At 42.1% G+C, this 71,326-nt stretch overlaps 3 protein-coding genes across 9 annotated transcripts; 2 read left to right on the plus strand and 1 right to left on the minus strand.

Annotated features, from left to right (window-relative positions):
* Positions 1–783: 783 nt before the first annotated feature.
* DNAJB11 (DnaJ heat shock protein family (Hsp40) member B11) lies at positions 784–23,379 on the minus strand. The gene is made up of 10 exons (XM_042954892.1): positions 23,097–23,379; positions 20,260–20,416; positions 15,751–15,848; positions 13,899–14,031; positions 10,279–10,421; positions 9,430–9,512; positions 8,477–8,534; positions 2,349–2,460; positions 1,944–2,103; positions 784–1,228 (listed from the first exon to the last, which is right to left on the minus strand). The coding sequence occupies exons 1-10, from the start codon at positions 23,162–23,164 to the stop codon at positions 1,164–1,166; spliced, it is 1,077 nt and encodes a 358-aa protein (XP_042810826.1). The 5' UTR covers positions 23,165–23,379; the 3' UTR covers positions 784–1,163.
* Positions 23,380–23,664: 285 nt separating this feature from the next.
* Positions 23,665–46,129, plus strand: TBCCD1 (TBCC domain containing 1). Of its 7 annotated transcripts, XR_006207078.1 has the most exons (10): positions 23,665–23,973; positions 25,496–25,633; positions 28,677–29,055; positions 32,668–32,823; positions 36,818–37,184; positions 39,044–39,230; positions 39,388–39,885; positions 40,977–41,127; positions 43,532–43,563; positions 44,905–46,129. XR_006207078.1 is itself a non-coding variant. In XM_042954886.1 (9 exons), exons 2-8 carry the CDS (start codon positions 25,566–25,568, stop codon positions 41,104–41,106), a joined length of 1,785 nt encoding a protein of 594 aa, XP_042810820.1. In that variant the 5' UTR covers positions 23,665–23,973; positions 25,496–25,565; the 3' UTR covers positions 41,107–41,127; positions 43,532–44,898. The 7 variants fall into 7 exon arrangements, 6 of the variants coding, with proteins under 6 accessions (XP_042810820.1, XP_042810825.1, XP_042810823.1 ...); XM_042954886.1 differs by lacking the exon at positions 44,905–46,129 and having other exon boundaries at positions 43,532–44,898; XM_042954889.1 differs by lacking the exons at positions 23,665–23,973; positions 44,905–46,129 and adding an exon at positions 28,017–28,171 and having other exon boundaries at positions 25,574–25,633; positions 43,532–44,898.
* A 61-nt stretch (positions 46,130–46,190) lies between these two features.
* Positions 46,191–52,114, plus strand: CRYGS (crystallin gamma S). The gene is made up of 3 exons (XM_042954893.1): positions 46,191–46,322; positions 51,071–51,313; positions 51,741–52,114. Exons 1-3 carry the CDS (start codon positions 46,191–46,193, stop codon positions 52,011–52,013), a joined length of 648 nt encoding a protein of 215 aa, XP_042810827.1. The 3' UTR covers positions 52,014–52,114.
* The last annotated feature ends 19,212 nt before the right edge of the window (positions 52,115–71,326 follow it).

A 71,326-nucleotide genomic window follows, 5' to 3' on the forward strand; every position in this document is an offset into this window, starting at 1 on the left:
GCTTCTCACCTTGTTAGCTGTACTGAGCTGATGAAGTTTTCATTTTTTCCCCTTTTCCACTCATTTTTGTAAATCGGGGGGCAAAATGCAACGAAAAAGCAAATAGTATCACTGGCTGCTGAAGAGACAAAGGAGGGAGTGCTTCTGGAACGACACGGATGGCTGGAAGGCAGCTCCGCACACACAACAGAAATTGTCCCACTCTATGGAACCGTGCAGTCCACAAGTATATGAAAAGTAATGTGACGGCTGCAGAAAAGTGAAGGAGATTCAAAAACCAAGTCTACTCAAGTCGTGTGCCACTGAATCAGAGGCCACCTGGTGAGGCAAAAGTAATCTACAGGTCACACGCATTTTTTAGGGCCAATGGTAATCCTGGTTCCTAACACAAACCAAAGGCTTTTTAATCATGAGGTCAACAGAGATTATGTATGTGAAAAGTACTTTTAAACAGTAAGGTATCCATATCAGATTATTCCCGAATGAAATGAGAGGAAATGTATTTTCTCAGGGACAATTGTACCCCAGTCTCTACTCAGTTTCTTCAAGCTCCTTTCTAGAAGATACTATGTGCGTTTAATTGGGTATGGGGACTGGATCATTACCACCCTTTTTGCAGGTTTGTGGGTCCATCTTGGCTGATGGGAGGTCAAGCCGACTAGCCCGCAGGAGCCCAGGGGGACACAAGGTAGATCAAGGGAAAGCGACCAGATGGGATGGAAGGACAACAGTGTAGCTAAACCAACAAGAAACAGGAGTCAAGAAAAAAATAGCAACAAAATGTATTTAAAAACAGACTTCTCCAGTTGGCATTTTGAATGAAACAGCTAACAATGAACTCCAACCCTTTATATTGTGTTTCTTTTGCTCCTGGAGTCCTCTTGCAGCTTTAATTCTTGAAACTCAGCCAGCAGCACCAGACATTAATCCCCAAAGGGAGAGGTATTATTAAACCTTTTGCTGGTCATTCTTTTCTGAATACAAATGGACAAATTCTTAAACCCTCTTGCTCATTTCATGACAATCATCAGGAGAAAAAAATTAAGCCAAACTTGCATATTGAAAATAAGAACAAAAACACACACACACACACACAAAAACCCCTGTTGATAATAAATATCGCTGATTCACTTATGTTAAACAAAGTCCAATTTTATTCACTCTTAATATCCTTGCAGTCCATTGTATACCTTCTGCACTGATCCTTGTTTCAGTAGCTGTTTGATACCTGAAGAAAGAAGGAACAAATGATTCCATCAACAAAAATGTCACTTCTGTAGAGTTCGAAGAACATGTTTCACGCAGAGGCTCACAAAAGGCCACATGACAACAACGGATCTGAATTGTTCAAGTTCATTGCATGTGGATACCATTCACCCCCCACACGCACATGTAGGTCCAAGACAGCCCCTCATGACTTTCTGGTGCTCAAGCACACATACCACACATAATCCCACAAAACCCTACCAAATGAGAAGTGAGAAGAGGCCATCAAAATGGAAAGAAAGCTCTTCAGTTGTCTTCCATTCCCTCCTCTTTGTCTTCTTTTCAGTTTTGACCTCTTCCACCGTTCTCTTTCCTCTTATTATTTGGGACACACCAACTGGGCCCTTACCTCATCAGCCATCGCAGACACCATCCTAAGGCCCCTAGCCCTTCTAATGTACACCTCACCCTTCCCTCTACAGTTTGGTCCAGACACCCCAAGTTTTAAAGCCCAGCACACCCAGCCTTTTTTTTTTTTTTAACACAGTGACAGAAGAATTTTGAATATGTCTTTTACAGAAAGTCAAGTCCAATTCCGAGTTCTGTCTGCAGTAGGGTTAGTGGTTGATGTGTGATGTCACTGGAGGGTTTTGTTTTTATTGCCCCTTTTTAACCGCCGTTCTCATACTCATATACCACATATACGCACGTACTCTCTCTCTCATTAGACTGCTCACCTTCTCTTGCTTCCTCTGTTAACTGTTCTTTTGGAAAATCTACATCGAAAGTGATTATCAAAGAGCCCTTAATATTGTTGTTGTCAAAGTTGGGGAGCCCTTCTCCTTTCTTCCATAGCTTGGCTCCTGGTCTGGTGATCTTATCCCGGGAAATATGTACCTAGAAAGCAAAAGGGAATGGGCTGGAGTAGGATGGGTACTTTTGAAGTACGACACACGGCTTCTAGTGAGCACTGGTGCCCAGAGTTCACGTCACAGCTCAGCACAGCAGCAAGGAGAAAGGGACAGGGAACCATCATCAGGGCATTGAAAGCCAAAGAAATAGGTTTTCCAAATAAAAAGAAAAACCAAACACATAATCTCAAAACCATCCACATGGAGGAAGCAGGAAACTGGTCTGTTTACCTTGTGGCCATCCAAGTGAGTAATATCCATATCAAAGCCCACCAGAGACTCGACTAGTGAGATTGTCACGTTTGTATATAAATCATCTCCTCTCCTTTCAAATATTGGGTGCCTAAAAACAGAACAAGGCAAAAATAAAAAACTTCCATCTTTGGAAAACATTCAAAGGGTTTTTAGAAAAATCTTGGGAAAGGATGAATACCACTCTTTGAAACAACAGGCATTTACTAGACATTCCTTTGTGGATAGTATTAACTGAAAAATATAAGGTTATGTAAAATTTATTATATCCTATGTTTAAGGAGCTTAGAAACATCAGAAGGCAAAGCACATAAGTAAAACTACAAGTAATTAGACTACAGAAAATTCGCTTTGATATACAAGTGCTCTGGATTACAAGTATGTTTCCAGAACAAGGTTTTACTGTATTTGCAAATGACTTATCTGATGAAGATCTATCAGATCAAAACCTATCAGACTCAACACTCAAGACATAAACAACCCAGTGAATTAAATGGGCAGAAGACATGAACAGACACTTTTCCAAAGGAGACATCCAGATGGCTAACAGACACATGAAAAGATGCTCAATATCACTCATCATCAGGAAAATACAAATCAAAACAACGATGAGATACCACCTCACACCTGTCAGAATGGCTAAAATTAACAATACAAGAAACAACAGGTGTTGGTGAAGATGCGGAGAAACTCTTCCATTGTTGGTGGGAATAAAAACTGGTGCAGCTGCTCTGGAAAACAGTATGGAGGCTCCTCAAGAAACTAAAAATAAGCCTGGCTAGAGGTTTATCAATTTTGTTTATTTTTGCAAAAAACCAACTCCTGGTTTCATTGATCTGCTCTACAGATTTTTTTAGATTCTATATTGTTTATTTCTGCTCTGATCTTTATTATTTCTCTTCTTCTGCTGGGTTTGGGGTGTCTTGCTGTTCTGCTTCTAGTTCCTTTAGGTGTGCTGTTAGGTTTTGTATTTGGGATTTTTCTTGTTTCTTGAGATAGGCCTGGATTGCAATGTATTTTCCTCTCAGGACTGCCTTTGCTGCATCCCAAAGCGTTTGGATTGTTGTATTTTCATTTTCATTTGTTTCCATATATTTTTTAATTTCTTCTCTAATTGCCTGGTTGACCCATTCATTCTTTAGTAGGGTGTTCTTTAACCTCCATGCTTTTGGAGGTTTTCCAGATTTTTTCCTGTGGTTGATTTCAAGTTTTATAGCATTGTGGTCTGAAAGTGTGCATGGTATGATCTCAATTCTTTTATACTTAGGAAGGGCTGTTTTGTGACCTAGTATGTGATCTATCTTGGAAAATGTTCCATGTGTACTCGAGAAGAAAGTATATTCTGTTGCTTTGGGATGCAGAGTTCTAACTATATCTGTCAAGTCCATCTGCTCCAATGTATCATTCAGGGCCCTTATTTCTTTATTGATTCTGTGTCTAGATGATCTATCCACTGCTGTAAATGGAGTATTAAAATCCCCTGCAATTACCACATTCATGAATGAAAATGGAATTATTGCAACCAATCCCTCAGAAATACAAGCAATTATCAGGGAATACTATAAAAAATTATATGCCAACAAACTGGACAACCTGGAAGAAATGGACAAATTCCTAAGCACCCACACACTTCCAAAACTCAAACAGGAAGAAATAGAAAACTTGAACAGACCCATAACCAGCAAATAAATTAAATCAGTTATCAAAAATCTCCCAACAAACAAGAGTCCAGGACCAGACAGCTTTCCTGGGGAATTCTACCAGACATTTAAAGCAGAGATAATACCTATCCTTCTCAAGCTCTTCCAAAACATAGAAAGGGAAGGAAAACTTCCAGACTCATTCTATGAAGCCAGCATTACTTTGATTCCCAAACCAGACAGAAACCCAGCAAAAACAAACAAACAAACAAAAAAAACCCAAAAAAAAAACAGAACTACAGGCCAATATCCCTGATGAATATGGATGTAAAAATTCTCAATAAGATACTAGCAAATCGAATTCAACAGCATATGAAAAGAATTATTCACTATGATCAAGTGGAATTCATTCCTGGGCTGCAGGGCTGGTTCAACATTCGCAAATCAATCAATGTGATACATCACATTAATAAAAGAAAAGAACCATATGATCCTGTCAATCGATGCAGAAAAAGCATTTGATAAAATTCAGCATCTTTCTTAATAAAAACCCTCAAGAAAGTTGGGATAGAAGGAACATACTCAAACATCATAAAAGCCATTTATGAAAAGCCCACAGCTAATATCATCCTCAATGGGGAAATACTGAGATATTTCCCCCTGAGATCAGGAACACAACAGGGATGTCCACGCTCACCGCTGTTGTTTAACATAGTGTTGGAAGTTCTAGCATTAGCAATCAGACAACAAAAGGAAATCAAAGGCATCAAAACTGGCAAAGATGAAGTCAAGCTTTCACTCTTTGCAGATGACATGATATTATACATGGAAAACCTGATAGACTCCACCAAAAGTCTGCTAGAACTGATACATGAATTCAGCAAAGTCGTGGGATACAAAATCAATGTACAGAAATCAGTTGCATTCTTATACGCTAATAATGAAGCAATAGAAAGACAAATAAAGAAACTGATCCTATTCACAATTGCGCCAAGAATCATAAAATACCTAGGAATAAACCTAACCAAAGATGTAAAAGATCTGTAGGCTGAAAACTATAGAAAGCTTATGAAGGAAATTGAAGAAGATATAAAGAAATGGAAAAACATTCCGTGCTCATGGATTGGAAGAATAAATATTGTTAAAATGTCAATACTACCCAAAGCTATCTACACAGTCAATGCAATCCCAATCAAAATTGCACCAGCATTCTTCTTGAAGCTAGAACAAGCAATCCTAAAATTTGTATGGAACCACAAAAGACCCCGAATAGCTAAAGTAAAATTGAAAAAGACGACCAAAGCAGGAGGCATCACAATCCCAGACTTTAGCCTCTACTACAAAGCTGTAATCATCAAGACAGCATGGTATTGGCACAAAAACAGACACATAGACCAATGGAATAGAATAGAGACTCCAGAATTGGACCCACAAAAAGGATGGCCAACTAATCTTTGACAAAGCAGGAAAGAATATCCAATGGAAAAAAGACAGTCTCTTTAACAAATGGTGCTGGGAGAACTGGACAGCAACATGCAGAAGAATGAAACTAGACCACTTTCTTACACCATTCACAAAAATAAACTCAAAATGGATAAAGGACCTGAATGTGAGACAGGAAACCATCAAAACTCTAGAGGAGAAAGCAGGAAAAAACCTCTCTGACCTCAGCCGCAGCAATTTCTTACTTGATACATCTCCAAAGGCAAGGGAATTAAAAGCAAAAATGAACTATTGGGACCTCATGAAGATATAAAGCTTCTGCACTGCAAAGGAAACAATCGACAAAACTAAAAGGCAACCAATGGGATGGGAAAAGATATTTGCAAATGACATATCAGACAAAGGGCTAGTATCCAGAATCTATAAAGAACTCACCAAATTCCACACCCAAAAAACAAATAATCCAGTGAAGAAATGGGCAGAAAACATGAACAGACACTTCTCTAAAGAAGACATCCAGGGGTGCCTGGGTGGCTCAGTCGGTTAAGTGTCCGACTTAGGCTCAGGTCATGATCTTGCGGTCCGTGAGTTTGAGCCCCGCGTTGGGCTCTGTGCTGACAGCTCAGAGCCCGGAGCCTGTTTCAGATTCTGTGTCTCCCTCTATCTCTGACCCTCCCCCATTAAAGCTCTGTCTCTCTCTGTCTCAAAAATAAATAAACGTTAAAAAAGAAGACATCCAGATGGCCAACAGGCACATGAAAAGATGCTCAACGTCACTCCTCATCAGGGAAATGCAAATCAAAACCACACTCAGATACCACCTCACACCAGTCAGAGTGGCTAAAATGAACAAATCAGGAGATGATGCTGGAGAGGATGCGGAGAAATGGGAACCCTCTTGCACTGTTGGTGGGAATGCAAACTGGTGCAGCCGCTCTGGAAAACAGTGTGGAGGTTCCTCAAAAAATTAAAAATAGATCTACCCTATGACCCAGCAATAGCATTGTTTTCACTCTTATGTGGATCCTGAGAAACCACGGGGGAGGGAAAGAAGAAAAAAAAAAAGTTAGAGAGGGAGGAAGCCAAACCATAAGAAACTCTTAAAAACTGAGAACAAACTGAGGGTTGATGGGGGGGGGTGGGAGGAAGGGGAGGTGGGTGATGGGTATTGAGGAGGGCACCTGTTAGAATGAGCACTGGGTGTTGTATGGAAACCAATTTGACCACAAATTTCATATTAAAAAAAACAAACTAAAAATAGAACTACCCTAAGATTCAGCAATTGCACTATTAGGTATTTAACCAAAGGATACAAAAACACAGATTCGAAGGGGTACATGCTCCCAATGTTTAAAGCAGCACTATCAACAATAGCCAAACTATGGAGAGAGCCCAAATGTCCATCAAGTGATGAATAAAGAGGGTGTGTGTGTGCGTGTGTGTGTGTGTGTGTGTATGTGTGTCTGTGTATTTTTGTTTGTTTTGTTTAAAATAATTTTTTATTGCCCACGATATTATTTTTTTTGTGTCTTTTTTTAAAATTTATTTTCTTTTTTAATAACTATAAATTCAAGCTTAGGGAAGCTTGCCTTTGTCTTGAAAAAACAACAACAACAACAACAAAGCTGTTATATCATTTGCTAACCTGATCTCATTTTAAGAGAGAGATGGTAATTATATTGTAACAGTAAAATTTATACCATGAATGATGCAGATCTAAGTCTGGTGGCATTAAAAGGAGATAGTGTTGTTGACAAAATTATAATCTGCTGGTGGCATTTGTGGAAAAGAAGAACTTGAAATTTTTAAATAACAGTAAACTCCGTTAGAAAATTCTAAAGTGTCTCACAGACCAAAAAGGGAATGAAGTTAGTAAAATGCCTCAACAGAGTTTGAATAAAACCCTGGATATGAGAGTTATTAGAACTTGGGTATGTAAAAATAGGGTGGTAGGTTGGGGTCATGCTTACAATGGTCTCAAGTTCAAATAAACTACTGTGACAATATACCACTTCACAGGTCACACACTTTCACACAGGTTTTTCTTTCCTTTAGTAGGTCCTGGCAGCAGGTGTGCTCAGTTGCCTTCCAATACACACACACACACAATCAAATATTACTCAGCCACCAAAAAGAATGAAATCTTGCCATTTGCAATGATGTGGATGGAGCCAGAATGTAGTATGCTAAGTGAAGTAAGTTAATCAGAGAAAGACAAATACCATATGACTTCACTCATGTGTGGAATTTAAGAAACAAAACAGATGAACATACGGGAAGGAGGGAAAAAGGAGAAGACAGGGAAACAAACCACAAGAGATTCTTAATGATAGAGAACAAACTGGGGGTCGATGGAGGGAGCTGGGTGGGAGATGGGCTACATGGGTGATGGGCATTAAGGGGGGCACTTGCTGGGATGAGCACTGGGTGTTGTATATAAGTGATGAATCACTGTATTCTATTCCTGAAACCAATATTGCACTGTATGTTAACTAAAATTTAAATTAAAAAAAAAATAAAGATATTAATCCTTCATCAAAAAACAAAAACAAAGTGGTAACAAGAGAGAAATAATAAACAAGAAAGCCTGAGTCCCAGGCAAAATTCTTGTATAAGCGGCACTTCATGCTTAAATAAAACTGCATATCATGTAATAGAAGGTTCTTTCTACGTAGAGTCCTCCAATCTTGTACGGTGCCATGCTTCCTCAGTCGAAATCTCAGGTCTCCTTGAATACCACTTGTATTTGCGTCTCTTTTACAACTCCTTACTTGTTTTATCAGTTCTTTCCTCCCAACATCTTTTGGATTTGTAGGTCGTGAGTAAATATATAATGGCTCAATCCTAGGCCCCAACCCCTAATTTTTAGTATTGTTGTAGAGTTACAAATGATCATTAAGGCATTTAAGTGCATGAAACAGAGGAAAAAGTCTAGCCATGTCCTGGTGGCTACCCAGATTCTCTAATCTAACTCATCTGAAAAGCGGGGGCTAAAGAGAGGGACTCCAAAATCAGATCACATACTTGACAACTTTGATTCGGAACCGCAGGTCTCCTGGCTCTCCATCCACATGAGGCTCACCTAATCAGAAGAGATGATGGCATGTTGTAAGTCACACAAGTTGAACACTGCAGATCTATCCGCAGTTGAGAGAATTTTTTAAATCCATTACCTTGGGTGTTGCCTACCAAATCTACCCATGAAAGCAGTATCTCTAACTGGTTATATCAAGTTTCAGATTATTAGTAAAGATCACCTGTGTCTCAGGCACAGCAATAAACAACTTGAACTGTTTCCTAAACAAAGAAAGATTCATTGATTTCTTGAACCTGAAGTCTTAAAGCTTCTTTTTTTTTTTTTTTTGGAGTTTTAAATTTAACCTCAAGGGGAGGTCTGAGAGTATCTTATCAATGCCAAGTAGAGCTATACATCTTTCATTGCTGAGTTAAAATTAATCCATTAAGGTCTGGACACTCTATTTATTTCTTTATTTATTAAACAGATTTTTTAAAGTTTATTTATTTATATGGGGAGAGAGAGCACAAGCAGGGGAGGCAGAGAGAGAATCCCAAGCAGGTTCCAAGCTGTCAGTGCAAAGCCCGATGTGGGGGCTCAGTCTCACAAACTGTTAAGATCACGATCTGAGTTGAAATCAAGAGTTGGGACGCTCAACCAACTGAGCCACCCAGCACCCCTGGACACCTTAAATTTTGATATAACTTAGGCTACTAGATAAAAAGTTACTAAGTGGTAACTTTTGGCCATTATATTCAAAAGATACACTGTAATGCTATGGTTTAACGTGGACAACCACGAAGGTCCTGAAAGGTTTAAACCGGACAAAAGACTGTGGGACATGATACGTGCATTTACTATGTGGCCATTAGGATAGGGTGTGAGGTGGGGGTGGGAGGCATTCACAAGCACCCAGGGAATAGAAAGTGAGGACAGTAAAACATCAATATCAACATCTCACCTTCCCCAATAAAGGGATACTCCATGCCATCTCTCACCCCAGGTTCTATTTCTACCTCCAGCGTTCGTTCTTCATTCACTAGTCTGAGACAAAGAGAATTTAGAAAGAAAAAAAATGAAAATACAAACCAAACCCCAGATACACATAATTAATTTTTTTTCTGTTCTATCAGAGTCGTTTCTTGGAAGACTGTTCTGTACCTCTAGTTGACAAAGCCATCTGAGATCCATTTACATCTTCTATTTGCCAAAAGCTAGGGCAAAGCTACTCTACCTTATATAATCTTGTAACTTGCCTCCGAAGAAACCTGCAGTAGACTGATTACTTTGAGCCATGTGATCAATAACAGAGTAAACTACTCACACATACATAAAGGGCACCTGGAACCACATGGTCATGTTTATCAGGAATCAGCAGCAAAGTTTGTCCTATCGGATATTTTTCCTGATCCCAGGATCCCAGGATATATATATCATACTGTTTAATTAAATAGTTGTGTTCCTAACATAATCAGCAAAGAGTCTTTCTCTAATCTGAAATGTTAGCTAGACATATAGGACTGCTCTAATATTCCGAGTGGGAAAAATGAAACATTAACATTTGAGGAGGATATTCAGAAATAAAGGGTACTGCTTATTAGTTCAGAAACACAGAAGGCAATATTTAGAAGAAATACTTTTGGAAAATATAAAAATGTACATGTCTTTGTTCCATCCTCTGGTAGAACTTGAGAGCGTGTGAAAGAAGGGTATGGAAAGATAGGGGAAAATCTAGATCTAGACCATTAGCATTAGACAAATGACATGATTCGAGTGTCTCTTGGTAGAACAAAGAAAGCGCTCCACTTACTTGACATTAGGGCATTCATCACAGACCACCTCTTGGGTCATTTGGAAGCGCCCAGGGCCCAGCTGGGTAGTCCGCATCTCCTGCCGGCAGTTGCATTTTCGTTTGCCAGGAGCCTGCCTTGCCACAGGTTTGTTTCTAACTACCTAGAAATACATAAACAACGTCAGCTTCTCTCTCTGTAAAAAAGCCTCTGGTTTCCTCAACTGATCAGGGCTGCACACACGCCCAGGCCAGAACATCCTCTTCTCTGGCAAGCTACCCCTCAGGGAGACCCGAGGTGACAGAAGTCTCTGTGGACTTACAAATCAGACCCCCCACAGGAATGAAGCAAACGGATGCTTAAGTGATTCAAATTCTGAAGCTGGAGAAGAAAGAGGGGAGTCAGAAGAGGGCCAGAAAATAACGTGTATGATATGGGCATTTCCGAGCCACAAGAAAACACCGCTGAGTTAAAGCAGTTCACAGAATTGCTATCCTTGAAGAAATCTGAGCCGTGCAAAGCAAAACCACAGCCTGAAGAACAACCACAGCCTTCAAAAGCTGATATTAGCTGCCACCATACCATTACCTACGATAAACCCAATGAAAACACTTCCTTGTTTCAGGCAACTCAATCCAGGGCTGTTTCCCACTGTTATCTCAATTCAGACACTGAATATGTAAGGGACACAATAATCATCTCTTTGTAGTTGCTTGCAATCAAACACGCCGATCGCTCAAGGTATGTGGGAAGCAGTACACGTGAAGAAACGTATTCCTGTGTTTGCCTGTTTAGTTAGCCAAACGTCGAATCACAAGGCATGTGCTCAGGCAGCAGGATGACACAAATGTTTGGGAGAAAAATCCCTTAAAGCCTACAAATATATGAAAGCCCAGGTCAGCAGAATAAATGACAACAGTAACAGTGATTAGAGCAGACACTTTATAGCACATACTACAAGGCAAGCAATGCTTTTACACGTATGAACTCAACCAGTCCTCACAACCAGCTCATGAGGCAGGTAGTGTTACTGTCCCCGTTGTACAGGGGAGGGAATGAAAGCACAGAAAGGTTCAGGAACACAACCAAAGTCAAATAACTAATACATGGCAAAGCTAGTGTTCGAAACCAGGCAGTCTAGCTCCAGAGTCCATGCTTTTAACTACTATGTTCTCTCTCAAGGTAATTTTTCCCGGAAAAAGAATTTTCCACAGAGTCGTTTAAATAGCAAGGCCACCAGCATAGATTTTTGTTTCGGGACACACTAACTGCAAAGAGTGATGTACACAGTATATATCGGTGATGTCTGCAGACAACAGGTCTGCAGGGAACATGAGGGTTAATCAGGCTCACCTCTTTTCTCCCAACCCAACAATCCATCTTGCTTTTGAAGGAGAGACGGCCCAAATACTTTCACTGCCCTTTCTCTCACCCTTCAGACTGAACAACAGTATGACGAGACAGCTGCATCCTCTGTAATTGTCCAGTCCTCTTTTTTCAACTCTTCAGAGCAGAAGCCACAACTAAAGAAAATGCTTCTTGTCGAGCTGCTACATATACGTGGGCTACCAGCTAGCTGCTCCCAAATCCTGGAAACACTGTAAGACGTCAATTCCAGGAAACAATAATCATAACACACAATTTGTGAGAAAGCTTCAGAGACAGAAGGCTGTACTGAACTGGTATGTGTGCAGCGTGGTGGCTGCATCTTGGGGCAGCGGTGGCTAGAGGGGGCACTGAGAAGGTGTCAGGGAAAAGCAGTTGACTTTTCTGCTGTCGCCTTGCTCCTGAACGGCCCTGGGACGAGTTTGGGTGACCCCCTCTTCTCCAAAACAGACAGACCCCAGACAGCAAACAAGACCGAAAAAAGCCCTCTCAGAAAACAAATAAAACACAGTTAGAACCACTAGGCAAGGGCTCGTCCCAAGATGCCCTACCAGGGCAAGAAAGTTGCTGATCCCCATGGTGGAGAGAGTATGAGCTCAAAGGTCAAAAAACCATCTAGACACCTGAGGGGTCTGACTACATGCCCTCCACCTCCCACCCCCCAGAAAAGACAACAAACCGGATAAAACATATATTTTAAGCAAATGTATTAGAGAAGACAGACCAAGAATTTAAAATAAGCATGGTAATATTTAAGGAGATAAGGGAAGGCATCAGCAAAGTGAAATAGAATAAGAAATAGTGTAAGAATCCAGTAGAGATATTATGTATAAAAATATGAGTTGAAATAAAAACACAGCAATGGGATACTATTAGGATGGATATAGCTAAAGACTGAAGTAATGAGCTGGAAGTCCCAAATAAGGCACTCTTCTAGAAGAAAGCAGGGGAGGCTAAAGAAGCAGAATTAAATATATATAGATATTTATTATGTATGTACATATTATATATATATATATACACTTATATATTTATATTTATAAGAAAATTAGGAGATAGAGGCAGAAATGCCAACAAAGAGGATTATATATCCAAAAACACGGAGATAAATTTTCCAAGACTAAAAAAAGATAACCTCAAATTAAAAGATCCCGAAGTTTTAGTAGAAAATATTATGTGAATCGTTTTCTGATTTTAGGGCAGAGAAGAATTTCTTACACAAGACACAAAAACTCACCATAAAAGACTGATAAATTTGGCCACACTAAAATCAATTACCTCTGTTCATTTAAACAAATCTTCGATATAATGAACACACCAGTTACAAACTGATAGGCTATATTTTTATCACATATGGCCAACAAAGACCAAACATATGAAAGTGTTTATCTTAATTAGCTGAGAACATGCAAATCAAGAGCGTAATGGGGTAGCATTTTTACCCATTTGACAGGCAAATATTGAGAAGCCTAACAATTCACGGTTTTAGAGAGGTGGCGATCTACAGGATCTCTTATAATTGGCTGGCGGAAGTGCTGGTACTAATCAACTGAGAAAACAATACGGAATTATCTTGTACAAATGAACGTTGGTTCATATTACCCAGCAATTCCACGCTCACATATATGCACCCAAGAGAAATTCTTGCTCACATGTACCTGGATGTGTGTATAAGAATGTTCACAAAAGCACTATTGGGCAGTGGAAAAAAAAAAACTGGAAATAACCTACGTGCCTACTGATACAATGTGGTCACAATAAAATTCTACTCAGCAGAATTACATGTTACAGCAACAACAGGCAGCAATCTTGATGACACTATAGTAAAAAAAGCCAGTCCCAAAGACTGTAAAAATAGCATCCTACCATACACGAAGTCAAAAGCAATAAAAATACAACAATATCTTACTCAGGTATTCATGTACATGTAATACAACAAACAAACAGGAGTGCCAAGGGAACAATAAAGACAGAACACAGGACAGGAGCTCCCTCTGAAGGGGAGGCAGGGGGATGGAACAGGGAAGTACGTGCAGGTAGACGGACATGGTCTTGCTGTATTTAGTTCTTGGGATGGGTGAGGAGCTCATGAAACAATGGGATTATGAACCTGATATTATGATGAACTCAATTCTGTGCATCTGGTCACTCTCCCCACCCCTGAAAGACAGAGCAGGTACCCAGAGATTTCCTGCTTTTAGTCAAAAGAACAATTCTGGGAATTAATATGAATAGCTGTGTTGTTTGAACTTACTTCCACAAAATTTCCCGCATATACTTCTTCCAAAGTAACTTCCAAATCTACAATAATATCACTTCCTCTTGGAATATTTCTGTCTTGCTGACGAGGGGTTCCTCCAAACATGAAACCAAAATCTCCAAAGAAGCTGTGGATAAGTGTAAAAATCATCAGGAAAAGAAATCAGAGTTCATGTCTTGCAATTATTTCATTTTCTTCGCATTGATACAATATTGTGTCCTACCAACATAATATTGTATAAAAACTGACATTTTTAATACACTGGAGTCATACATCACACACAATTTTTTGTCATACATCATACACAACTATATTGCCATATCCCACAGAAAAATTTTACTTTTTAATACATATTGTCCAGACATATGGTGCAGTGCATACAGTGCATCCATGAATTCAAAGTTGGGCATAATCAATGACCTACTAATCTGTTTTAATATCAAGGAATATCAAGATATAATGGACTTATCGAGAAAGGGCATAGTACATATAAACTCATGTAATACTGACTCAAATGGTAATTTTGAACACTTGTAATGTTCACTTTGTGTAATTTTTAGAAACTAGCTTTAATTAAAGAAGCTACTGTTCTGTACAAAACTCTTGGGTACATAATTAAATAAACTAAAAAAGCATCAGACTTAGTACAATTCTGGACCTTAAGAAAAAGGACGTTCTGATCTCTACAAGATCAAAATCAGTTCTTATAAGTAACAAAAGCATCACTTTGAATTAATACAATGACCTTCAAATGTGCAGGTGTTCTAATCTTAATGTTAATTTTTGATGTTAAGAAGCCTCAGATGTTGGCACAGTGATGCCAGCTAGATAACTACTTCCCACCCACCAACCAATCTTGGTGAATAGATTCCCTGAAACTTCAACAAAAACAGAGAGGGAGGATTGAGGAGGGGGGGGGGGGGGGCGGTGGTACAGATGGCGTTTTCTCTCTTTCTGGCATCCCTAGGTATCACTTCTAATTGTCAAGGGAACGGGACACTTCCCTAGTAGGCTAAAACAACCAAATCAATCCTGGGGAAGAGAAGGATTTCCTAACCACATTACCCACACATCTTCACAAGTCCTGAAAAATCTACTGTCACCCCCAAATACTAGATGGGGGAGACTATTGTGTGCAACAGTGATTCTTACCTTCTTTGGGAAAGGGTTCACAAAACCCTTTAAGAATCTAAAGAAAGCAATAAACCCTCTCCCCATAGAAAAGCATCCTCAAACATCTTTTTGTTTATACCTTGATTTGAAACCCCAGATTAAGATCTTATATGGCATCATCAGGGCACACGAAAATTCAAATGCTCAACAAAGAGGGGTTCAAAGAGTGGGAGGGAAAGGTGTTTATTATCCCAGCCACTCAGCACTCCTGGAAAGCCACGTGCGACAGGAGACAAAAAGCCTCTACTCTAATTCCTTCCACCAATGCCGATTATTGTAGGTGTCTCTCCTGTTGATAGGATGAAAAAGAGGCAGTTCTGGGTATGGGAATAGAAATCTCTCGCTCTCTCTCTGCTCATAAGAAATAATCTCATTCATTAATGGTTTGCAGATTCTAAGACAGCGAGGGGACAACATACAGTGCCCCCAGCATTGTCAAGGGTGACTTGACTGATTCAGTTGACTGGACAGGAACCTGTATTTTCTAGAGCTTTATGAAAACAGAAGAGTATATTCCCACAGGGAGGAGGATGATTGACCTTGTGGTCAAGAATCAGTTGAGCTGTACTCTTCATCAAAAGCTTCTGAAGCAGGCAACAGGGATACATCTTTAACAATGACCGAATGATCCATTCTCAGACACTAATACTTTGCAGATGGGCAAATTACTTACTGTGAAAAAATGTCTCCATGGGAGCTCTGATGCCCATCTTTTAATCCCTCTTCACCATAAGTATCATATTGTTTCCTTTTCTCACTGTCTGACAGAACCTGGGGGGCAAAAGCCAGTGGAGGAAAAGATCAGGGGTTGGCAAGATGTGATGAAGGTACATTCATGTTTTTTTTTAATTCTGATACTGGGTCTAAGATTTTTGTGGAATGCAGTTTCCACTATGTATTAAGGCATGTTTATATTTTCTTTGGCAGACGAAATTCTTTGATGCACTGTTCATTTGGGAACTTCTACATTGCTCAACTCACGTCTTTAATTTATCAAAATTCGCCCAGTCACATAAAAACCATATCTGAGATAAGCAATGTGGCTATGAAGGTGAGGGCAGCAACAGGAAAGAGGGGAGATGAATTCCTCAGGGTTACTTCCCATTCAGTGTGATTCTTGTGCTCGTGCAGTTAACCTGTATGAGGCAGTAGCTCTCTGAACCATAAATTAGGATGGGACTATGACAGATTGCCATTAGTGACAGAAGCAGTAAATCAGTACAGCTTGAAAATCTGCTCAGTCCTACCTACATGTCCATATCATATACACCCCTCCATGTTATACACATTAGGAGACTGACAAGTCAAGGGAATCAAATGGCCCTTCAGAAGGGTCTATCCTGCTCTATTTTCACATTCCCTTTTCTATTTTGGGCGGTATCTGGATATCCATTTGTGGAAGAATGCTGTCTGACGTGTATGTTTAAGTTTGTAATCTTCTGAGTTTGAATTACAGAAAGTAAAAAACAAAACAAAACACTGCTCTATGAAGACTGCTCAAGGTCAATTTCACAGCTTGAAAAGACTGGACCCATTTGAAGAATATAAAAACTAAATAAGCTTCCATACTCTTTAAAATTTGCTTTCAACATGCTCCCCCGCCCCACAAAAAAAGAGAGAGAGACAGATAGAAAAAGCTTCCCATCTATTTAGAGAAATCTGAAGTATTTGCACACATATAATTTTGACAGTTAAATAACTTTATACCTTCTTGGTCATTTTAAAACTTCTGTTTAGACAGCAGATTGAAGGGTTATTTCAAACCCATACTTGCACTGGCTCAGGAAAAGGTTGGAAGTAGATGGGGCTTGCTGACTCAGCAAAAGAAAGGGAAGACCTGACTAGCATATATAAACAGGACACACTTCTGGCTCAGGGCTGAGAGATGTGTAAGGAGCCACTAAAATATTTTATCTTTCTAAATTTATCTTAAATGTTAAAAGAAATTGCGTATATAAGAGAGAATATTCTTTTTTCTTTTTTTAATGTTTATTTTTTTAATTTTTTTTTTTTTAACATTTATTTATTTTTGAGACAGAGAGAGACAGAACATGAATGGGGGAAGGTCAGAGAGAGGGAGACACAGAATCTGAAACAGGCTCCAGGCTCTGAGCTGTCAGCACAGAGCCCGACGCGGGGCTCGAACTCACGGACCTGTGAGATCATGACCTGAGCCGAAGTTGGCTGCTTAACCGACTGAGCCATCCAGGTGCCCCTTAATGTTTATTTTTGAGAGAGAAAGAGAGAGAGCGTGAGCACGGGAAGGGCAGAGAGAGAGAGACACACACACAGAATCTGAAGCAGGCTCCAGGCTCTGAGCTGTCAGCACACAGCTCAAACTCATGAACTGTGAGATCATGACCTGAGCCAACTGAGCTACCCAGGTGCCCCAAGAGAAAGCATTCTTAAAAGGAAAGACAAATGGGTTAGTCCAAAAGTGACCAGAGTACTTGACTAAAAGCATTATGATAGACCACATGGAAAGGAATATTTGGTAAATATCCTCAAAAGGAAAAAAAAAAAAAAAAAAAAAGCTACTTCAGGGAAGTAGAAGTGGGCAGAATTCACTTAAAAACAACAACACAAAACCTCAAAACTCTTATCATCATGTGATCTGCAGTTTCAGTATTTTTACTTTCAAGTCTACTGTGGTCTGGTCTTGCAAAGAAATGTATCCCACACATGGGTCTAAAAGAAACACCATTTCAAAATCCCCAAACAAAAACTATTTTAAAGTCAGTCTCTTTACAGACGGCAGAGGCCTCTGTAATAACCCTCCCAAAAAACTACCCGTAAAGTTATCTATTATAATTCACTTCTTCCTCAGTTGTCTTCTAAGGAATGCAATTTTATTCCATGGTCTTAGAAGCTATTTTAATTTCAAAAGAAAGAAAGGTTCTTAGTTGACTGGCCAACCAACCTAGAGTCTCAACTAATTAAAATGCCAACAGTAACCCCAGTTCCGTAGAGAAGACAAATTTCTATTCACAAAAGACTCTTCAACTTAACTGGGATTTTGATTCGTGAACACTAATTTATCTACCGACCAAAGGTAACCAAATGAATGATATAAAGAAAAAAGAAAATTAGACCTAGTGACTAGAAAGGTTCTTAGAGTTAAATAATCTTCAATCTCATGAATGATTTATGTACAGCCTGTCTAGGTCATAGCTAAAGAATATGGTAGACTTGAAAGAACATGGTAAATTCTTAGCAGCAGCTTCCCTAAAAAATATTTTGGACTATTGGGTTCCTAGCAAACAATGGGAATATTTATGGGAAATACAGTGCAAAATATGGAATCCATATTATCAGCAAGAAACAAAATGTTCTGCCTAAGAGGGTCCACCAACACTTTCAAGTTTATTTGTGGGTTCCAGGTTAGGAATTTTGGTCCTATAGGATCCCTGAAGGTATCAACAGGAAAAGGGGGACCCCATTAGGCTTAGGTTTCCCCTAGGTATAAGTCACTGTTTCAGGTCAGTGGATTCTTTAATTTAGGCCTTGGGATCTCTTCCTTTTGGGTTTTTCTGACTTACTAAAGTATTTTTCGGATTTGTTTCCAGCCTTCTCACTATCCAGGGATTTAACTTGCATTCAAAAGTTTTAGCTCCATAACTTCCAGAGTTTATTTTTTTTCTGTGTCCTTCTAGAAAATAGCAATGGTGACTAGCATGACGACACTGGAATGTATAACTGAAATCTGCCAAGACAGCAGAATTTCAATGTTCTCACCATAAAAAGAGACAAGTAAGTGAGGTGCCAGACGTGTTAGTTACATGGGCCGAATCCTTTCACACTATATACATATATCAAATCATCATGACATACACTTTAAACATCTTACAGTTTTGTCAACTATACCTCATTAAACCTGGAACCCCTCCCTACCCTGATCTCTTAATCTATTTCTAGAGGAAAGGTGAATTGCAGTACATGAAAAACAGCTAACTCCTGGGGCACCTAGGTGGCTCAGTCAGTTAAGCCTCCGACTTCAGCTCAGGTCATGATCTCACAGTCCGTGAGTTCGAGCCCCAGAGTGTGTCAGGCTCTGTGCTGACAGCTCAGAACCTGGAGCCTGCTTTGGATTCTGTGTCTCCCTCTCTCTCTGCCCCTCCCCTGCTCATGCTCTGTCTCTCTCTGTCTCAAAAATAAATAAAAACATTAAAAAAAAAAAAAAAAAAAGAAAGAAAAACAGCTAATTCCTAATTTAAATAGACAAAAGATTATCAGAACTTATTTATAAGATTTTTTCACCATAGTGTTGAAAGAATCTGTGTATAAATTTTTCAAATAGTATATAATTTATTAAGCATTCAACAAATATTCCTCAGTGTTATTAAAAATGAAAAAAAGAAAATGGAAATAAGAATATGCCCAGCTCTATATTTTATGGTGACCTAGTGTAGATTAAATGAGATGATATTGAAAGTGTCTTCCTCTCCAGATTAGTTTGCAAATTGCAAACTGTAGCTGTGTTTTGTTTGATCGGCACAAAAAAGAAATTTTTAAATCGAATTAGTTACAAAAATGTTCCAGTCAAAAGAATTACATACAAATCTGGATTAGCACTTCTCCTGAAAAATTAAATGACTTCTCATTTAATTTAAAATAAAAACACCATGTTTTTTTTTTTAAATGGCAACACCATGTTTCCATTTGTACATGGCAAAAACTGGCTGGGGTTGAAAAACAGCTTCCCTTGAAAGGGGGCAAGAGGGCTTTAGTTTTGTCACAGTCCTCATCGTTCCCTTAATAGGGAATCCCAATATGGAGGCAGAGTAGCCACTGTCATGTTTTATCTTATAACCGCCCTGCACGCTGTGTGTCTGGTCCATGTGGGCATGTGGATTTGCAATCTTCATTCAGACTTTGATTCTATTTCTGGCTCTAGCTCTCAAACTGATCGACTGAGGATCAGTCTACTCATGAATCTATCAATCATTCTTTCATCTTTTTCAACATTACCCTCCTTAATAAAACAAATACTGTTGGGAAAAAGTCAGAAAATGGCAGTATGCTAACACTAATGTACAATATAACAGCAAACACTGACTTTACTTTTACCCATTGTCTATTTTGAAAAAGAAGTGACCTGAAAGAAAGGAGTGCTACTCTGTGTTACACTGTCTTTTCTGTAACTGTAGGTTTCATTCCTATTTCATCCTTTTTACTGACTCACCTCATAAGCAGCACCTAGATCCTGGAATTTCTCCTGAGCTCGAGGATCATCGGGGTTCCGGTCAGGGTGAAGCTGTAGGGCCAGTTTCCTGTAGGCCTTTTTAATGTCTTTTATAGATGCACTGCGAGGCACCCCCAAGATCTTATAGAAATCTCGCCTGGGGAGTAGGGAGAGGGAAACGGTACTTCATTAAAGAAGTATACATTACATTTTTAAAAGTGAATTTTTTTCCTTTACATTAGGTCTGTGAATGAGCAAAGAGGTAGGAAAATGAAGATATACACGTGATGCACAAAAAAAGAATGACTACAAAGAGAAACCTCGGAATTTGTAACGAGTTCTTATACATTGAAGCAATCACAATGACAGCCTATGTACTTTTTGAACTTTGCTGAAATTATTCAAAACATCTGTGGTATACTTCTCTTAAAACTATCTTCAGGCAAGAAAACTATTATTTATGGTCATATGTGTTACTTTCAACCAATAACCGTATAATCAAATTAACTCTCCTTTTTCATTCCCTCTATTAGTGACTTTAAATGACTTCTGGCTGTTTCCAAAGGTCAAGTGACAACCTCAAAGGGCGATTTTCTTTACAAGATTACATCGCATAAATGTTCTAGTAGTAGCTTTGTTTGAAATGTTAAACATGAAGTGACTGAAATTAAGTTCAGAGGCTAACATGGAGGTTAAGCCAAAATCCAGTAAGAGCCCTGAAGAAAGAATAACATCTATTTGGATGTATGAGTTGTGTGTTTTTTTGCTAAAAGCGGAAGTATCAATCTTGCAGTCATTGTTAGTAGTTATACTAGTTTGTCATTGTCAAGTCTTAATTATAGACAGCTGCTGAAGCCCACATACAGGAGCCTGTAAGTCTCAGCAGCTACAAATACACACATGGCATGATATGTATGTGGGAGATAAGGGCTGACCACTGACCACCTTGCACGGGACTATGCTTGAACCAAATTAATTACAAAAGGAATCTTTGCAAGAAGGGCCAATGGATACAACAGAGTATAATAAACTTTCAGGGCAGGGACTGTAGCCCATAGAAGACACCTGTATATGTATGTGTGTATATATATATATATACACACATACATACACACACACACTGAATGAAATGAATAAACATGCTCACAAACACCTACTCCTTTTGGCAGAGTCACTTGAGCCACCGAAAGTTATTCTGAAAATGCATTTCTCAACAAAGGGGATGGGAAAGTTGTTCACAATGGACACGCTAATGTAGCAGCGATGGTGATTTTAAAACGTAGTGGGGATAAAATGCATTGGGGTGCCAGGTGATATAAGCCACCACACTGAGAAAATTATTCCATAAGCTCTTAGTCCCACTTTAGGAAAGTCATTTAATCATTTCATGTAGAAGTTTGTAAAATGGTCACTCCCAAGGGATTCCATGAAAGTTAGATGCGTTAGCCTCCTCCCAAAAATCTGCAAACATCTGACATCTCTTGAGACAAGGACTAAATCAAAAGGTTCATTAAAATTAGTAACAAAAGAGCTGTTTAAAGAATGAGTCTCACTTAGAATAATACAAAAATAATGTAATGTAATAACAATATAATAGTATAAATATAATAATATAAAATGGCTAAGTAACAGCTCAGAAAAAATCAGGGAAAAGATGACTGGCATAGTTTAGCATCAATATTACAGTTCCCAAAAGACTTCTTTATAAAAGGCTGATGTTTAAAGCTAAAGAATTAACAGTAGTCATATTGACATTTGTTTAAATATCTTAGGGTATGTGTTGCTTTAATTAAGTACTAACAAAAACATACTAAGAAAAACAAGCATTACCTAGAAGAAGTTAATTTTTAAGAAATTTCAAATGTTTCACAAGATAAAGAAGACAACAAAGTTTAAGCAGACATGCACGGGGGAAAAATTTTTAAGAAATAACAAGCACTTTCAATTTTAAAGCTTTGTTAAGTAGCACCTCCTCCATTTAGAGAAACTTATGAATTGTTAGAAGCTAAGACTTTACTATTTCCCCACATTCTAAAATATGAGCCTGGCAGATCATATCCCGTGGTCACCAGGCTTGTAAGATCATGGATCTAAACGGATGGAAGGATCCTTAAGAGTTCAGGTGGTCCTATTCCCTTCCTACAGGAGGAACCTTATTACCCTCATGTTACAGATAAGAATTTAGGTGGTTCCTTCAGAGTCACATAATTCGTAAGTGAGGTGGGTGGTCTTGAATCCCAGCTCACTACCTGTTGGTGAAATGCTCTTCCCGCTCATAAGATTATTCAGCTTCTCAAGAATGTACCATGGAGAGAGACAGTGAGGCATGATGACAGCTTAGGTTCAATTATCTCAAGAAGCTGGGAAGTTCAAGAACTCTCCAAAGCGTCTGCCTTGCTCCCTCAATCCAATTTCCTCTAGTCCCAGCATGACTTTCCTACCTGTTCTCACGTCTTCACTCAGACTCGCAAAATAACCCACCCACTTTAATGTCAGCCCCTCCAATGGCTCGATGCAGGCTCAACACTGCATGGTCCCCTTTTCCATCCAGCTCAGCAGTACCCCCACCCCCACAGTGTGTCTGGCACTGCATCCAAATCCCACTCCTCTGGGCAACTCTAGCTCTAAGGGCCTCTGGACCTAAGCTCCTCTCACTCGAGCCACCCACTGCTCTCCTCTCCAGCCCGCTGGCCTGGCCCACACCAGCCATTCTTCTGCCCCCACCGCCTCACCTCAGCAACGCCCCTCTCCACTCCCTCAGTCTGGCAATGCTCCCTCTACCCCAGCCAAGACTGACCGACTCACGGGCCCCGTGCCCGCGGGTGCCTGTTCCTCACCCGGCGATCACGGCCCCGAGGAGGTACAGCAGCAACAGGCAGAAGGTGCCCAGGTTCTGCGGGGCCATGGTTTCTCTGTGCCGGCCTCTGTGCCGGTCCCTAGCCCACGCGTTCCTTACAGACTCCGCCGCCGCCGAGTCGGCTCACCAGCCCACCCGGCGCTGAGAGGCCGCCTCACACCGGGGTCTCCTCCTCGGTCCGGAGCTACAGCTAGCTCGCCCCCTCCCCTGCCAGTCCACTTCCCGGGAGTCCCGAGTCCCCGGGAGAGAAGCCCCTAGCAGGAGAGAGCCAATCGCTGCTCGGGACATCACACGCGGCCGGCTCCTCGCAGCCAATCAGCGCAGTACACTTCACCTCCGAGGAGGCGCGGGCGGCCAGTTAGGCTTCCGAATTGCAGCCGCAGCTCCGGGCCTATTAGAGGAGAAAACGTCAGAGGATCGCGCCGCCGCAGGAATCCGCTCAGGCCCGGTAGCGGCGAGTCGTAGAAATCTACGTAAAAAGGCGGTCGGGGCGAAACGATGCCAAGCGAGGGCACCCGAGGTATAGGAATTCCCCCCGCCCGCCTCCTCGGACTCTCCACCAATCACGAAGTTCCTCCTGCAGCACTGACCAATTGTGGGAGGGAAGGTTTACCTCGGTTACAAGTCTCGGAATTTCATTCATGTAGAGCTTTGAGCTGGATGCGGGAGCAGAGGGACTTTGGAGGAATGGGCGGAGACAATTACTCTACGCCAAACGTAGGGCGGACGAATTGCTTAGGAGAACTTATTTACCCTCTTCGAACAATCCCGGAAGAAAATTGCCTGGGTTTCACGGAGAAGAGGCTATGGAGGCAGACATACTTAGGTTCGGATTCGGCTTCCACCACTTCTTAGCGGTGAGAACATACCCCCTCCATACCCCCTCCCATACCCCCCCCCCAAGTCTAGCCTAAACTTTATTTACAAACCTGAGGCAAAACATTTTACTGGCAATGTTGTGAAACTTTAAAGGGAGAAAAGCTGTAAACCGTCTAGCACAGCGTCTTGCACAGTAAACACGCAACGAATAACTATCATCACACTTATGAGAACTCTTTGATTCGCCCCACCTGCTTTTGTTCATCTGATTAATTGCACCACCACCTACTTGTTCACGACGAAATTGTAGGTGTCTACCTTGATTCCTCCCCTTGTGTCCCCTATCCAAATCTTTGCCTTTAAACTGTATCCTGAATCTTTTCCGCTCCTGTACATCTCCACTACCTCTCAGGGCCAAGTCACATCACCTCTCACTTGGCAAGGCCTCCTAAGTGGTTTTCCTGCCTCCACTCTTAATATTTTAGTATCTTGTGTTCACTCCTGACCCCCATCCCCATGATATTTTACAAACATATCAGATCCTGTCATTACCCTGCTCAAAAGCCCCGAATGGCTTTTCACTGCATTTAAAATAAAACCCCAACTCTTTATGATAGCTTGTAAAACTCTGTATATGTCACAAGAAAGCTGGAAAAAGAATTTTAAAGCTTAAGATGATCTGTACCTGCACCTAAGGAGTATACTCCTTACCATGTTCCAGCAAAACTGGTTTTTTTCTTTTTTAAATACACCAAACTTATTTCTCCCTAAGGCCTTTGTTCTAGCTTTTCTCTCTGCCTGAAGCACTCTTCCCTTAGTTCTTAACATGGGTGACTCCTTTTTCCACTCAAATCTGTTGGAATGTCACTACTTCAGAGAAGACTTCCTTGATCAACCAATCAAAAACAGCCCCTACTGAGTCCCTTACTCTTACACCATCCTATTTTTTTCCATCCCTATCCCCCACACTCACACAACTGGATGCCAGTTTCAAGACAGCATGAACCTGGACTGTTCTGTTCACACCTGAATAGAACAGCACCTTAGAATGAAGCCTGCCACAGAGTAAAAGTTGCTTCGACTGCGATTTTCATATGATGGCTTATTCTTCAGTCCTCAGCTCAAATTCAGCATTGACCCCCCTACCTCCCCCTACAAATTCATAGCACTTATTAATATCTGAAATTGTCCAATTTTTTCCTTAATACATATTATCTATTCTTCCTATTAAAATATACACTCCAAAAAAGGATCTTATCTATTTTGTTCACTGCTGGGGTCCTAGTGCCTAGCACTGTACCAGACACACAGTTGTGCTCAATAATCATTGCTGTTGGAACAAAGGCATAAGAGGTGACAGAATCTGTTCAAGGTAGTGGTGCAGCTTGAATTCTCACCCAGATCTGTTTGAATCCAAAGACCCTGTCTCCTGACTCATAGAGGGAAGAGGAAGATAAGGTTACTGCTTTCAGGAAAACGCCTAATAGGGGAGGCCACATCAAAGAGAAACTAAATTGCATTTTATCGCCTTATTTACTTTTGTATCTCCCACACCTATAGAGGCCATAAACGAACTAAGAAACCAGGAAATGGCTAAAAATCATTACGTGGAGGCTTCGAGGAAGGAGTGATGTCTTCTGTAGGGTGGAATCCAAAAAAGCTTCGTGAAGGCCCTAACGTGGCAGGACAGCTAACAAAGTTAAGGAGCTAATCCTGGGGGGTTGCTTCAGACGGCCTGGGTTTCTATCCTGGGAGCTCTCTTTCTGTGTGACCTTAGGGATCTATTACATAGACCTCTTTTACCTCTAGTTTACTTCTCAGTAAGTCAAGTGTACTTAACTTGAAGGGCTCTTGGGAAGACTGAGATAATAGCACATAAACGTGCTTTACACATTGCCGGCCCCTAGTAAACACTACAAACGTAAACTGTCATTGTTATATTACTGATCAAAGCGTGCTGACCTTACCAGCAGCTACTGGCTGACCTTGGTTGGGTGGAGCAATAAAAAACTTGCTACTTCCCTGCGTGGGGAGGCGCGGCACCAGAAAGCGGCCAGGCCTGGCTCCAGGTCCCAGCACCGGGGACTCTCGGCCTCAGCCGAGTTTTTCTCAGTCCGCGGGAGAACCTGGCGGCCGCTCTAGCTGCGTGGGCCTCCGGTTCTCTGTGGTGCGAGGCCTGGCGCCTGCGCAGTGGAGGAGGCGGTGGGCGAGGGGCTGGGCCGGGTGAGCGGGGCGCGGCGGCACGCGGAGGGTGCGGCGGAGCGGCCGTGCCTTCGCAGGTAACTGCGCGCGGGCCGGCGCCAGGGAGGGAGGGTGGGGAGGCTGCCCTGGAGATGGCCGGGTTTCGGGCCCGCCACGGGGCCTGTCGGCTGGGCCATCCCGGTTCCCAGAGTCCGGCCGGGGAGCTGGTGCGGCCCCGAACCCGGACAACATCGGAGGTGTAGGCGAAGCCCCCAGAGGACCTCTGTGGTCTCAGGCCGCTGTCCCCGCCTGAAAACCCCAACCCCAGCCCTCCCCGGGGCTGCTCTTGAGAGCCACAGAGCCCTTGTTTGTTTACGAATTTAGCCGTCTGGAGTCTCGCAGTTAAATGGAGAGTTCGTACCCTGGCGTTTGGTCGCACACGTCAGGAACAGGAGTTCAGTATCTCACAGAGCAGTCGCTTTCCGTTTTGGGGCGAACTGAGATCTTTCTCACGTTAACTCTGATCTCTTTTACTCAGAACAACGCTAAGCCATTCCCTTGTATGAAGCCAGCTGTCGTTTAGCCTCTCACACCCTTCTTTCCGGTTCATGCTCCCACATTCCTTTACCTGGCCCTTTGTGGCCTCACATCTAAGGCCACTCATTCTGGTAATCCTCTCCTGGATCCAGTCCCGTTTTCGGAGATTCTTCCCAAACTGGGTTCCTAAAGTACATTTGTAAATAACACGGTTCTCAAGTCAGACCGACTTGAATTCTGATCCAGAACAGTGACAACTTAAGAATGTGAGTAAGTCCCTTGACTTCTCTAAGCCTCAGTGTTCTCATCTGAGAATGGGGACAATCATATTATCTCCAGGTGGTTGAGAGAACGAAAGGAGGTGAAAATGAAAAATATTTAGCGTGCTACCTCGCAGGTATTAAGCATTCGACTGATGTCAGTTATTTTTGGAGCAGATAGTTCCCCAAAGACGCATGCCTTTTTTGGAATGAAAGGCAAAATACAATTATAGCAATAAAACGTTTTCCATCAGTCGTGTAAGGAAGGTTTTTTAAAGTGATATTTTTAATGCTGAGGATTGCTCAATGGTCAAGTGGTACCCCTTGGTCAAGTGATGATACAGTTTGATACAGTCATCTTGGAAAGCAATGGGAATATGTATCAGGAGCTTTAGAAATGCCATTTACTTCATTTCACAAATGCACATCTGAAAATTTTCCCGGAAATAATCATAGTGCAGAAAATACACAGAAAGACAGTAATATAGCATTAATTATAACATTTAAACTCTTCATTATTTTAATTGACGTATAGTTGATACACATTGTATTAGTTTCAGTTGTACAACGTAGTGATTTGACAACTATATACATTACAAAAATACCACAAGGGTGGGTGTCATCTGTCACCAAAGTTAGTACAGTATTATTGACTAGATTCCCCATGCTGTACTTTTTATCCTCGTGACTTACTTATTTTATAACTGGAATTTTGTACCTCTTAATCCCCTTCACCCTTCACCTACATTTAAGCTTTTTTTTTTATAGTGGAAAATTTTAACATACACAAAAGTAGAATAGGTAAATAAACCCCCATGTGCTCATCACCCCGCTTCAACAATGATCAGTATTTTGCGTGCCTTGTTTTTGTGAAAACTTTTAAACCTACTTAATGTCTGAAAATAGGAGAACAGGTGAATACATGCGGGTACATTTATTTAGAGTGACAGAATTGTATACATGGTATTATCGCACATTTGAAAATTCAAAAACTAACCTCCGGTCTGTGTAGAAAAAGAGATAGAAAGGAAACACAAGAGTATGTTTACTAGTTTCCCTTTGATGGTGGAACAGTGGATGATTTCTTCCCCTTCTGTTTTTAGCTAGAACTATCCCATAAAAATTGTATATTGTTAAAACCAAGAACCAACAAGCAAAATCTAAAAGCACTGCACCTGAACTAAGCACAAAGAATATGCCAGAACGGGTTCACTGTTACAGAGAATAAAGATGATCTATTTTTGCAGCCTATGCTCGTGTGAGTATTCATCTGCCTCATGTTAGTGCTTCATATTGAACTATATGTCAGTTAACACATCCAGAATTTTAACCTGCCATCCTCTATGTGTAAGTGATTTGACTTGGAAGTCTTATCCCCCTTATTTTGACTACCATTCCCCCTCAGGGCAGGCAAAGATGTCCTGTGAAGAGGTGACTCATTTCTTCCTTTCCTGAGCAGGAACTCATACTTCATACATTTACACTCTTCCTAAAACAACCACTTCAAACAATTCAAGGAAGATAATTTTGTTTCATCACAAAATTTTTCTTGTTCAAATGGGTTGGAGTGAGATCTGGCCAAGAATTCTGCTCTTGGTTGATGAACTAGATCTGCTTTTTAAACTGACCTAGTACATCTTAAAATAGTTAAGGGAGGGGTCACCTTAAAGAAACCGTGTAAGTGAAACAAAACAAAAAATCAAAAGAAAATGCATAAATGAGTTTTGTTCAAATCAGTCTGTGAAAAAACTTTTGTTTCGTAGGTATGCCAAGAAGTCTTTTCACACAGATGTCCTTAGAGATAATATGGCTCAGTCCGGAGTTCTCCTCTGGGTGAAAGCAGAACCCTTTATAGTGGGTGCCTTGCAAGTCCCCCCTCCATCCAAGTTCAGTCTTCACTATCTCAGGAAGATATCCACCTATGTGCGAACCCGGGCCACAGAGGGGGCTTACCCACGCCTGTACTGGTCTACGTGGAGGCACATTGCATGTGGGAAGCTGCAGTTGGCCAAGGATCTGGCGTGGCTTTACTTTGAAATATTTGATAGTCTTGCAGTGAAGACACCAGAAGAGCGCCTGGAATGGTCCGAGCTTCTGTCCAACTGCATGTCTGAGGATGAAGTCGAAAAGCAAAGAAATCAGGTATAGATGTATATGTATGTGTGTTTCATTGTTTTGAGAAAGAAACTATTTGTAAGTTTTGTACTAGCTGTGCAGTGTGTGGTTCTAGGTGAATGATCATTGTGATCCCAAAGTGCCTTTTTTTTTTTTTTTTTAAACAGTTCCATTTGGGTGGTATTTAATGAATTAGCTCTTACTTAGCAATCCCTATTCACCTACTTCCAAAACATTACAAGAACACAGCAAATGAAAGAAGCAAATACTTTCATTGACTTTAAAAATATTTTAAGGTGAGGGGCACCTGGGTGGCTCAGTCAGTTAAGCGTCCACCTCTTGATTCCCACTCAGGTCATGATCTCATGGTTGGTGAGATCGGACCCTGCACTGGGCTCACGCTGACAGTGTGGAGCCTGCTTGGGATTCTTTCTCCCTCCCTCTCTCTCGGCCCCTCCCTGACTTGAACACACGCATGCCCTATCTCTCTCAAAGAAAGTTAAAAATATTTTAAGGTGAGTCAGTGCTTATGAACCATTGATACATGGTTCATAAGGGCACCCGACTGTTTTTAAGTAAGCATCTGCTATGTGCTGGGATTCAAAGATGATTGGAATAGCATCTCTGCCCTCATGGAGCTCCTAGCGTAGTAGGGGAGGTTGGTGTGTGAAAAAGTGCTATTTGATAGTGTAGAATGTACAATAGTAAAAGTGTAACGTAAAGTGCAGAAATAGAATAGGGAAGAGAATGATTAGTTCCGGTGATCAGGAAAGACTTCACAGAGTAATCAGAGTAGGCTCCTTACAGTAATAAGCAATCCTGGCATTTCCATGGCTTGGCGCAGTTAACAGTTTATTTCTCCTTCAAGCAGCAGTATACCACAGGGCATCCGGTTGGATGGATCTCTAGGCTGCTGTTGTCCGAGCAATAACTCAGGGATCTAGTCATCTGTCTTTTGGAACCACAATTATATTAGCTTTGCTGCAGTTAAAAACAAACAAAAATGAAATTCCAGTGGTTTACGGTAACAAAGGTTTGTTTCTTGCTTATTCTATGTGCAGCTTGCACTTTAGCTAGGCCTCTCTTCCAGGTGATGGCTTGACTCCCTGTGTCTCCTCATTTGGGGACCCAGGCCGAAGAAACATGTTCTGTGTTGGTCGTGCCTATTCTTAGGACAGAAGGGAAGAGCAGCAGAGCAGGAGAAAGCTCAGGATGCCTCTTAAAACTTTGGCTCTGATGTGACATAGACTGCAATGACTTTCATTCCATTGGCTAAAGCTTTGTCATATGTCCATGTCTAAAATCAGGAAGTTGGGGAGATAAACTACCTCACAGGAGGTAAAGAACTCCTATGGCCATGTATCAGACCCAAAAGCCTCCCGGAGGATGTGGAAATGAATAATTGCAGGCATGATACAATTTTTCCCAGCCATGTCCACTAGGGTCTCGGAGTCTTTTACTGCCATTTCTTTTGGGAGAGTTTTTGGGAGACTCAATAGTATATGTCAATCCACCCACATTCCATTGACTATAACTCAGTTATACCATGTCTAACTTCAAGAGAGGCTGGGAAATACTATGTAGTCGTGTGCCCAGGAAGAAAAGCAAAGGTATATTTAGTTAGTACTAGTCACTCTCTGCCACATGTCATAATATCTAAACAGGGTTTTGGAAATTGAAAGAAAGTGTTGCAAGCAACCAAGAGATAAAGAACAGTATAGTTATTCGTTAATTAAACATTTATCGAGTGTCTACTATGTGTGAGGTACAGTAGTGGATGCTGGATACAGAGATGAATGAAACCTTCAAGAAGCTCCACATTTTTTGAGTGCTTATTATGTGCTATGTGCTATGGTAATTACCAGGAATAGAAAAATGAAAAAGACAAGGATCTTATAGTCTCTTGAATAGGAAGGTATATGAAAGAATAATGATAACATATAATTATTCAATGGAAGTATGTAGAAAATCAAGGAATTTTGCTGAGCATAAAAACACCAGTCCCAAAAGGTTTCATACTGTATTTATATAACATTCTTGAAATGACAAAAATAGAGAACAGATAAGTGATTGTCAGGGATTAAGGAAGGGGTGGGTGTGGGAGGGGGAAGCAGGGAGTGAGTGTGGCTATAAAAGGGCAACGTGCAAGATCCTTGTGTTGATGGAAATGTTCTGTAACTTGGCTGCACCAACGTCAGTCGCCTGGTAGTGCTACTGTATTATAGCTTTGCAAGATGGGGAACTGAATACAGTGTACACGGGGTCTCTCTATCCTTACAACTGCATGTAATCTCAAATCTACAGTTATCTCAAAAAACTTGATTAAGAAAGTAAACGTTTAATAGGTAGATTCATGGGGTTCCATTGACAGTTGACTGAGTAGGTCTAGGTGATCCTGAGATTCTGTATTTTTAAGTTCTTAGGTAGAGTGATTTTCAGCTATTCTATAGCTATAGTACCAGATGTGTTACTTTTTTGTGCCTCCTGTATGTGCATGGGAATGGATATCTGAGGATAATCATGAACTTCAAATCCTGAGCTTCAAACCAGACCCTTTTTCAAATACGAAATGATTTATAAACCTCTATCAGACCAGTGATATTTTTTTAAGTCACACACTCTTTGAAGAACTTGATGAAAACCTGAGTCCTACTCCCCTATAAAATGTACATACACCAAAAAATTACATACAGTTTCAAGTGTTGCATTGATACCCTAAACTTTGTTGATAAGTCTGTGAGTCTTAGGTTAGACCAACCTCCAAATTTTGGTGAAATTTCCTTCTTCCTTTCTTCCATTAATTTATTTATTCAAATGACTAAAGTGTTTCCTTTTTTTTAATTGTAAACTTTTGAAATAATATACTTTTTAAAAGTATGTACTCCATCTTTTCCACTTCATCAATTTTGGGAGAGAATGTCTACAGCCAAAGATGCTACATAGCTTTCCAAGAAGGTAGGTGACTTCAGTTTAATTGATTTTAGGAACTCCTGGGTATCAGAGACCTACATATCAAATGCTAGCAAGTTTCTACATTTTTGTTCTTAAGATCATCAAACTGTCGTGAATTTATTTTACTATATCTACTTAGTTGTAGAATAGGGACTGATGTGATTTTCTTTTTTTAAGTTTATTTTATTTTGAGGGGGGTTGTGAGAGAGAGGGAGAGAGAGAGAGAGAGAGAGAGAGAGAGAGAAAGAGAGAGAGAGAGAGAGAGAGAGAGAGAGAGAGAGAGAGAGAATCTGTCAGTGCAGAGCCCCATGTGGGGCTCAATCTCACGAACCATGAGATCGTGACCTGAGCCAAAATCAAGAGTCAGACACTTAGGGGCACCTGGGTGGCCCAGTCAGTTAAGCGTCAGACTTCGACTCAGGTCATGATCTCCTGGTTCATGGGTTCGAGTCCCACATTAGGCTCTGTACTGACAGTTCAGAGCCTGAAGCCTGCTTCAGATTCTGTGTCTCCCTCTCTCTCTGCCCCTCCCTCTGCTCATGCGCGCATGTGCGCTCTCTCTCTCTCAAAAATGAATAAACATTAAAAAAAAAAAAGAGAGACACTTAACCAAATGAGCCATCCAGGTGTCCCTGGACTGGTGTGGTTTAAAGACATGTGTTCATCATCTCTTTTCTTCTTGGACAGCTTTCAGTGGACACCCTACGGTTTCTGCTCTTCTTATATATACAGCAGTTAAACAAGGTTTCCCTGAGGACATCTTTGATTGGAGAAGAGTGGCCTAGTCCCAGAAATAGATCTCAGTCTCCTGACTTGGCTGAAAAATCCAGTTGCCATAATAAGGTACTGTTTAAATTTTGGTCTCCTCTGAAAGGGAATTTGTGAGGAAGATGATTTGTCTTCATTAAAAATTGTGTTAGGATTACTTATATAAGCCAGTCATTTGCTGGCATGCTTGCTTTGTTTTGCTTTTTTCATTTCTTTTCCTTATTATAAAACAAAATAAATATTTTCAATCTTAGTTGAAATAGGTGATTTCTGCTCCTTTGGTGACACAAAAATTGCATGATTTGGGGGCAAACTATTCACTGTACTCTCATTAGAATTCTCAGTTTTGCAAATGTCAATGAATTTGAATCTACTTATTTGACTAAGGTAGGATAAATGAAAAGATGTAGTGTTTGCAAAGTCTGTTGAGATCTACTGACGACACTTCTGTAAAAATATCTTCTCATATGTTTAAATGATGTGCTTCAGTATGCTTAAGCTCAGCATGCTTATGTAATATTATATGATGTGATGACCTAGAAGTTAAATTTAACTGCCTCATGTTGTGAGTTTTAGAAATTGTGTTATTTCTTCTGTCTTTGTAAGGAAAACTGAAATGGTTTTACCCGTTTATGTGAAAGTATTCTGAAGAACTTTAAGGAAAACATAGACCTCAGTATTACTGCCATGTGCAGGTTCCTTAAAAATGTTCTGAGGCGCACACACACACACACACACACACACACACACACACAAATTGTTCTGAGGCAAACAACAACAACAAAAACCTCTCTGATATTTGGTACTTTTATAATCTTTTTCGAGTAAATCTGGCCACCCTTATATTCCATGATGCTATTCCCTCCTGGTTCTGCTTTTAATTATTCCTTCTCACTCTTCTTCATGAGCTTCCCCCCCTGGCCCCAACAGGCTGCTTTTCCCCCCGGATTCTGCCTGGGGCCATTTTGTCTTCTCACTAGACATATTCTTTTTTTTTTTTCCCCCCTCACACTAGACATATTCTTTAAACATAATTCTTCTCTTCCCATTACTCTATATATCTCAATGACTCCTGAGTTTGTCTGCATTTTAGATTCCCCTCTTCACGCAGATACCCTATCTATACCTTAATTTCAGAATGCCCAAGTCCAGATGTATTAGAAAGGCCAATAATTGTGTGCTCTTTCCACATGTATTTCCTGTTGAGTGGGTACCGTATAGAGACGGTGTTTTGAACCATCTGTAGTCTGTATTCAAATTGGCTCTGCCACTTGGTATCACATGATTTTAGGCAAGTTAGTTAACTTTTCTAGGCCTTGGCTTCTCTTTGGTAAGTGGGGATGATATTGCACATTTCTGGATGGCTGTGAGAATTCACTAATATAATAGCATGAGACTTGTTTCATAGTAAGCACCAGTAAATGGTGACTTAGTTTGTGCTATAGCATGACCTTTCCCTACAACTGATTAGACCAGAGATGGACCCTTGACTAGAGTAACCCATTCATAGGTATGTATGTGAAATTGGTCTGATTGGAAATGATGACCTGGCCCCATCAGTAGCCCCAGGAACTGAAGAAGTTGCCAGTCTGTGAGGGGTGCTTGAGCTGGTGGCTCAGGTGACATTGGTACCAGAATAGCCACCATGTTCATGAGTGCCCTGGAGTTATGAGGGATTAGAAACTGAAGTAATCAGAGAAAAAGAGTAGAATGGAACAGACATGTAGAGACATTGGCCTCTGAGAAAGAACGAGGTTTAAGGTAGCCTTCCAGTTCCAGTTCTTATGAGGCCTACCTACACTTCAGTTTGGGAGATGACCACGTGTGCCTACAGTAAAATCTCCCTTTACTTAAATTAACGTATATTCTCTATGCCAGTGCAAGTTACCACCAGCTTCCGATGCTCACTCTCTCAGCACCTGTACCTAGTTATTTGTCAAGTCTTCCCGATTCTGCCTCCAAAATAACTCTAATTTAAAAGTCTGTCTCTTTTCAGAAGACCTGGCTAGCTCAGTCAGTGGAGCATGCAACTCTTGATGTTAGGATTGTGAGTTCGAGCCCCACGTTGGGTATAGAGATTACTTAAGAAATAAAATCTTTAAAAAAAAAAAAATAATAAAATATATATACACACACACACACACACATATATATATATATATATATATATATATATATATATATAATAAAACTCTGTCTCTTCCTCTTATATAGACCATAATGACATTTTGGAGGTGGGGGGACCTTGATTTCCATAATTAGATCCTACCTGGTCACTCTGCTTTTAATCTGCACCCCACCCACTACACTGGACTTTCTAAATGCAGAAGGATTAGATCTGTCTCCTGCCAAAGCTGCCATCAATGAATTATCATTGTCACTGCGTTTTCATCTTGTGCTCCATGGGGCCACCTCAGGGCCTACGATGGGTGAGGAGGATGCAATAAGAGAGATGAAGAGTGACAGCTCTGCTTTGACGTGTTTTTTTTTTATTTTTTAAGTATTTATTTACTTATTTTGAGAGAAAGAGAGCACACGCATGGGCATGAGTGGGGGAGGGGCAGAGAGAGAGGGAGAGAGAGAATCCCAAGCAGGCTCCGTGTTGTCAGCACAGAGCTTGATGCAGGGCCTGAACTCACAAACCATGAGGTTGTGACCTGAGCCAAAACCAAGAGTCAGATGCCTAGCCAGTTGAGCCATCCAAGTGTCCCTAACATGTTCTTTGGTATCCAAATGAGAATTTATTAAAAAGAAAAAAGGGTACAGCTATTTAGAAAATAGCCCTAAAGTCCCTGGCACACAAAATAAAGCCCAGATGTTTTATTAGGGTTTCCTACAGGCCTTTCCTGATTGGTCCCTGCCTACTATTTTAACTTTACCTGACACTTCCCAGCATGCTTCCTAAATCCCACCCAGAACTTCCAGTTTTCTGAACACAACAGGTAATTTTATTCCTATGGGTCTTTGCATACGCTGTTCCCTAGGCCTAAGCCTTTTTTAAAAATATGTTTGCGTTAATTAAGAATCTGTTCAAACAGCACTCCACAATGATTGTTTTTCCCCAAGGGGAGTTCCTTGTTCCTCTCATGCTCCTAGCATGTCTTCACAGATCTCTGCCCTAGGTCTTATCTCACTGTGTAATAGTTGCTCGCTTATATTGTTTTTTCACTACATAGACTCTGAGTTCCTTGAGGACAAGACTATGTCGTAGCCAATTTGCATAATTCATCAGTTAACACTGCTCATACCACATGAGAGATATTCACAAAATATCTGTCAAATGAATGAGCCAAGTCACTGAGACATCTGCCAACTCCAAGCTTATTCCAAAAGTTATAACTTGTCTTAAATCTAGCTACTGTAAGATCAGTTGCATTGTTTCATCCAGTGGAATTTGAAGTTCCTCCTGTAATATGAGAAGGTAAGTAGAGAAACCCAACATGGGACCCCTGGGTGGCTCGGTTGGTTGAGCACCCAACTTTTGGTTTCAGCTCAGGTCATTATCTCAGGTCCTGGGATTGAGCCCTGAGTCAGATTAAGATTCTTAAGGTTAAGATTCTGCCTAAGATTTTCCCTCTTTCCCTCTGCCGCTTCCCCTGCTGTCTCTCTCAAATAGACAAAATGACAAATAAAAATAAATAAAAAAAAGGAAACCCAGTGCTTCATCGAAAGTTAGATCTGAAACCTAGAGTATTTACCAGCTCTGTGACCCTGGGTAAGATTCTTAACCTTTCTCTATCTCCGTTTCCTTATTTGTAAAGTGAGCATGGTAATGGCATCTTTTGCAAGATTGTTGCTAGGATTAAATATGTTAAGGTTTGTATAACACTTACTGGTTGGCACACACTAAGGATTAGCTGTTAGTATTACTTTTGAATTAGCCAAAGAAGGCAGAGAATCTGTTTATACCTATCACATATATTTAAAAAATCTTTATGAGGTGTACATTGCTACCTTAAATGCTTTTTAGGAGATGAGGCAAAATATAAGTACAAAACAATTAAAATACAACACTTTCAGGTCTTGTAGAATCTCTTTGTTAAGTGTGCTTTATTTTGATATTTTTTAGAACTGGAATGATTACAGTCACCAAGCATTTGTCTATGATCATCTGTCAGACCTCCTTGAGCTGCTTTTAGATCCAGAACAACTCACTGCATCATTTCATTCGACCCATAGTAGTCTCGTCTCTCGAGAAGCTGTTGTGGCCCTCAGCTTTCTGATTGAAGGTACAGTGAGTGGAGCCAGGAAGATATATCCACTTCATGAACTTGCACTGTGGCAACCACTACATGCAGAAAGTGGCTTCTCAAGGCTCTCTAAGACCTTTTCTTTCTACAAGCTGGAAGCCTGGCTGAGAACCTGTTTGACTGGGAATCCATTTGGTACATCTGCCTGCCTCAAGTCTGGAAAGAAATTGGCTTGGGCTCACCAAGGTATTTTTCAGTATTTTCATCTATATTAAAAATTGGATGACAAGTGAAGGAAGTGTGTGTTTTCTGGTGTATTAATAGTCCTACATCTTTTGTAGAAGACCTGAAAAATATTGCTACTATAAGAGAGAAGAAAAGGGAACATTTCTCTTTTGTCTATGACTTTTTCCTGTCAAGGCAGCAAGAGTCAGAGAGTTGATTTGTGATCCTGGATCGTTGTGGTTACAGTTAACAGCAATTCCATCTTGGGTCAGTCCTCTCTTTCTCTGCTCTTCTTTATTCAGACTCTTTCTCCCTTGCCCTCTCACATGCTCCTTTGCTTAAGGCTTTCCTGTTTTCCATGCACCACAGCAGCATTTGGCCTTTCCACGGTTACAGCGTCAGACAGTTGGTGTAGAGATGGGGTCCTATCTAGGCACACAGACACAAACAGATTAGATTTTTCTAAATTGGAAAACTCAAGTTACAGTAAAGAAAATCCTGGCCTTGGTCACATCAAATACCTATTCCTGACAGTCCAGGATAGGTTCGGGTGCCGCATGACTTCTGGCCCAGGTAGAAGTTTTAAGAGAAGGGGGCTCGGATGGAAGTTTAAAAAGAAGTAGGTGCCTATACTGAGGCAAATTGCAGGCAAAATTAATGAAAAAAAACCCCAAAACTAGAATATACTCCCACAATCTCTGAATTTCAAAGATAAAGGAAAAAATAGGCTCCATGTAATTAAAAAAAGGAGTTTTGTATCAAATTTTTATAATGCCAAAAAACAAAACGATTGAGCAACATATACAGAATCTTGAGTGAAAAGATTGTGATCCACGAATTCCGTGTCTAACCAAGCTATTGCTCTAGAGGAGGTCAAAGACTTCCAGATGTCTAAGGGTGCCATAAATATATAGGACATACTACATAAATTTTTGATGTTGATAAAAGAATATAGGCTCAAGCAGTTGTTTAGATGTTAACAGTAGTCACTAGTAGGAAAAAGAGGATATCTAATCTCTTAGGATTATACCGAAATGTTAATGGTGGTGGATAACAAGTTCACAAATAATTTTTATCTTCTTTTGCCACTATTTAAAATTTTTCTACAATAACCATGTGTTACTTATTTAATAAAAGGAAGCTGTAAGTTGTTTTTTTGTTTTGTTTTTAAAAAAGAAGAATCACATACTCCTGTGACCTCTTCCTATTTGGCCAGTATTCATTTATCTACAAGGGTATCCTGATGGCTTGCAGGGAAGCACAGTCTGAGAAGCCAGTCACACGATGGAGAGACTGTGTTAGGAGGGTAACTCCTGCACAGATGTTTTAAGTGTCCGTGTGTGTGAGGCACTGTGTGTGGAAGGAAAATATGCTCTCAGTCGCTAATGATCTAGGGATTAAAGACCTGAATCCAAATAGAATTCATGGAATACTGTGGTAAGTAGCTGAGGAGGGGATTGAAATTAGTATTATGGCAATTTAAAGAGATTATTTCAGGACTGGGATGATAAATCGAGTCAACTTGGAGAAGATATTTGAGTTATTTGAGTTGGGCCAGTTCTGTCACTTTCTGGCCATGTGAACTTAGGTGTATTACTTGAATGGTTACACATGAAACAAACCTTAGATCTGTAGGCAATCTTGAATGGATTATAGGTTTCAAAAAATTTTATGACAAAAAATTATGAAATATCGCAAACGTACTGAGAAACACAGAGAACAGTATAGCAAACACCTCCCTACCCAAAGCCCAGATCTAACATTTTCCCAAACCTTGTATGTATCTAATTTTAGACCCGTATACACACATAGACATATGTAACCTCATATGGTTGTTTTCTTTGATTTGAAACTATCTCATTTATATTTTTCTTACCTAGTTGAAGGGACGACCAAAAGAGCTAAGATTGCTTGTAATAGTCATGTGGCCCCTAGGATGCACCGCATGGTGGTGATGAGCCAGGTTTACAAGCAGACCTTGGCCAAGAGCTCAGATACTCTGGTGGGGGCACACGTAAAGATTCATCGTTGCAACGAATCTTTTATATATCTGCTGTCTCCCTTACGGTAAGCACAGTCTCCACAGTGTTCTGATATTCTGATGTTTTCTTTGGACTAGGACTGATCGTCCTAGTCCTCTGATTTTGCTATCAGAGAATAGTTTTGTAGCACAATATTCACTTATTCTCACTGGGGAATTCACCTGATTTTTTTCACATTACAGATCTGTGACCATTGAGAAGTGCAGGAATAGCACATTTGTCTTGGGCCCCGTACAGACTGCTCTTCACCTCCACAGCTGTGACAACATTAAAGTCATTGCTGCCTGCCACCGTTTGTCCATCTCTTCCACGGCAGGTTGCGTCTTTCACATTCTGACGCCTACACGCCCACTTATTCTCTCTGGAAACCAGACAGTAACTTTGGCCCCTTTTCACACCCATTATCCAATGCTGGAGGATCACATGGCCAGGACCGGCCTTGCTACAGTGCCTAACTATTGGGATAATCCAATGATTGTGTGCAGAGAGAGCAGCGACACAAGTGTCTTCCGACTCTTGCCACCTTGTGAATTCTATGTATTTATTATCCCCTTTGAAATGGAAGGGGATACGACAGAGATACCTGGGGGGCTTCCATATGCATATCAGAAAGCACTGCGTCAAAGAGAGCAGAAGATACAAATCTGGCAGAAAACTGTGAAGGAGGCTCGTTTGACAAAGTAAGTGTTTTCTAGAGGAAGAATTTGCCTTATATAAAATTCCACGGGAAAATTAATCTGTACATGTTTACAGCCGTGGTAAAGTAATCAGAAAGATAGAGTGTGTCTTTTAAGGTCCCTATTCCAGGCTGTTTGGTTGGGAGATGGGAGCACTTAGAGGCCCAAGAATTAGACTCACTTCTTTTCAGAAGCTTAAGTTTGTTGACAGATAAAGGACTCTATAAATGAAAGGTCATGTATAGACTATGCCATATAATCCAATACTTGAATGAATCAGCTTAGTTTTTAGTTTACTTCTCTACACTCTATCGGTGGTTCTCAACCTTGGCTGTGTGTTAAGGTCATCCAAGGGGCTTGCTAGAAATCAGATTTCCTGGCATCCACCACAGACCGACTCTCTAGGGGTGGATTCCTAATGCTGCTCCAAGGACTGATGCTAATTTTGGTCAAAGTTTTCCCTAATCTGCCGTAAAATGTGAAAAATAAGCATAGTGTTTTAAAACAAAGCTAAATTTCATCCATTTAAAATGTTGTCTTTTATTCTGGAATTATAACCATCCTAAACTTGGGGCGCTAAAATATCTTATTTTTAAATTACATGCTGTGATACTAGATGATTATGGTTTATTATGTTCACCACAAAATTTTATTTCAAGGTACTAGTCTTTGAACTCTGGAAGCCAGGGACACACTGTATGGTTAACAAAGTTTCAAAAAACGTGGCATGGGTAGTCAGGGAAGATTTATGGAGGAAGTAAGAATTTGTGTTGGATCTGGAAGAATGAGCACCATTTGGATAGAAGCTGAGGAGTGTGCAGAATACTTTTATATATACTGTATTGTATCTGACCAATATACATATATATATGTGTATAATATATATATATATATATATATAATTTTTTTTTTTTTTTTTTTTTTTTTTTTTTGGTGGTGGTAGTGCTCCAATGTACAGAACTCAATAGAGCAGTTATTTGGATAACTAGACACAATTTAATGTCTACCCCATTAAAGCGTTTTATAATCACCTGGAGGAAAATGAACGTGAACCAGTGTTCTTACATTATTTTTGCTCGTGACGGCACTTTTAGGGATCAGAGGAAGCAGTTCCAGGTACTCGTGGAGAACAAGTTTTATGAGTGGCTGATTAATACAGGACATCGCCAACAGCTGGACAGTCTGGTGCCCCCTGCCGCAGGCTCCAAACAAGCAGCAGGATAAGACTCCTACGTGGAAACACTGGTGGGCATTAGAACAAATTATCTTGGGAAAATCTTAGAAGCATGCCAAAAAAACTGTACAGAATATTAGGTTACTGGCCACTGCCACTTTTCCCCCATCACTCCCACCAGCATATACAGACTTGACATACCCATATTGACTGCATTTTACAGTGAGAAGACCAACCAAAATATTCCAAGTGGAGCCTATGGAATACTGGGCAAATATAATGGGCAAGTTTTACTCTTTTTGCTTCTTGCCCAATACAGGTTGTACTTCCAAAGATACTACTTTCCCCATTCATAGCTTTTGTTTTCTTTCACCTTTCTAACACATCTTTCATCTTTCCCATCACCCTACACACAAATCAATTAAGTCAGCGAATTTTTGTTAGTGGCACCTATGAACATTAATAAATTACCAGAATTAATCCAAACGAAGATTTGAATACTGAAGGAGCGTGGATACAGATAAATTTACCAGAACTTAATTTAATCCAAATATAAAATATTCTTTTTAAAATAGAAATTAGTTTGCTTTTCTCTATTTTTGAAGTATTTTTAAAGACTAATAACAGAAAAACAGACGGAAGATGTCAATAAATAGTGCACAGAAAAATACAAACACAAAGATACTCACTTTTATTTGTAAGTAATTTAAGAGACTTTTTTCCTCTATTGGATTGACAAGGATCCAAAGGTGGTATACAACACTAGAAAGACATTTCATTTACCACTGGAAAACGTGGACATTTGTGCAAACTTTTGGGGGGATAGTTTGACAAAATAAAAATTCTAAATGCGCACAATCTCTGACTTGGCAAGTTCACTTCTTAGAATTTACCAATTTAACAATTTCACTGATTAGAATTTATCTTACAGATACATTCATTTATGTAAAGATCTTTTTTAAAAATAAGTTCATTACAGCATTGTTTGAAATAGCTGCAGACTGGAAAACAACCCAGATGCTTTCCAGTAGAGGGCCGGTGCCTAATGAATTGGTTCATCCATGTTCTAGAATGCATCTTTAAAAAGAATGAGGTATAGGGCACCTGGGTGGCTCAGTCAGTTAAGTGTCCGACTCTTGATCTCAGCTCAGGTCTTGATCTCAGGGTCGTGAGTTCAAGTCCCACATTGAGCTCCAAGCTGGGCATGGCACTTAAGGAAAAAAAGAAAAAGAATAAGATATATCTGTGGGTGCTGATACTGAATCATCTCTAAACTGGGGGGTTGGAGCGGTGAAGGCAGAAGAGGAGGAGTAAAATATTGCCTTGTGTGTTTTCAAAAAAGAAAGGGATTATCACACATGGTTATGTGCTAATTACATGCCTTAAAAACTTCTGAAAGGGTTTAAAGAAATTACTGAAAGTGTTGTCTTTGAGGAACAAGGCTAGACGTCTAGGGTGAAAGAAAACATTCTTAATTTTTTTTTCATATAGAATTCACATACCGTGAAATTCACCTTTTTAAAGTAAAGGATTCAGTGGCTTTTATTAATACAGTCACAAGTTTGTGCAACTTTCATCCAGAACATTTTCATCACTGTGAATATAGACCCCGTACACGTTAACAGGCACTCCTTATTCCTCCACCTCCAGTATCTTCTCTCTTCTCCAGTCCCTGTCAACCAGTAAGCTACTTTTTGTCTCTTGATTTGTCAACTCTGGACATTTCCTGTAAATGGAATCCTACAACGTGTGACCTCTGTGCCTGGCATCTCTCACTTAACATCGTGATCTTAGGGTCATCTGTGTTGTAGGATGTGTCAGTAGGTCATTCCTTTTTGTGGCTGGATAATATTCCAGTGTCTAGATAAACACAGTGAGGTCTGTCTGTTCATCATTTGATCTGAGATTTGAGGCATTTCCCTTCTCAATTGTTTTCAAGTTTATTGTGAATGGTGCTATGTTCCTTTTGTGCACAAGTGTTTTTGTGCATGTGTGTTTTCGGTTCTCTGGTACATACCTAGGAGTAGAATTGCAAGGTCATAGGTTAACCTTTTTAGGAGCTGCTGAACTGTTTTCCAAAACTGCAAAAACTTACTCTTTATTGTCTATATGTTGTTTGCATTTTGAAGTATTACTTTTTATAAAAAAAGAATTTTATAGTATTTAATAAATGCTGAGATTAAGAATTGGAAATCTGATAAAATTCCCATTTCCTTTGGAAAGAAGAAGGTAAATCTTAGTTTAGACTAATCCCTATAGACAGCCACTTTTTCATGTTTGTATATGATTGTCTTTTCTATTAGGAACTAATATGACCCTCAGAAGAATATAATTAACCTTAAACCTTATGTATCTTATCACTCTAAACTGTCATCTGACCTTGATTTATAGGATTTTATAAATGCAAGTTTTTTCTTATGTGCACAAAGGCAACAGAAAATTAAGTTATTAATATTTTTCTTTTGTTATCTTCAGGGCTCTGGAAACAGGAGGATGAATGGACGATGGTACATGTCTTGAAACTAAACTGGGAAGATGCTCTTGCTGCTTAAGAGATATTGGGGCTTTTTCCTTCCTATTTAAGACCATTCCTTGATTTCCATTCCACACTCATATGCTATTGCTTATGTTGAATTTTAGATGAACTTCCATCATATAAACATTGTTTATAGAACATCAGGAAGCTCATCTTTGTGTTGCCAAAATGAAGGAGTTGATGAAGGCAGTTTCATCGTATTTACGTTAATATTAAAGTGATGGAGTGTAGATTTGCAAGTAAACTTCACATTTTAATTTGTATGACGAAAGGGTCTCATCCTTTCTAGAGTTAAATAAGAGTTTTATAGTTCTGTGTAACTATTTGAAAGGAAATTGCTACTCCTTTTAAAAAATAATTGGAATGAAAGTATAGTTTGTTGGTGTATAAGTATAGCAGAGATAGTTTTATACAAAGATATTTTAGTCCTTAAAAGTATGAAGCAATGAAATTGTGTAAAACCCCTATTTTTCATTCTGTGCTTCCAAGTTTCAATAAGCAAACTCTAAAAAGTAATTTTCTCCTTTTGAGAAAAAGATAGAGCTTTACTTTCAATTTTAGAAAAGGTTTTATGGGGGAGGAAGGAGTTTTTCCTCCATCCTTCTAGGTTCTTTTGGCTAGTTGACTAATTAAATTGACATCAGACATATTAACAGGAGGAAAACAATTTTAATTACATATCTATGGGAGCCTCCTAAGGACAGGAGCCCCAGGAATAAGTCAGGCGGTTATGGCTACTTGCCACCCTGAGCTAAGGACTGGGTGGGATGTGGGCCTGAGGGGGGGACTTCTCAGGATAAAAAGAGCAGATGTGTGGTGGTTAGATGTTTGTCTTGTCCTACAGATGAGTCATTTAGATTAAAAGTTCTCTCTGGTAGTAGCTCCCATTCTGGGCCAGGCCCCCTGTCTCAATTATTTTAGATAGTTAAGGGAGAGGAAAAGTTTTTCTTGAATCTGCAGGGTCTTGTTTGCCTTCAGCTCCAAATAATCTACATGCTAAAGTAGCACATTTTGGGGTCATGCATTCTGCTCCCTTGCAATTCCCAATGTCATTCTTTGATATGATAGCAAAATAAAGTTTACATTTGATTGGGAAGGCTATATTCTTTAAGATAAAGGAAAATAATTATTAAATTATTAAATAATTATTAAATTATTACGTGAATCTGCTGATAAACATTGTTTCGTATGCTCACTGGTCATTAAACTAGTAATTGTATTAAAAAAGGGCTTGATCTTTTCTTTCTAAAGTGGAAATTAACCCTCAGAATGTGTGTTAATTCTAATTGAGGTTCATGGTTTTTATTTTAAGATGGAATTCAAGAGAGAATTCAATAAAGAAACACTGGAGTTTTGGACGTGTGTTTCGCAAATTATTAGTTAGTGAAATTCATGATATTAGATACTTTCTTTCCAGTTTATCAAATTCAGAAAGCTGAGCACATAACTTGATAATTTGTTTCTCAATAATCTTCATGTCAAGGTACATTTGCTATTTTTGGAATTGACCATAATGTCTTGGGGCATCCCATTTGTTGGTGAGCTTTATTAGTAGAAACAGGAGGAAGATGGGCTTTTGAGAAGAATATACTTGACCAGGAAAATGAAAATGGAGAAGAATTGATTTGTTGTTTCTTTGAATTTACATAAAAGGTAATCTCATTCTAAAAGTCAGAGGTGTAATAGTTGCCCAGAAATGTTCTCTAAACAGGTGTCCATATGATATCATGGCAGAAAAATTCCACCTAGCAGGTGGCAGGTTTGGCTTAGCTAAACCTTTGCAGAATCATAATTTCCACAGTAGCTTTCTGTCTCTCAGGCTGTATACCGTAGAGCCCTTTCTTATGGAGTGGAGCTTGTGTGCGTGCCTCGACAAATTTTCAAACTTAAAGAACAATTGCACGAGTCTGATTCCGCACATACCCCTTGTCCAGATTTGCCACTTGATGATAACGTGTTACTACATTCACTTTGCCACTCTAGAGAGCAGTAGTATTTTTGCTCAACAATTTGAGAGTAGGTTGCAGACATCTCAAACCTTTACTCCTGAAGACATTAGCATGCATGTCCTAAAAAGAGACATTCTCCCATGTTGTCGTAGTACAGATTCTTAAATGGAATGAAATCAGGAAATTTTACAGTGGCACAATATATAGTCTGTATTAAAATTTTTGCTAATCATCCCAAAAATGTCCATTGTAGTGACAGTTTCAAACACAAGATCATGCATTGCCTTTAGTAGTCATCAAATTTCGTTGCTTTGGAACGTGTTACTTCTATTCAGAATTAGAGGGTGGCCTTTTGACTTTTCTCCTGCAAGCTTTGTTGGAGGAAAAAAAAAAAAAAGACATTGATTTTCTAGCAAGCAGCCACCTTGAAATCCCCAAATTGCCCAGGTAAGAGGGACTTTTTTGTTTTTAATTTTGAAAACTTTGGCTGGGTTTTGGTGCCTTGACTCAGCAAAGTCTATAATGCAGCAAGGCTTGGTAAGCATTAGAAGGGGTACTGAAGCTTTCCTTTATTTCATAATCCCAATTGTTTTTCTAGAAACCATCAATAGCCTCTAAATGACTGACTCAATTTTTGGATCCTATTCTCATGACTAAGCAAATGTTTGATTTGAAACCAGCCCAGTATAAATGTCTCTGTGCCTCTAACTCTGTAGCTATTCTGGATTTCAGCACTGGGGAAACCAATCTATGCACCAAAATGTCTAAATCTGGAACCAAGGTAAGTCAATGGTCATGCTGATTTTTAGCCTACCACTTTCTTTTATGTTTCCTTTCTTTTGGAATGTTTCCTCTTTTCCAATGTACCTAATGATACATCGAAAGAAATGTGGAGAAAACTTTTGCTTCTATGCCTGAAGGTAAGTATGATAGTGTTTTAAAGGTTGAGAATAGGAGAGAAGGTTAAGAAATGCTTATTATATTTTCTACTGTAGCAAAATTACCCAACAGTTTATTAAGGGTTTATCTCTATGTGTGTTACCATGTTCAGTATTGTACAGGTATATAACGTGTTAATATCATCATGATTTCTGCCTTCCAGCAACTCATATTCTATGAATTTCCACAGGAATAGGACATACTGATAAGAGGAGTACACGGAGTAGAAAACTTTTAGTGTTCAGTTAAAAGTCCGCTCTGTGAAATTTAGGCTCCATCAGTGATGTCCTAAAAGACTAATCAAGTGAATTAAATCCTATATATCCCTTTCATTCAAGCAGTTATTTTTATCCCTTTCCTGAAATAAAGTGCTTACTTACATTAGGAAAATTGCCTCTAAAATACTTGATTCACAGTTGTTGGACCAGAAATCGATCTTTTAGGCAGGGCTTTAGAAATGAGGGTATCTACCTTCATTCTATTATTTTAGCTCTTCTGCTCACCAGTGAATCTAAGGCAAAGCCATCAGTGCCTGATTTCCACAGCACTCCCCCCTCAACTTGTTACTTTGAAAAGTTTCAAACCCAATGAATCTTGAAAGAATAAGAAAGAAATGTTGAATGAATACTTCTATATCCCTTACTTATATTCTCCAGTTGTTAGCATTTTGCTAGATTTGGTCTCTCTGTCTCTTTGTACTAAACCATTTGACAATAAATAGCAGGCTTAATTCTTTTGCCCTAAGTACTTAGTCACGTTTCTCCAAAAACAAGGGTATTCTCCTGTATAAACATAATACCATCTTGTCTCCCAAACTTGTCATAAATACCAAATATTCAGACTATATTCACATTTCCCCCAGTCGCTTTCCCAAATGTGCTTCATGGCTGGCTTTTCCCCAGATACAGGATGTAATCAAGGACCATGCATTGCATTTGGTTGCCATGTTTCTTTAAACTTTTTCCTTTAGCCTCTTTTGTATGAAACAGTCACCCTACTTTTTGTTGGTGTTTGAGACATTGACATTTTTCTAAGTCCAGACCAGTTGTCTAGTACAAAGTCCTGAGATCTGGATTTACCTGATTGTTTCCTCTTGTTTAGATTCAGACTAACCATCTTTGGCCAGAAAGTTACATAGGCAACAGCAAATATTTCCCATACGTCATGTCAGGAGGCACCTGTTAACTCGTTCCATAATTGGTTAGTGCCTGATTTTTTTCCACTTGGAAAATAGAATAATCATACTTGTTATCTAAAAGATTTGGGGAGAAAAAATGAGACCGTGTCTTTAGTGCTCTGAGGTTCTTGGAAGTATGTCATGCAAATCCCATTGAAAAGAATTTGAAGTCCTTAGAGAAATCCGTGTGCCTTGATGTAAGACCATTACAACTGGACCCCCTTAGATGAATATATCCCCCGTTTTCAAAGATTTCCAGAGTAGTAATAGTGTGCTCTCTTGTATTTCTTGTAGCTGGGCTGTTCACATGGTTAACTAACTTGCTTGCTAGGCCAAAAGAGCAAGTGATCTCTTACCCTTTGTCTATTGCATTTTCCTTTCCCTCCATCTTACTAGAAGTTTAATCAGAGAGTTATGGGATTGGCAAAAACAATGCACGGTACTAAGTTTGGTTTTGTTACCTTTGGAATACGTGGCATTTTTCTTTCTATTGTATTGGATTAGTATACTACTTTTCAAGAACTAAGGGAAGGAGAGGAATTTTGTAATGATTTCTAGCGAAATCTCCTGCACTATTTCTTAGCCTTTCTATAATTTTTTTTGCCCAAGAATCTCAGCTGACTATACAGTAGATGTCATGGTCCTTATACAAATGGAAATTGAGTAGAGGTACAACATTCTCTGGGCTCTGAGATTTGGAAGGTCCCCCGCTGAAAGGAGAGTTTGGTTCTGGAGCTCAGTAAAGGCTCCATGGCAACACTGTACTTTGTTTCAGCCTTGGGATGGTTGGCTAGTCTGCTAGAGGGTAGACAGCAAGGTTGCCTTCTAGAACATCGTATATTTTCCACCTTCAATATAGATGTTAGCCAGGAAAATGTGCAGTGGGCACTAAGTGTGGGAAACATTGAACTAAGAAAAAGTGATATTAACTTTATTTCCTACAGCATAGCCCTTGCAAAGGCTCTTTTATGGTAAACAGTTGACCAAAAAACCAAAGGTAAATTGAATTAAGGCTGAATTAAGGAATATAGAATCTATTTTATTTTTTAGAGAAGTTACCTTGATTTTCCTAAAGATTTTTCCACAGGCTTTGGGAAAAGCATCTCAGCCTCAGGATCAGTCTTGTTCCCTTATTAAAAGAGTAAGTGCTGTACGTTGCACAGAACTAGCTGTGCAGGCAGGAGACCGCAAAGGGAGATAAGATAAAATGAATCACACGTAACTAACCGGGAGCTTTGCACTGCCAACCACTCCCTTGCCTGCACCTAACTTGTACCTAGCTATTGGCCTTAGGCAAGGCATTTAACTTCTTCATCTGTACCAACAGTAGCAAAAGTTTATTGGCGATTTATGAGCCAGATTACACTAAGTGCTTCATAGGCATTTTCCCATGGAACCTCAGGACAACCCTCCGCAGAGGATACTGTGATCCAGTTTTACAAATGAAGAGTCTGAGCTTTAGAGCGATGTTCAATGGCCTATCCAAGGTCACTGAGCTAGTAGCTAGTGCTGCAGTTTTGTTTTCATCTATAAACTGGGGTACCATGTGTCTCCAGCTCTGTGCTATGCTAAAATGGGAAATGGAGCTGGAAGAGAAATTTGGAAGGGGAAGAAAGGAGATGAAGCAGATGATTTAGGGGTGGGAAGGGCTCGGGAAGCTTGCAGGGAACAGGAAATACAGGAGTGGAGAGAAATACAAGAGTGGAAGAGTGGAGAGAGTAGCATGGATTAGGGTGGAAGGTAGTATCCATCAGTAGGCTACATCTAGAAGGCTCACCTGGGGTAGAAAACAATGAGGTTTTATGCCCTTTTACGAATCATTCTTGGTGTCTGCCTCTCCCTCATTCATTACACCTGATTAGTCACCAAATTCTACGTTTCTTTTGACTGTTTCCTCAATGTCCTTTATAGGGCAGTTGCCTTTTGGCTGGCCTGCCCCATCTCTCACACACCCGCGGCAACCACCTGTTTCCACGCACGAACCACTACCTTACATCTCGCACATAATCACCAAAGAGATTCCAGCATGCCGTCTGTGTCTTCTGGCTTTATTTCCTATTAATACTTCACCACATAGTCCATATGCACCGAGCTTGATGAACCACTTGTCCCTATAATGGGCCATATTCCTTTATTCCTTTGAACAGGCCATCGTTTCTTCTTTGCCCCCGGAAACCCTCTACTTATCTTTCAATCTTCACCTCAAAAATCCTCTCAAGGCTACTTGGCTCTCCACTCCTTTCATATGAAATGGTTGACATTTTCTCCTTTGAAGCCGATAGAGCAAATTAGCCACGAGGTGGCAGCGTAACTCTAGGAAATTAAGTGCTGACTCCATGACACCTGTGATTTCTTTCGCTTTACCTTCTGAACTTACATTCATCTTGGAGTGTGGAATTATAGAACAAGAGGGGACAAACTCTGTAGTCCATTTGGTCTAGTGGTTTTCAGAACCTGCTTCATGAAGCCCCAGGAGTGGCTGGGGACTCTTCTCTCCTGTTGCAAACAGAAAAGTTTTACTGCACAGCCAGGGCTTTCCATCTAGTCTGGTCCTCAGCTCTGACAAGTGTGAAGCTGGAGCCCAGAGAGCTAGCTTGCCTGAAGTCATAAGGCCGACTGGAGAGATGCAGCTCTAGAGGCCAGGTTTATCATTTCTGGTTTGTGAGGGCTGCGTGCCGCCAGGCCGTCCAAGGTCTCAGGCTTACCCCAAAGATTGTGGTAGAGACTTGGTAAGACTTTGAAGCAAACCACATTTGTGACTTGCTATCGTGTTACTTTGGAACTACCCTGTTGGCAAAAAAATAATAGTGCGGAACACAAAATATTGTCAGGTGTATGCTCTATATTCATGTAAAGTAAACGCTGTAAAGCTAAGGTCTATGTTTTATTTTTCTCTCTTTATCTTCCATGGCACCTAATGAATTTCTGCATTTGGAACTCACTCGTCTTCCTCAAACATTTATTGAAGGTTTGTCAAGCGCTGGGTCCAGGGGTCCATAGCTTAAATAAGGTTTGGACTTTGCCCCTGGAAGAAGTCTGGTAGGAGTCTGATGGGAGAGAGATGTATAAGTGGGTAATTTAGCTTCTAATGTGGTAAGTACAGTGAGTTATGGGAACAAAAAGGAGGAAGCTGTGAACTTGGGTCTGAAACTACTGGCTTCTCTTAGAGCACTCTTGTTTTGCTTCATTTTAAGCCTTCAGAAAGTTCTCATTCCTACAGTTGACAACTACAATTGTCTGCCAGAAGGTAAATGTTGTGAGGTGAGATAGAACTATACTTTTACCCCTCAAAATTGAAGACAAAGGGATTTCTACAGCGGGCAATGTGTTCTTGATTTTTATTTTATTTTATTTTTTTTACAAGTAAAGCCCCCAGCTCCTCAGTTCTTCTCTTTGTTCGCTCCATCCTTCAGATTACTTTCTATGAAGACAAAAATTTCCAAGGCCGCCACTATGACTGTGACTGCGACTGCGCAGATTTCCACATGTACCTGAGTCGCTGCAACTCCATCAGAGTGGAAGGAGGCACTTGGGCTGTGTACGAGAGGCCCAACTTCGCCGGGTACATGTATATCTTACCCCGGGGCGAGTACCCTGAATACCAGCACTGGATGGGCCTCAACGACCGCCTCAGCTCCTGCAGGGCTGTTCATCTGGTGAGCCTGGGCCCCCTTGCACTCTCTCTCGCTTGCTGGCCTGCTCTGGCTCTCTCCATCTCTCTTTCCCTACCCCCCCACCTTTTTTTTTTTTTTTTTTTACACATTTTCTTACAGTTTTCCTACCCCTTAATGGGGTGTTTTCTCTTGTTGGCTGCTGAGGCTCACATAAAACCTTAGGTCAGTCTGTCACAAGACTGAATCCGCTCATTATTTCCAGAGCACTCTCTCTGCCTCCTGAGCACGTTAAGGCCTTAAGTTTTTCTTACTGAACATCAGCTGTTTTCACAGTACCCAAAAAAGGAGAGGAGATCAGATCATCTAACTTCCACGATTGGGGGTTCTGAACCAAACTGTTCTCTGAGTTCTTGACCCATCAGTGATTTCCATAACTGTTGTTATTTCCTCCTGTGTCGTTTTTTTTCAGTCTGGTGGAGGCCAGTATAAGATTCAGATCTTCGAGAAAGGAGATTTTAATGGTCAGATGTATGAAACCACTGAAGATTGCCCTTCCATTATGGAACAGTTTCACATGCGGGAGGTCCACTCCAGTAAGGTGCTGGAGGGTGCCTGGATTTTCTATGAGCTACCCAACTATCGTGGCAGGCAGTACCTCCTGGACAAGAAGGAGTACCGGAAGCCCATCGATTGGGGCGCAGCTTCCCCAGCTGTGCAGTCTTTCCGCCGCATTGTGGAGTAATGACAGGGATGGGGCCACAAGCTGCTTCCTGGGGGCCACCTGCTGGCTGGCCTTGTCATCCAAATAGGCATCCTTAATAAAAACAATTGGCATGCATTCCACTGTTGATTGTAATGCCTCTTCTTAGACACTCTCAGGGACCTGCAAAATAGTGCCCACCACAGAGGGCAGCGACACAAAGCAACTCATCCTTCAGATTGCCAATCTGGGACGTTGTGCCAGACAAAATGGGATTGCATTAGAAGTTAGAAAATCAGACTGCCACGTGGTGGTTCTCCTTGCTTAAGTTTTATGTTGATTCAACAGGTACAGTAATCATAGCTACTACTTTTTGGGTGCCTTCATTATTCCATTTTCTCTTTTACAACAGCCCTGTAGGAGAGGTGGTTTATTTGCATTTTACAAATAAGAATGGAGAGGCTTAGAGAAACTAGAAGCTTGCCCAAGTTCACCAGCTGGTGACCAAATCAGAGTTTGGTCCAGGATATTGATGTTTCCACGGCTCCTAGTCTTTCCCTTCATTTCCAACTCATTCATTCAACACATGCTGGCCTGGGGTCTGTATTCATAATGGAAGTACAAGACCTTGAGGAATCTAAGAGGTGGAAAGGGCAGGGTCCCCTGAAGGTCTTATGGAGGAGACAGAATACCTATCAAGAATGGACATTGAGGGGTGCTAGGTGGCTAAGTCAGCTGAGCATCTGACTTTGGCTCAGGTCATGATCTTATAGTTCATGGGTTCAAGCCCCACAATGGGCTCACTGCTATCAGCATGGAGCCCAGTTAGAATCCTCTGTCCCTCTCTCTCTCAAAAATAAATATTAAGAAAAAAAAAAAAAGAGAACCGACAATGAAAACAGCCATCACTAGAAAATGGTGGAGTCATGAGTCACCTGAAGGCTCTTGCTTCAGATTCAGGGGTTCCTGGATCAGCTACTTCTCAACTTCAAGTTCAGTCTTTCTGTAAAAAGAAATATAATTTGTCCCAACTACAATAGTTGAAATGGAGTTTTATTGAGTTTTACTCACTTAGAGTAACCCCTGAGATTGTATCTGTTTAATCTTGAGGAAGAGAATGTTTAAGGAAACCCAGCGTCACTAGGGATACTTCATGAGCATCTGAGTGAACCTGGGGAGGCTCTGGACGTGCCTAACTTTAAAAGGGAGGGTAGGGGCCCATGTCTCCTGGGAGCCTTCCCAGAAAAGGCCAAGTTAGAAGTGCTGACGATGCTGCCTTTGTGTGCACTTCAGTCTATACACTAGTGGGTACCGCATAGTGTTCCCCCAAAGATTTTTATTCATTTTGTTAACCTCCCGTGGCTTTGGTCACTTTCTCAGTTTCAAGTGAGGGACTTTGAGAAGTTTCAGTAAGGGAGGGAGACAAGATGAACCATAGAGGGTGAAGGGGAGGCCACCCACTGAGGCACAAAGAGCTCTGGACCCGGTCACCCACCATGAAGCGAACTTGCTCTATTTCCAAAATGAGGGAGTTGGACCAAATGCTAGCTCAAGTCCCACTGAACATAAACATCCTGATTCTTTAGAGATCAGGAGGAGGATGCAGAAAGGCTAGCTGATGACCAAAGACCACCGACTCTTACTTTCAGCGGCCCAGTTTCTGGAAATGACCTCTGAGATCTTGCCCCTCCTTTTCTGCGGAGGAAACTGAGGCTGTGGTAACAGTGCATGAGGGCCAGCTTCTGCTTTCATGTCAACCACTGCCATGTTCCAGTCCCTGGTGAGTCGGTCACGGTCTGTTCAAAACAACCAGGAAAGCAGTTCTGGCAGCAGGATAGGAAAACAAGTGTCAGGATGACTTACCCCAGTCTCAGAGAAATAGAAGATGGCTTTTGACAGAGAAAACAGAATTATTGTTTGGGAATGTTAGACGCCTCTTGGCTCATGCCCTGATCCAGAAAGGGATTGCCACCATTCTCCCCAGCTGCACACACATCAATCAGCTTGCACTTAAGAATTTGACTAGCAGTTGATATTTGAGGTCAAAAACACTTTATGTCTTTATCAATCCATCCCAGTTCTGCTAGAACATTCTGCTGTTACAGCACAAGCCAGAGTCCCACCTGTCAAGCACACCCAGAGTAGCACCCAGGTTGTTATTTAGAATTATTATCTCCCTCTAGCTTTTATTGTTTTGTCTCTGTGAAACAGGGGATCTCAAGAAAATAGGGCAAGGGCGTATTTAGACCATTTTAGGGCTGTTTCCATCCCTAGCATTCCTCTAAGTCTTTGAATATCTCCCAAAGATAGAACCCACTTCCTCAAAATGTAGCATCAGGGGCTCCTATTTTAGGACTCCAGGGTAAGGCTTCCAGATTGAACATGGGATGGTGTTAGTAAATCGCAAGTATTGGGGTACAACTAACTATAAATACAGCATAAATATATCCCAAGTATTGCATGGGACGTAGTTATACTAAAAAAGTATCTGTCATTGGTCTAAAATTCAAATTTAAGTGTGCATCCTGTATTTGTCTTTGCTAGATCAGTCAACCCAATACTTGAAGGGCAAGTTACACCTGAGTGACATGGGACAAAGAGCACAGGGCTCAGGTTCTGGTAATTGCAGACATGTGTCCCATGGCAGGGCATTTAAGTACAATTTTTCAGAAGACACTGTGAACTGACAAAATGTGTCTGCAGCCAGATTTAGCCTATGGACCACCAGTACCTGATCTTGGCTTGTTGGAAAGCTCCGAATATCAGAAAACGTTGCTTACATAGAGTCAAAATCTGCTTCCTATAACTCTGAACCTGTGATCCCAGTTCTGCTTTCCGTCTAGTTCTCCATTCCCAAGATAGCCCTTTAGGTATTTAAAGATCCCTCCTGTCTGTCTCCACACTCTCATTTCTAGGCAGAATATCTCCTGTTCCTTCCATTGCTTCTCTCTTGGTGTGGCTGGGCCCCAGACTCTTCATTCTGGTGCTTCTCTTCTGTGCTGGTTGCAGATTATCTTTTCCCTGCTGTCCAGCCGTAACCTGACTGGACCACATCTGGAGGACTGTGCGCAGTTCTCTCACCCTCCTTCCTCACATATGCCCTGTTCTTGATCACACTCAGCTCTCCTTGTGCTCTCCCACTGGCCCCAATATGGGCCAGGCCACACTTTTCTAAGAACTTCCAGCTCAAGTGCTAGAGAGTTCCCTTCCTCCCTGAAGAGTTAGAGAGAAATGGATTCAAATCCTACCACTTCCACACATGAGCTCTAAGTCACATTATCCAATATATAACCTCAACATCCTTTATTTTGAGGGAGGGAGAGAGAACACATGTAGGGGGGAGGAGAAGAGGGAGGAGGAGGAGGAGGATGGGGAGGGGGGAGAGAGAGAGCGAACGAGCAAGAGAGAATCCTAAGCAGGCTCCATGAGATCTCACAACCATGAGATCATGACCTGAGCTGAAATCAACAGACGCTTAACCAACTGAGCTTACCCAGGCCCCCCTCAACTTTCTTTTCTGTAGCACAAAGGTAACACCTGCTGTGCGAGCATTAAAACAAGATAATGTGTTAAAAACACATAGCATGCATGGCCATTTCTCATGTTTGCAATAGTTGTGGTCTATAAAGACTTGAACACTGGATAGCAGATACTTGAACTATCGTTCCTGGAGGAAACACAGGGTTAGGTGCGTGTGAACTTCTGGTCACAACATTTTTGTCAGCTGATCAATACATAACTTTTTAAAATGTGTGTTTCAGTTTAAAGACACCTTATTTAATGTATATTGTTGACTCATTGACATTGAACTCACTACCAGGCCAGGCCTGAATAGTGATTAACATATTTTCTCTGTAAGGCATATTACAACTTTCTTAGGAAAGCTTTCTTGGGAACACTAAACAGCACTTCAGCACTACATTTGGGGTCGTTTTATGTAGCCAAATCACTAATCAAAAGCAAAACGATGCCCAAAACACAGCACAAATAGAGTGCAACCGAACCAGACCAAACTCTTGTTTACAGTATAAGAGCTGAAATCAGAAGGCAGAGCATTCTTTTGACCTCAGCTGGGAACGTGAGCATTGGGCGACTCAAATTTTTTGCTGCTCGGCTCATGTCCTTGAATGACCTCAAATGCACCGTAAGTAGTGATTTTGGAATCACAAGTCAATCTTAGGGAGTGGGCAAACTCATAAATACGGAACTTGTACTTTATCACTATGGTTGACATGTTAGTACCATTTTCCTAGCATTTAAGTACCTCTGTTATCAAACTGTTTGGGTTTTGCTTTTTGTTTGTTTGTTTAGCTTTTTTATGCCTCCTTCCATCCCCCAGTTGTTTTCCGAAAAGCATCTCTGTATTTTTGGCAGATGCTTCATGGTTGGGAAGACATATCAGCATTATCCAACCCATCCTACCACCTTGAAAAAGAGCTACATTTCCAGAGGAGGCTGGCCTCCCCTTCGCTCCCTCATGGGCCTCTCTCCTGGTTCTAGTTCTCACCGGTTTCCAAGGGGCAGCAGGGTTGTCCCTAGAATTCACGCAAATCCCCCTCTTTTCTAACTTTAACCTAGTCTCCCTTATTTGGAGTCTCTCAGGTGACAGGGGACAGTGAATCGTCAAGCTCTCCTTCCAGCCCTCTGGCTGACCAGCCTGTGGTCCACACAGGAGAGACGCATCTCTTGTGGGTGTGGCTTCAATGCAAGGCAAACCTCTCTGTCCAGATAGACACCACCCACCTCTACCTCCTCACTCAGGCCTCACACTTCAAAACCAGGGACTCTAAGAACTGGAGGGGCTGGGGGCTTTCCTATAGGCAACAACTTGGTAAGGTGGGGCTTACTCACCCCAGTTTACAGACTGGGAACCAGGGCTCAGCGAGGCTAAACAAGTGGTCCAAGGTCACTGGTTCCAGAGCTCTGGCTCTTTCCACGACACTGTGTGGCCTCTGCTGCTCAGTCTTCATGAGACCGAACCACGGTACCTTGCCAGGCATGGCATGCTGGGCTATTTTCCCTTAAATGGCTTTATGGAGATAGAATCCCCATGCCATACTATTCACCTATTTAAATGTACAGCCCTATGGGTTTTAGTACATTCACAGATACGTGCAACCATCACCTCAGAAAGAAACCCCATACCTTTAGGGATGACCTCATCTCCCCATTTTCCACCAATCACTAATCTACTTTCTGTATCCATGTATTTACTTATTATGTAATAATTCACTTATATAAGTCACTTATATCTATATATTACTTATATATCAGTATTTGTGTATATATATACATACACACACATATATATATATATATACACTTATTTTAGGCATTTCACATAAATGAAATCATATATTATGTGGTCTTTTGTGACTGGCTTCTTTCATTTAGCAAAATGTTTTCAAGGATCATCCATGGAGTAGCATTCCTTATGGCCAAATAATCGTCCATTGTATGGATATTTCACATTTTGTTTACCCGTTAGTCAGTTGATGGACATTTGAGTTGTTTTTACTTTTTGACTATTACAAATAATATTGCTGTAAACATTTATGTACAAGTTTGAATGTGGACATATATGTTCCTTTTTCTTGAGTATATACATATATACCTAGGAGTACAATTTCTGGGAGCATGAGCTATTTCTTCTTAAGTGCCGGCAGCATGTGGGGCCTTGAAGCAACACAGACCTAGTTTCAATTCTGATTCTCCGATTTTCTGGTTCTGGTATTTCAGGCAAGCACACCTCTCTTAGTCTGAGCCTTTTCATATGTAAAATAGAGACATGATTAGACCCACTTTCCAGTGGTTTTGTTGGCATTGGATGAGGTAATTCGAATTCTTAGCCCTGTGAACAACCTACAGGAGCAGGTACTTAACAAAGGCAGCTATTTAAAAATCTCCCAGAGATGGAATCCCTGTAGAAGGTGGGATTCTTCTTCTTAAGAAGAGTTGGTGGTACAAAGTTGGGGGAACCAGTGGGCTGGTGGTATCTCCAGCCCCTCCCTGCTTTAGTGATCAATGACTTAGATGCCTGTGGGTTAGTCTGAGGTCCTGTTGGGCCAGCAGGTAGAGGAGAGGTGAGAGAGTGGGCAGTGACAGCGGTAGGAGTCAGGGGCAAGCAGAATGCTCCGTGCCTCTGAGGGCAGCAGCTACGCGCACAGAAAAGGGAAGTTCATCTCCCGCCCTTCATTTCTGCCAGGCCTTGTGCTGTCCCCCCGCCGGTCTTCTCTTATCTCTGCTAACCGATCTCATTTCCTTTCCCTTTGGTGAAATGGTTTCTCATTTCCCCGGCACCAGTGTGGCCCTTTGTGAGTCAGCGACCGTAGGGGCTCAGCACCCTGGTTGAGTGGTTCTGGAATTGATTAGCTCTGGGGGAAATCCTGCCAGCGCTTTGCCTCTTGGGAGCATAGCAGGCAGAGATTTGTTCCCATTGTTCACGCCCCACCTCCCTGAACAGGCCACATTAGCCTGATCACTGAACCGTGGGGCCAGACAATGGCGGGCCTGGCTGTAGTGCTGACCCCCACAGTTTCTCAGAACACGCTGGTGGTGTCCCTGAGCCCACGGTAACCTGGGTGATTCTGACTAGGCCGGTCATCCAGGGTCGGGTACTCAGGACCGAACGAGGAATCTCTAGACTGTTCCTGCAAGCAGGAAGAGGGAAAAGGAGGCTGCCTGTATGTAGGTTGATTATAAACCAGAAGTAAAAATATCCCAACCAGAAGTAAGCTTTGGGGACCTCCTCCAAAGGCCAGGGGTCCTTGCCATTGTGAGTCACATCGTCACACCAGGCTGCCTGGGACTTAGCCACTCAGTAGCAGCTCACATTGGCACATCCTGTTTCAGAGTTTACAAAACTCTTCAACATACTTCATTTGATCCTCACCATGCTTAGGTGAGACAAGGAAGATTACTGTTTTTCCATTTTGCATAGGAGTAAACAGAGTCACTGAAAGGCCACGTGACTTCAATGGGGATTACAGGCTTCCTAGACCTTCCACAGCCAAGAACGGCCCTTTGGTGTAACAGACGCTCATGCCAAAAGTCATCCCCATGGCATGACAATTTTTAAAAAGCCATTTCTCTCATTTGTATCACAAGTACAAGGAATACTTTCCAAGGAAGTGGCTCCTATGATTTCATGCAGTTTAGTGAAATACCAGACTGGGGACATCTGTGAGTCCACATTGGAAAAATGAAGGAAAGGCATTGTGTTTATATGTTTTCTATACTATCTTTTACCCTTCTGCCCTCCGTTTTTCTGGTTTTCAGTTAGACCCCGCCATAGTGAAAATACACTTACGGCAAATCTGCCAAACAAAATGGAGGTGTGATGGCATATCCTTCAGGTATACTCCCTTATAAGCAAATGCAATCCATGAAAAATTTCAGATTTGCAGAATGAGTAAATTGGGGGGAAATATTTATTTAAAAGTATTTATTAAAAAATGACTACCTATGGTAGTCCATAGAGTTCCATAGGTACTCTAAAAACACACGTTTAAAATTTCAACAAAAACTCAACATTCATAGAAGGTTTACTATTAAAGAGTTGTGTGGGGGGCGCCTGGCTGGCTCAGTGGGAAGAGCATGTGACTCTTGATCTTAGGGTCATGAGTTCAAGCCCCACGTTGGGTGTAGAGATTACTAAACAACCAAACAAACAAACTTAAAAAAGAAAGAGTTGTGTGTTAAGTGGGAGAGGATTTATTGGGTAGTAGAAGTTGAGGCATGCCCAGACTCATCAAAGGAGACACTCTCAGCCTGTGACATTCTCATACTGTTCTTGGTCCTGGAAGGATGATCCTTTCCTTGCCTTGGGCCTGCACTTAGGAGAATCCTACATCTCACAGACTCAAAAATACAAAAATGCTTTCTGCTGAAATCTGTCTCTGTCTGTCTCTGGTTTGGTAACCAGTTGAGTGAAGGGTAATTACAGGAGAGGATCACATGGGTTGAAATGAACCCTGCAGACCAGGGAAGAGGGAGAAAATCATAGCCTCTGCCCTGGGAAACCAAGGAAAGATGGTCTGAATGATTTACTTACTTACTTATTCGGGGGGTTAACTTTCAGGTATAATTTACAAAGTATAAAACTCCCCGTTTTTTAAGCGTGTGGTTTGAGGAGTTTTGACAAATGTATCCAGTTCTGTAACCACCAAGACAACCAGCACAGAGAACATTTTCATCACCCAAATTCCCTTCTGTCCCTTTGTAGGTAACCCCCTTGCACTGTCCCACTCTGGCAACCATTGATCTGCCTTCTCTGCCTGTAGCCTGCATTTTCCAGAAGGTCATCCGTGTGGAATCACGCAGCCTGCAGCCTTCTGGTGTCTGGCTTCTCTCACCGAACATAATGCTTTTGATGCTTTAGGAACGGCTTCTTACACCTTGTTGCGTATATTCATGGTTTAGTCTCATGACTGAGTAGTATTCTATTGTCTGGATATAGCACACTTTGTTTTACCATTTACCAGTGGAAAGCGACTGGGTTGTTTCCAGAAGGCCTGCTTTGTTCATAATTGCTTCAAATTATGGAAGGTGGGTATCTAGCCAGAGAAATTTCCACAGGATAACTATGTTCTTTCCCCTCTCCCTGTTCAGGTGATGCAGTTTGGGGAGGTGTTTAGAACTGCCTAGAAATCCTGAGTCGGCAAAAGGACACTCAGGGAGGGGCTCACGCCTGCCTAGGCTTCCTGGGGACCTTGATTGTGTCAGTGCCTCTCCGGAGTTCAGAGGGTCTAGTCCAGCTGGTATCCAGCCGTGGCCTGAGCCAGCAGGTCTGAGGCTCACCGCTGGTGGGCTGACCCAGGGGAGGGCTCACCTCCTTTAGCCTCTGGGATGCAGGGGTGATGCTTGGGAAGAGGTTTCAAGGCGCTGGCTGGGAATGCAGGCCGGCTACGGGAATAGTTTAATTTATAGTTTCTAAGTGTTTAGATATCTGGCGTATATGCCTCCATTTTTGTACCTTCCTCCAGGCCTAACAAAGGTTGTCAAAGGCAGACTCCTGGTTGTAACTGGGGTGGGCACTGGGAGCTTCTTCCTGCACTCCTATAAGCAAATGACTGCATTGCAACCAGTGGCCCTCTAGTGGCTCTGTAGCTAAAAGCACCTGCTTTGCTCCCAGAGGGTAGCTTCTGTGCTGGGAGAATCTTACCTCATTATTCCATCTGGTTCCCTGAGTGACAGCAGCTGTCAGGCCAGGAGAAAACAATCTGTGCTTGGCAGTCCTTCTCAGTGTCCCCAGTCTACAACCTCACCCACCCACCCCCATGGCAGCTGTTTCTGTCTTAGTCCCCTCAACTCCCTACTCCCCCTGCCCCCTCCACTCAACGCCCTGGTCTCTACAGAAACCTCCACCTGAGACTGAGTGGGGACTAGAAGGACCAGAGGGCCAGCGTGTACTCAGCTTCCACCCTGCTCCCAGCACACTTTCTGTCTCAGAAATATCAGGGTTCCCTGACACCTTGGGCTGGGTCCTCTTCTCTTCCATTTCTCGGATGGATACAATTTCTTCTCTCGGATTCTCCCATTCATGTCCCCTAAGCCCGAGAACCAAGCTACCGTCCTGTCCTCACCCCCTCTTCTCGCATATCCGCTTGGATTTGGTAGCCAATCTACCCTCCAGACATTGCTCAAAGACTTCCTTCCACCTGCCTGCTCGTGCCTCTGCCCGAGTCCTTGAGGGATCCTTCCCTGGGACCCTCAGCCTTCTCTTCCACCTCTCACCCATCAGCACCGCTGCTCCCAGTGTATTCTCTCTAAAACCACACTTGTGATTGTGTCGCCTCCTCGATTTAAACCCTTCTAATTAATCTTTCAGGTTCCGGGTGTTCTCTAGGACCATGACACATGTCCCTGGTGATAGAGTATAATGTGCCAACGGCCTCAGTGCACGTTGTGCGGTGTGTGCAGTCATCCAGCCGATGGAGGGGCTCCGGTGCAGCTGGAAAAAGGGGTAACTTCTTTTCAATTGGCACAAAGCCTTATCTCTTCTCCCCCACATCCCTCCTCCTATATACCCCTCCCCCCCCTTAATATATTACATTCCTGGTGAATTGCTGGTATTTCTTCAAAGGTGCCATACTGTGTGGCCTGTCGGGAATAACACTCCCTGTCTCTTCGCCTAGGAGTCTTCTCATCCTTTACAGGCGCGATGTCCCCTCAGGGGAGTCTTCTCTGGCATCTCCCCCTTCAGTATGGGGACGTGGCACTCTTCCGTGTTCCTGTAACCCTCCACCCTCTTGCCCCTCAGCCCTAGCATCCTGGGTCATAGTTACCCACCCATGTTTGCCTTCCTCTCTAGACTGAATCCTCGAGGTCAAGGACTGTATCTCGTCCATTTGTCTCTAGGGTAGGTGTCTGTGGTTACATGGGCATTTATCACGCACCAACTATGTGTGGGAGCTTTGAGTCTGTTGCCAGTATTGGTGGGCTAGGACATGTGAGAAAGAGTTCTCTTGAAGATCTAAGTTGGAGTATAACTTAAGAATCACAGCAGAGATCTTCAAAGTCACCTCAGTCTCCCATCCTGTTTTGCTGTACCTTGATCAAAAGCACAAAGGCTCTTATGTTAAGAAATGAGTTAATAAACAGGAGTGGATTGCTCAACCACGGAATCCAAGAAGAGTCAAGTCCCAGGGACAAATGTTGGGTGAGAAGGTAAATATGCCCAAACGCTGTCCCCAGAACAGGAAGCGTGGACAGTATGTTCAGATGTCACCATCTCAAGGTGAAAGAAGCAGGTAGGTGGGTGGATTCCTCAGCCGGCAGACTGAGTCCAGGTTTTTCAGATAAATAAACATTTTTTAAAAAGTTTATTTTTGAGAGAGAGAGACAGAGCTTGCGCAGAGAAGCGGGGAGGAACAGAGAGAGAGGGAGATGCAGAATCCGAAGCAGGTTCCAGGCTCTGAGCTGTCAGCACAGAGCCCCACGTGGGGCTCAAACCCACAAACCGTGAGATCGTGAGCTGAGCAGAAGTCAGACGCTTAACCGACTGAGTCACCCGGGCGCCCCAGATAAACTTCTGATTCTGACTTGGCTTCTAAATAACGTGACTGCCATTGGCCATGATGGCTCAAGGGTGTGGTTTCTGGGGTCAGCACTGTCAATTACTGACCTGGATGGGCCCGTCTTCACTGTGTGCACAGACGCCAGGCTCTGGGCTTGCAAGTCTAAAGACTAGATCCTAGTCTGGGACAACCTTACCAAAGCAAGGAAAGATACTCTGTGAAAATCTGGGGTCACAGTCAGCAGCCCCAGGAGAGGACATGTCACTGTAACTATGTAGCTACTAATGAGATTTAAATTTATTTATTATTTATTTAAAGACAGGCAGGCTTCTGGGCTGGGTGACCAATGCAGGCTCTGGGGCTAGAGGACACAGGTTCAAATTCTGGCAATGTACTTCATCTTTCTGTGCCTCAATTTGCTCATTTGCTAAACGGGAGCAGTGAAACTGCTTACCCATCCAGTGCCATTTTCTCCACACCTCAAGCTCATCCCATCCTCGAAACAATCCTCAGCCAGACATACTGGGAAGTTATGGGTGAGGAAAATGAAGCTGAAGAGAGGCGAGGTAACTGGCCCACAGTCACAGGGCCACAAGTGACAGAGCCCAGATTCAAACCTGGCCTGCCTGGTCTCTTTCAGCTTCACTCGCTTCCTTCACACACGCAAGACATCCAGGCTCCCCTCTCCAGTTCTGTGCCACCACAGCCTGGGGCCCTGGACCTCCACCCTCCACTGTTCCTGCTGCTTTGACTGGGCACTAACCCACCACCACTCCGGCAAAGTCCTCGCCACCCAAGGGAGGTCCCCAAGGGCAGCCAGGCTGAGCAGGTCTCCTCAAATGTTTCCATCAGGTCGTGGAGTTGGGACACGTGTGGGCTTATTTCTGGTGGATGCCGGTTCGTTTTCCTCCTGTAGAAACACTGGCATAGACTTCTCTGTTTCTAAACAAAAAGGCCGATATGTTAATAAACTTAAATAGTATTTAAAAAAAATCATCTAAGGCGATGGCAGCAGGAGGTACAATGTCCCCAGGGTGTTACTAGCAATTTGGCATTTCCATTTCCGATGGGAACGTTAATGGCACTCTAGAAGCAGTGTTATTATGATTAAGACATTGTAACTGTAGGAACTTGGACACGTGAACTTCAACACAGGAACGAATGCAAATATCTCGCCAGAGCTAGTTGTGTACCCAAGTTTCTGTTCGCTGCCCTTTGCAACTGAAGTTCTAATCTCATTACCAGGAACACCTAGAAGTTTCCTAGGATCACAGACTATTTGAGCTCCTGGGGACGTGGGACCATCTAGTAGTCCACTGTCCCATCTCAGATGGGAAAACTATTGGCCAGAAAGGATACATGACTTGCCCAAGACCACAAAGGTCATTGGGGGCAAAGCCAGGATAGGAGCCGGGTCTCTCTGCTCCCAGACTGGTGCTCGCTCTCTCATACCATGCTGCTTCTGTGTGCCCATCTTCGAGCCTCAGTTTCCCCCCCTAAAATTGTGTCTTAGCCACGCAGGCAGCTCTAACAAATGATTACAGTCTGGGTGACTTGAACAGCATTTATTTCTGTTCTGAGGGTTGGACGTTCAAGATCCAGGTTTCTGGTGAGAACCCACCTCTGGTATGCAGATGGCCATCTACCTGTTACCTTCCTGCTGCAGAGAACAGAGGAGAGGAAGTCTCTAATCCTACCCAGGAGGGCTCCACCCTCAGGACCCAGTCAATTCCCAAAGTCCCTCCCACCACAATGCCATCACACTGAAGATTAGGCTTCAACATATGAATTTAGGGGGAGGAGGGGGCGGGGAGGGAACATAAACATTCAGCCTACTGTGAATGGGAATGAAAAAGGATTCCTAGATTTCAGGGTGGTGAGGACGGAAGCGGGGAGTTCATGTGAGTTGCTTTGCAAGCTTCAGGGAAGGCAGCACAGTAGGGTGGAAAGAGCATGTGTTTTAGAGATAGGCCTGGGGGGGAGTCCTTGCTGCCACCTGCTTATCTAAGCCCCTACATCTCTACAAAATGGGATTGATGGAGCTCTTGAGCAAATGGCTAAGAAAGAATGCTTGAGATGGCTTTGGTGCAAAAAGGCGATTTTATTAAAGCACAGGGACAGGACCCATGGGCAGAAAGAGCCGCGCTGGGGTTGTGAAGAGTGATTGATTACATATTTTTTAGGTTTGTGGAGGGAGAGGGAGAGGGATAAAGTTTCTAATTCAGAAGCAAGGCCTTCAGGACCTTGAGGGGCTATTGTTAAGGTTACTTTTGGTCTTTAATAAGACAAAAATAGGAAGGAAGTAAGGCAGCCATGAGTTGCTTGAGAAAGGTCACACCCAGCATGTTTCAGGTGTCTATCAGGGGGCTGCAAGCTGTAAGGAGATTTAATTCAAGCTACATTTCTCTTGCCTTTATTTCCCTCATCAGGGCGATCCCATCTCCTGCCTAAAGTTATTATGGAGGGGCGCCTGGATGGCTCAGTCGGTTGAGCGTCAGACTTCAGCTCCGGTCATGATCTGCAGGTTCATAGGTCTGAGCCCCACGGGGCCGCTTTGGATCCTGTCTGCCTCTCTCTGCCCCTATCCCACTTGCATGCAGTCTCTCTCTCAAAAATAAACATAAAAAAATAAAGTTATTATGGAACTTACATGAGATTTTTTATTATTATGAAATTTATTGTCAAATTGGTTTCCATACAACACCCAGTGCTCATCCCAACAGGTGCCCTCAATACCCATCACCCACCCACCCCTCCCTCCCACCCCCCATAAACCCTCAGTTTGTTCTCAGTTTTTAGGAGTCTCATGTTTTGGCTCCCTCTCTAACCATTTTTTAATGTAAAATTCTGATTCTCTGTCAAAACACTGAACACTAAATTCTCTGTCTTTCCTATGCTGGCCACCTTTTTTTTTTTTTTTTTTAATTTTTTTTTAACGTTTATTTATTTTTGAGACAGAGACAGAGCACGAACAGGGGAGGGTCGGAGAGGGAGACACAGAATCCAAAGCGGGCTCCAGGCTCCGAGCTGTCAGCCCAGAGCCCGACGCGGGGCTCGAACCCACGAACCGTGAGATCATGCCCTGAGCTGAAGTCGGACGCTCAACCGACTGAGCCACCCAGGCGCCCCGCTGGCCACCTTTTGAAGGGATCGCTGAAACTGGACATTTGGAAATATTGCCAGAACTGGAAGAATGTTTGTTGTAAGAGGAATTGGTTCAGATCAAACACGTAGGGTTTCTAAGGGTGCCTACCATTTCCCAAGGTGTCACTGAAAACAGCTTAGTGGAGAACAGGCAGAAATGACTTCCCATGAGGTTGACAAAATGTCATGGGCTGGCTGGCAGAATGACAGCCTGTGGCTTCAGTGTTCAATGCAAGTGGGCTGTGCTATTTATGGGAGCCTTATTTGTTTATGTGAGGAAACACTCACACTTGGCCATGTTTACCACCAGGAAGGACTGGCCCCACAGGGATGCCATGCAAAGGGGGAGCAGGGACTGCTAATCCCCCTCTTCACCCTTTTCTCCTCCACTACAACGGAGTACAGTATCAGTATGAGACTCTTGACCAGATCTTACATTTTTTTCAACCTGTTTTTAGACCCAAGGTGTCCTGCTTTCCTATTCTTATGCTTTTCTCGTTTCTTTTTAAAGGTAGTACAGGTAAACCTGTACTGTGGCTCAGTCGGCTGAGTGTCCAACTTCGGCTTAGGTCGTGATCTCATGGTTCGTGAGTTCGAGCCCCGCGTCGGGCTCTGTGCTGATGGCTCGGAGCCTGGAGCCTGTTTCGGATTCTGTCTCTCCCCTCTCTCTCTGCTCGTCCCCCACTCGTGCTCTGTCTCACCCTCTCTCAAAAATAAACATTCAAAAAAAATTAAAAAAAAAAGGTAGTACACCTGTGCAAAACCCACACTCAGTGGAGTGGGTTTCAGTCTCTTTGTCCCTCTCCAACCTTGACGCCCTCCCCGGCCCCACCAGCAGGCAGCCAGCAATGTCACACTCCCGTGTAACACTTCAGGGATATTCTTTTCCTTCTGTTCACTTACTCAATAAATACTTATTGAGGGGCGCCTGGGTGACTCAGTCGGTTAAGCGTCCAGCACTTGGTTTTAGCTCAGGTCGTGATCTCATAGTTTCATGGGTTTGAGCCTCTTGTCAGGCTCTGCACTGACAGTGGGGAGCCTGCTTGCAATTCTCGGTCTCCCTCTCTCTCTCTGCCCCTCCCCAACTCGTGCTGTCTCGCTCAAAATAAATAAATAAATAACTTAAAAAAAATACTTATTGGGGCGCCTGGGTGGCTTTGTCTGTTAAGCGTCCGACTTCGGCTCAGGTCACGATCTCACGGTCCGTGAGTTCGAGCCCCGCGTCAGGCTCTGTGCTGACAGCTCGGAGCCTGGAGCCTGTTTCGGATTCTGTGTCTCCCTCTCTCTCTGCTCCTCCCCTGTTCATGCTCTGTCTCTCTCTGTCTCAAAAATAAATAAACGTTAAAAAAAATTAAAAAAAAATACTTATTGAGTGCCTGCCTATTCTAGGCTTTAGGAATAGAGCCGTGATAACAAAGAAAATTCCTGCCCTCAAAGAGCTATCATTCAAATGGTACTTCCATTTTTACCTTTCGTATATTCTCAAGCTTGTCTACGTCTGCTCTGCTGTGTCAATCACTATTTATTATACACACTTCTCTGTGCCTTGCTTTTTTCTCTTAATACCGTACCTAGGAGGTTAATAGAGGCTACATTTAAACCTAGCTCAGAGGCTTTTTTGTTTGAATCACCTGGGCCCCAGACACAGCCTCGGCCAGAGGAAGGTAGAGTACACAAATGAATCCTGACCAGACAGAGGGGAGAAGGAAGGGCTAGCTTTCCGAAGCTGTCTTTTGGGATAGATTTGGTAACCAAGTCCAGATTCCTGCAGGCGGTTTAATGTGGAATTCATCGGGGTTCTTTATACTCTCAGTATCAGAAGCCCAACTCAAACTGGCTTAAACAAGAAAGAGGATCTGTTATCTCTCAGGTATCTCTTAAGTCAGAACGAAAATCTTCAGAGCTATTTCAGAAAGCTTTACATGCTCGCTTGCATTTGCTGCCTTAACAATTTATTCTTTCATTATCCAACATTATTAAGCACTTACCACATGTCATGCACTGTTCTAGGCTTCTGGAGACACCTTGCTGAATCAAGGACACCTGGTTTCTGGCCTGGAAAGGGACCCAGTCCCTGCCTCAAAGGGGTGGAAAGAGGAAATGGGCAAATGGCTCCTTGGTGCCACACCACACATGGGTCGTGTGCAGAACTTGTGTGCAAAAGTGCTGTGGGAGGAGAAGACTTCAGCGGGGGTGGGGGGGTGTGTGTGCATAGGCAGAGTCCTAGAGAGGTAAGGTGGGTTGGCATGAATATTTGATTAGGACTCTTTGGAGGACTATAAACAGAAAGCAAATTTAGATAACTCAAGTAAAATAAACCACCCAACTACACCTGAATCCTGGAAATCCCAGAATTAGAACCTGGAGAATGAAGGGCAACCCACCCAGCAGTCTTCCCTCTCCACTTCTCATCTTTACTTCAGTCTCTCTCTCCAACCACCCCCTCCCCACAACCAGCTTTCTTTACTCCTCTGTCCTCATTCATGCAGGAACGTGATGTGGTGGGGGGGCGGGGGGGGGGGGGAAGGTGTGGAGGCAATACTGAAGGAGACAACAGAATGGAGAGCCAGACCAAGGCCAACGGAATTCCGAGCTGAGATCCTACATGGGGACTGGACTTCATGGAAGCCAGGCCGTATCAGCCTTCCCAGGAAGCAGAATGAAGCCAACTGGCCACACACTGTGGTCTGTCATGGCCAAGGGAGGGCTAGTTCTTTCCAAAGGAGCAGGGAGGACACATGCCTGACCTCAAAAGTGGGGGAGGATTCCCACTGGAGGGGATGCCTGGCAGAAGTGTCCCAGAGAGCTGAGGGAAGAAGGAGGACCTTGCACCAGAGGGACCAAAGGAACAAGAGGTGTGCATCCTTCTACAGAGCACCCACTTGTCACAGGCCAGTGAGTCTTGCTCAGAGTGAAGCCCAACCCCCCTGCCAAGAAAAAAAAAAAAAAAGTCCTTTCAGCAGGAGTTTTACACCCATGGAGCCTGTTTTCCCGGAAGCCCAGGCCCCATGGGTTCTGGGGTCAAAGATTAATGGGAAGAGTTTCCCCAGCAGTCCCAAGAGCTGCCCACGTAGCAGCTCTTGCCAATTCTGGTCCCAGCTCCCAAAGGGCAGAAAACTGTGCACAGCAATGTTTAGTGACAAATAAGTGAACTTTTCTCTGGATTCACTAAACCAGTGGCTTGGAGAAGGATACGATGGGAGGGTACACCTCTGAGGTCCCTTCTTGGGATGTCCCCCACACCTCAACTGGTTTACTTGTGGCCTGGATTCTAAGTCGCTAACACTGCTAACATCTCACACACACACACACACACACACACACACACACCACAAGGTATTGTATTTTCTCCTCACAAACACCTCTTCTCCTCCAGGCTATGTGTGCTTTATGAATTGGGACTTGGTCTTACTCACATCTCAGCCTCCCCTGCTATTTTGTACCTGGTACCTATAGGTCCTCAGCAGGAGTTGGATGAATGAAGCATGAGTGATCACCCTCTAAAGCTGTTTGAACCACCCTGGAAAATCCCCAGTCTATTGGACACCTCCCACAGGCTTGCATTCCCATGTGGGTTGTTCCTCAGTTTTTTTTCTAGGTGCTTAGCGTGGGAGGTATCGAGATAAAGTCATTTCTAATAGCACCAACTGAATAAAGCAAATACCCTTCTTGGATGATTTTCCACACTTGGGCAGAGCAAAGCCACACGTTCATGAAGTTAGGAATGCTCCCAGTGGCCGCTGCTGCTACCTCGTCCTACCTGAATATTGGAGCAGGACACATGTTCATCCACCTTCTAGATTATTCCGGTCTCAAAGGCAGAGGGGCCAACTGGGTGTTCACACGTTATCTTATCTATACACATTTCTTTACAAAAACGTTTCCCACCTCTATTTGACCGGAGCAAGGATTGGGTGGCATGGGGCAGAAGCAGGTGGGATGGAAGACCACCCATTTCAAGAGGCTCTGAAACTGTCCCACTCTCCTTTAGGGTTTGTCCTTGGATGGGTGGTCTTATTTCATTTCTTCTAAATATTCCACTCACTCACCCCTTTGCATGGGACACCCACATTTCTGGAGCAGAGAGGAGGGGATACATCTGGAAGCAGAAGACTGTGTGAAGCTGGTGGGCTTTAAAATGAAATGTGCTCAGTGTGTGCACACAGCACCCCAGAGGCCCATGTGAAGGGGCAAAGCAGATAAACTCGACACTTGTAGAAAGGCATTTGTGAGCACCTGGAAGAGGGATCTGGGTTCAGATCCAACTAAAAAAGGACAACTCACATTTATGGAGCCAGACTCTAGGCTAAGCATTTTCATGGATGAGGTCATTTAATTCTCATCCATCCATCCTTACAAATAGAATTATTACCCCCATTTAATAGAAGAGGAAGAGGTTTTTCTAGAAAGATGAAGAATTCACCCGAAGTCACATACTTTGCCAGCGGTAGAGTCAGAATTCAAATCCAAACAGTTGGAATTTAGAACCAACACTTCACACGGTCTTACCACTTAGCTGTGTTTTGGGGAGAAATTATTTAACTTGTCTAAGCTTTAATTTCCTTCCCTATAAACATGGGTATGATAATGGTACCTACCATTCAGGTTGTTGAGAACAGTAGTTGGGAAAAGGAGTCTGGAGCAGCCAAGCACACAGGAAGCCATGGGTGGTAGCAGTTATGATTATTATAAAGGACAAGCATGCCAGACCCACACTGAATGAAGTGGCTTCCAACTCTGTGCTGACATCCAGGGCTGTGTGGTCTTCAGCCCTCCCATCTCTCCAGGGTGGCTCGGGATGGACCTTGACCCTTAGAGTTCTCCAACAGTGAGAAGGAGGTCCTTATTAGGTGCAGTGGGGGGGGGCCTTAGTCCAGCCAGTGACTGATGCTCCTGCCTCTTCCTCCCCAGAACCAAGCCTGCTGGGCTCAGAAGGGACCCCCCTGCCCAGCTCTCGGGGGACAGCAGTGGGTGGTGGGTGGTCCTTCTAGTTGGAATGCTCCCACCGAACAGATGGGGCTCTCAGAGCTGTTTGAAGGTGGCAGCTTGATGTATATTAACTGGCAAACTGCTCATCCTGTAGGGGCGGCCTGGAAGGAGGCCCACAGTTGTGAGTGGGCGAAGGGGGCCGCAGGGGAAGTTGGCAAGCGGGGTGGCATGGTGTGGGCGGAGGCGAAGGCAGTGCTGTGGGCT

This window comes from Panthera leo, chromosome C2 (genome assembly GCF_018350215.1).
Source record: "Panthera leo isolate Ple1 chromosome C2, P.leo_Ple1_pat1.1, whole genome shotgun sequence".
NCBI classification, from domain to species: domain Eukaryota; kingdom Metazoa; phylum Chordata; class Mammalia; order Carnivora; family Felidae; genus Panthera; species Panthera leo.

Coding starts and splice junctions, on each gene's coding strand:
- DNAJB11 (XM_042954892.1), bottom strand. CDS start 23,164: ATGGCCCCGCAGAACCTGGGCACCTTCTGCCTGTTGCTGCTGTACCTC. Junction 20,417..23,096: donor CTCGGGGCCGTGATCGCCGG/GTGAGGAACAGG, acceptor CCTACTCCCCAG/GCGAGATTTCTATAAGATCT. Junction 8,535..9,429: donor GTATCCCTTTATTGGGGAAG/GTGAGATGTTGA, acceptor TCTTCTGATTAG/GTGAGCCTCATGTGGATGGA.
- TBCCD1 (XM_042954886.1), top strand. CDS start 25,566: ATGTCTTCTGTAGGGTGGAATCCAAAAAAGCTTCGTGAAGGCCCTAAC. Junction 29,056..32,667: donor TCGAAAAGCAAAGAAATCAG/GTATAGATGTAT, acceptor CTTCTTGGACAG/CTTTCAGTGGACACCCTACG. Junction 37,185..39,043: donor ATTGGCTTGGGCTCACCAAG/GTATTTTTCAGT, acceptor TTTCTTACCTAG/TTGAAGGGACGACCAAAAGA.
- CRYGS (XM_042954893.1), top strand. CDS start 46,191: ATGACTAAGCAAATGTTTGATTTGAAACCAGCCCAGTATAAATGTCTC. Junction 46,323..51,070: donor TGTCTAAATCTGGAACCAAG/GTAAGTCAATGG, acceptor TCCATCCTTCAG/ATTACTTTCTATGAAGACAA. Junction 51,314..51,740: donor CCTGCAGGGCTGTTCATCTG/GTGAGCCTGGGC, acceptor GTTTTTTTTCAG/TCTGGTGGAGGCCAGTATAA.